Source organism: Neophocaena asiaeorientalis, unplaced genomic scaffold (genome assembly GCF_003031525.2).
Source record: "Neophocaena asiaeorientalis asiaeorientalis breed wild unplaced genomic scaffold, Neophocaena_asiaeorientalis_V1.1 scaffold148, whole genome shotgun sequence".
NCBI lineage: Eukaryota > Metazoa > Chordata > Mammalia > Artiodactyla > Phocoenidae > Neophocaena > Neophocaena asiaeorientalis.
The window spans coordinates 6,776,563-6,848,651 of record NW_020174050.1 but is presented as its reverse complement, the minus strand read 5'-3'; positions in this window follow the sequence as shown (position 1 = coordinate 6,848,651).

Genomic DNA, 72,089 nt, shown 5'->3' with positions numbered 1-72,089 from the left:
AAGAGACTGTCCTTTCTCCATTGTATATTCTTGCCTCCTTTATCAAGATAAGGTGACCATATGTGCATGGGTTTATCTCTGGACTTTCTATCCTGTTCCATTGATTTATATTTGTTTTTGTGCCAGTACCATACTCTCTTGATTATTGTAGCTTTGTAGTATAGTCTGAAGTCAGAAAGCCTGATTCCTCCAGCTCCGTTTTTCTTTCTCAAGATTCCATTGGCTATTCAGGGTCTTTTTGTTTCCATACAAATTGTGAAATTTTGACAAAACTGTTTTAGATAATACTAATCAACGTTCTAGTGAGACAGATACTATCACACTACTGATGGGAGAGTAAATTGGTAACCTTCCCAAAAAGAAATATACCATTATGTTTCTGGAGCCTTTAAAATATTTTGAGAACTTGTGGCCCAGAAATTGTATTTCTAGAAATCTGGCCCAAGGAAATGACCAGATATGTTTCTAAATAAGAATTTGGATAGAATTGTCACAGATAAGAACCAAAAAATGGGAAATAATCTAAACAAAAATAAAGGAAAATTTTACTTGGGTGAACCATATAATAAAGTAGTTTAATGTTTTTTAATGTGGTATATCACATTGATTAATTTGTGTATATTGAATAATCCTTGCATTCCTGGGATAAACCCCACTTGATCATGGTGTATGATCCTTTTAATGTGCTATTGGTTTCTGTTTGCTAGTATTTTGTTGAAGATTTTTGCATTTATGTTCATCAGTGATACTGGCCTGTAGTTTTCTTTTTTTGTGACATTTGTCTGGTTCTGGTATCAGGGTGATGGTGGCCTCATAGAACGAGTTTGGGAGTGTTCCTCCCTCTGTTATATTTTGGAAGAGTTTGAGAAGGATAGGTGTTAGCTCTTCTCTAAATGTTTCACAGAATTCGCCTGTGAAGACATCTGGTCCTGGGCTTTTGTTTGTTTGAAGATTTATAATTACAGTTTCAATTTCAGTGCTTGTGATTGGTCTGTTTATATTTTCTGTTTCTTCCTGGTTCAGTCTCAGACAGTTGTGCTTTTCTAAAAATTTGTGCATTTCTTCCAGGTTGCCATTTTATTGGCATATAGCTGCTTGTAGTAATCTTTCATGATCCTTTGTATTTTTGCAGTGTTAGCTGTTATTTGCCTTTTTCATTTCTAATTCTGTTGAATTGAGTCTTCTCCCTTTGTTTCTTGATGAGTCTGGCTAATGGTTTATCAATTTTGCTTATCTTCTCAAAGAACGAGCTTTTAGTTTTATTGATCTTTGCTATTGTTTCCTTCATTTCTTTTTCATTTATTTCTGATCTGATCTTTATGATTTCTTTCCTTCTGCTAAATTTGGGGGGTTTTTGTTCTTTCTCTAATTGCTTTAGGTGTAAGGTTAGGTTGTTTATTTGACATGTTTCTTGTTTCTTGAAGTAGGATGGTATTGCTATAAACTTCCCTCTTAGAACTGCTTTTGCTGCATCCCATAGGTTTTGGGTCGTCGTGTTTTCATTGTCATTTTTTCTAGGTATTTTTTGATTTTCTTTTTGATTTCTTCAGTGATCTCTTGGTTACTAAGTAGTGTATTGTTTAACCTCCATGTGTTTGTATTTTTCACAGACTTTTTTCCTGTAATTGATATCTAGTCTCATAGTGTTGTGGTCAGAAAAGATACTTGATATGATTTCAGTTTTCTTATATTTACCAAGGCTTGATTTCTGACCGAAGATATGATCTGTTCTGGAGAATGTTCCATGAGCACTTGAGAAGAAAGTGTATTCTGTTGTTTTTGGATGGAATGTCCTATAAATATCAATTAAATCCATCTTGTTTAATGTGTCATTTAAAGCTTGTGTTTCCTTATTCGTGTTCATTTTGGTTGATCTGTCCATTATTGAAAGTGGGATGTTAAAGTCTCCTACTATTGTGTTACTGTCGATTTCCCCTTTTATGGCTGTTTGCATTTGCCTTATGTATTGAGGTGCTCCTATGTTGGGTGTGTAAACATTTACAATTGTTATGTCTTCTTCTTGGATTAATCCCTTGATCATTATGTAGTGTCCTTCTTTGTCTCTTGTAATAGCCTTTTTTCAAAGTCTATTTTGTCTGACATGAGAACTGCTACTCCAGCTTTCTTTTGATTCCATTTGCATGGAATATCTTTCTTTCCTCTCACTTTCAGCCTGTATGTGTCCCTAGGTCTGAAGTGGGTCTCTTGTAGACAGCATATACATGGGTCTTGTTTTTGTATCCATTCAGCCAGTCTATGTCTTCTGGTTGGAGCACTTAATCCATTTACATTTAACGTAATTATCTATATGTATGTTCTTATTACCATTTTTTTTAATTTGGGGGGGTTTGTTTTTGTAGGTCTTTTCCTTCTCTTGTGTTTCCTGTCTAGAGAAGTTCCTTTAGCATTTGTTGTAAGGCTGGTTTGGTGGTGCTGAATTCTCATAGCTCTTGCTTGCCTGTAAAGCTTTTGATTTCTCCATCAAATCTCAATGAGATCCTTGCTGGGTAGAGTAATTTTGGTTGTTAGGTTTTTCCCTTTCATCACTTTAAATATGTCCTGCCACTCCCTTGTGGCTTTCAGAGTTTCTGCTGAAAGATCAGCTGTTAACCTTATTGGGATTCCCTTGTATATTATTTGTTGCTTTTCCCTTGCTGCTTTTAATATTTTTTCTTTGTATTTAATTTTTGATAGTTTGATTAATATGTGTCTTGGTGTATTTCTCCTTGGATTTATCCTGTGTGGGACTCTCTGTGCTTCCTGGACTTGATTATTTCCTTTCCCATGTTAGGGAAGTTTTCCACTATAATCTCTTCAAATATTTTCTCAGTACCTTTATTTTTCTCTTCTTCTTCTGGGACCCCTATAATTCGAATGTTGGTGTGTTTAATGTTGTCCCAGAGGTCTCTGAGACTGTACTCAATTCTTTTCATTCTTTTTCCTTTATTCAACTGTGTGGTAGTTATTTCCACCATTTTATCTTCCAGGTCACTTATCCATTCTTCTTCCTCAGTTACTCTGCTATTGATTCCTTCTAGAGAATTTTTAATTTCATCTACTGTGTTGTTCATCATTGTTTGTTTGCTCTTTAGTTCTTCTAGGTCCTTGTTAAACGTTTCTTGTATTTTCTCCATTCTATGTCTAAGATTCTGGACCCTCTTTACTATTATTACTCTGAATTCTTTTTGAGGTAGACTTCCTATTTCCTCTTAATTTGTTTGGTGATGGGTTTTTACCTTACTCCTTCATCTGCTGCATATTTCTCTGTCTTCTCATATTACTGAACTTACTGTGTTTTCGGGTCTCCTTTTTGCAGGCTGCAGGTTCGTACTTCCTGTTGTTTTTGGTGTCTGCCCCTAGTGGATGAGGTTGGTTCAGTGGGTTGTGTAGGCTTCCTGGTGGAAGGGACTGGTGCCTGTGTTCTGATGGGTGAGCCTTGATCTTGTCTTGCTGGTGCTGTTGAGCAGGGCCACGTCTGGTGGTGTGTTTTGGAGTGTCTGTGAACTTAGTATGATTTTAGGCAGCCTCTCTGCTGATGGGTGGGGCTGTGTTCCTGTCTTGCTAGTTGTTTGACACGGGGTGTCCAACACTGGAGCTTGCTCGCTTTTGCGTGGAGCGGGGTCTTAGCCTTGAGATAGAGATCTCTGGGAGAGCTCTCGCCGTTTCACACTACGTGGGTCCAGGAGGTCTCTGGTGGTCCAATATCCTGAACTCAGCTCTCCCACCTCAGAGGCTCAGGCCTGACACCAGGCACCAAGACCCTGTCAGCCATATGGAAACCACAAGGAAGAATCTGCAGCTGCACCATGGATGAAAATTTGCAGAGGGGTGAGAGTTTGAATCACCTGAGCAGGGACAAAGCACCAAACATTCCAAGAACTGTTTTTCAAGATGCAGACTGCAGGTCACCTACCCAGCAATCACCTGGTTGCATCTTCTTCTTGCTGATCCTCTCTCACTTCCTTGGGGTTTGACGTGTGTGTGGCTACAGGAAGGTGTGACATGCTTGTGCTCTTTGGCTTTTCTGGATTCTTCTTGGCAGCCACACTTGGATTCCACAGCTCCAGACTACTGGTTTATTATCAAGGGTACAACCCAGGAACAGTCAGTCAAATGGAAGAGATGCACAGGGCAAGGTGTGTGAAGTTTCCACGCTCTCTCCAGGATGCCACCCTCCCACTACCTCCACATAGTCAACCCAGCTGCTCACCCTGTTGGCTTATAATTGATTCCTTCCTCTGTTTCCATATATTCTGCAATATTTTTATATGTTAAATTTTTGTAATAAATATATTTTTAACAACAGTTAGAAAAGAAACTTTTTTCATAATCTCCATAAATTATTGACCTAATTTTTTTAATTGAAGTATAGTTGATTTACAACGTTGTGTTAATTTCTGCTATATAGCAAAGCAATTCAGTTACACGTATATACATTTTCCTTTATATTCTTTTCCATTATGGTTTATCACAGGATACTAAATATAGTTCCCTGTGCTATACAGTAAAACCTTGTTGTTTATCCTCCCATAAATTATTTAATTAAGCAAAATAGGTATTTAGATTAATGAGAAGTTAAAGTAAGGTTTAGCACAGTAATACTCAAATTAGATAATTAATGTGCATGTAATTAAAACTGGTTGTAGAGAGTGTGTGTTTGTGTGCAACATCCATGCTCAAAAAATTCCTCCAAATTTCTCTAAACTTTAAATAAATTCCAACTTAACCCACTGCATAAATTGTATACTTATGACTCAGTGATAATATTAATATTCCCTCCCCCAAAACGCTTATTTGTAGCCTGGATAATGGTTTCTTTCTGCATACTATATGATATTTGGTTCCATTAGAGTTAAAAAACATTCCATGAAAAATTAGGACTTAGATATTGCTATAGCATCCCCTTTTTAAAGTTTCTGTTAAGAAAGGAAGAATAGCTAGAATCCTGAGGCAACAAAACTTACTGAAATGAATTAGAGAATGGAAACCCCACACTTAACATTTCAATCCCCAATCTGTGCTTGTGGTAAGTCATTTAACTTCTCTGAGTCTCAGTTCCATATCCATAATTTGGAGGGGAAAATAACTTATCAGAACTGCTGTAAGGACTAGAGATATCGTAAAGCATCATCATTAAAGTAATAGTTTACTATTCTATGTATTTTCTGTATATTATCTCATGTAAATGTTAAAACAATCCTATTCTTTTCTCCATTTAAAAAGTTAGGAAACTGAGGTACAAAGAGATTAAACAACTTAGCCAAGGGCACATGCCAAGCAGATCTGAGATTGAAACCTGGGCAGTCTGACTCCAGAGGCTCAGTGCTAAATCACTACACCAACCTATTTCAAAGGGCACCCTATGCTGTTAAAAGTAATAATTGTTGCTTTTGTTACGACTTGCATCAACAATGCTGCTTATCAAAGAGGTCCTTATCCGTTCAATTTTCTCACAAGCAATGCTGTTTTATATTTATTTTCAACTCAGACAGAGTAAGAATATCATAAATATGTGTGAATTGGTTAAAAATAACTCCTTAAATGGTTAAAAGTCTTACAGATATAAATCCAGAAGTGATTGTACCTTACAGTTCAAGGTAAAAAAGAATGGCTGATGTAAATTGTGCCAGTACACCATCAACATAAACCATCAGGGCACTATATATTACTGAGCAGCCTCCACTCTGTACATATATCTTGATACAAGCAGTGCTTTTGACACCAATCACTTCCTGAGATAAAATACAGTTTGTAGGGGAATAATTTCAGCACCACATAAAATGGCACCCTCCCACAAAAGAAACATTCATTTTCATACCAAAAAACATGCTCACAGTGTTGAGTAATATAGTCAGCAAACACAAAATAAATGCAGTTCTGTATTTCCTCCTAAATTGCTATATTTAGTCTCATTTTCCAACCTAAATATTAATTTCTTACCCACAACAGAAAGTGAATATTAAGAATCAGCTGGTTCTCAAACCTTGAGATAACTGTATATTTTCTCTATGCTCTTTTTCTCCTTGAGATTCATTGGAATTTCCTGGCCAAAATAAACCATGACTCTAAACAATAGATATGATGCTGCTTACTGGCAACAAATAATTTCATTATATAGTATCTCTCTCTCTCCTGCTCCCCTAACAAGCCCTAGATGGATAATAGGTACCTAATATTTGTTGCCCAATCTAAAAAAGCTTTTCATAATCAGTGCATTTAACACACCCTGTGACTAACATCAAGACTGATGTATTTTCATCTTGTATAACACTCACCACGTGGCATATTTCAGACTTCTAAGAACTTCACAAACCATAAAGGCATACATTATTGCCATGCAAACACCACCAAGAGGAAACATGTAGTTAGGAAATGGTTTTCACAAATAGAAAATGATTTTTGCATATTTAAAAATCTTAATTTAGTTCCATTAAGGTTAAAAAATTCCAAGAGAAGTTAGGACTTTTATGGTTTCTCATGTTGCTCCCTCTTTCAAGTTTCTCTGAAAAAAAGAACAATAATAACTCTAATCCTGAGGCAACAAAAATTTAGTGAAATGAATCAGATCATGGGAGCCAATCAGATCAAATTCAATAGTCAATCAAATTTGTCAGTAATTTTTTTAATGTTATTCATTACCACAGGCCGTATTGGCGGAGCTGAGACCAAACTACAAATAACTGTTGGATTTTAGCAGTCTGTTCCTCTGATGTACTTTAAAAATGAAAGTGATGGGCCTATTATTTCCATACCCGTCTCATCCTAAGACATGCACATAGGTAAAGCCAAATCAGATCAACTCTGACCACTGACCATATTGCTACGATTTACAGTATCAATCACAACAGTTATGCATTTGAAGACAATGAATATTGAGAAGCATGGGGCCAGCAAGGAAAGACATATTTTTAATATTTATTAATATCAGAAGTTATTCTCAGCCTTAATCCTTTTAGACCTTGCCTCAAAATAAGAATCCATGTTGATTCACATAGTTTTCCCAGGGAAAAAAAAAAATTACCAACATTAGAACATTATTTCATACTCCAACAGACCAGGAAAGGATAAGAACAGATTAGAAGAGAAGGGAGTTACAAAACAACCAGAAAGTCTGACTTTATGACTAGTTTATGGTGCATATATAGTTGAAAAAAAACTACTAACTTTTTAAAGAGAGGGCTTTAGAGCACACCATTTACTGTATAACTAAGAATCTGACTGGCTTTTGTCCTTGTTCCAGAGAGGGAGACTCTAAATCCTTGGAATTTCCTGAGGAAAAGGAGTGTCTTTGTTATTTACACACTCTTTGACTCATACTTGAGTTTATGCTAATTAAGTGACTCACTTAGGATCCTAGATAGATTGAGGATGAAGGCTGATTATGTTATTAGATGACTGGGGCTTTGATCTGTGATATCTGCCTGACATCCCAGTCTCTAGGGTCTGGAGACTGAGTTCAATTATGTGGACAATCATTCAACCAGCCATGCCTACATAATGAAATCCCAATAAAAACTATCAGCACCAAAGCTTGAGGGACCCTCCTGATTGGTGAATGCATTAGTGTGGGAGGAGTTTCATGCACCCTGATCCCATGGGGAGAGAGCATGGAAATTCTACATTCAGAACCCTCCCAGAGCCAGCCCTATGTCTCTACATTTGGCTGGTCCTGATTTATATCCTTGATAATAAAACTTAATCATTAGTGTAGCTCTTTCTTGAGTTCTGGGAGTTATTCTAGCAAATTATTGAATCTGAAGGAGGGGTTGTGGGAATGCCCTAGATTTGTAGCCAGTTGTTCAGCTGTGCAGGTGGCCTGGGGACCCCCAAATTTTCAGCTGGCATCTAAAGGGAGGATAGTCTTACTGGGGACCATGCCCTTAAAACTGTGGTGTCTGATGCTAACTTTGTGTGGTTAGTATCAGAACTGTACTGCAGTACACCACTGAATGTCCCCAGTAGGTATCTAAATGTCTACAGTTTTTTTGCTTTAAACTTGTTAAGGAAAACCCAAGGACAGTATATCAACTATCATAGCTGTACAACTGGAGCATGACAGAAGGGAGAATAAAACCCAACACTCCAAGGCTATTCTTCTACCCATAAAGATAGAATGCCTTGCCACACATCATGGAATCATTCATGTTTCTATCAGCCCAATTTCAATATCCAAAAAATAGATTGGCAATGTTCTATCACAACCCTGAAAGACATCAAGTTTGATGATTATCTCTAAAGAAGATTGTAACACTGTTCCTAAAGAAATTTGAGAGTAAATAATATAGTTTCCAACTTCACATTTCAGTAAAATATGGATGGGTATGTCTGCTTACTAAAAAAAAATATCTATCTTTTTCATTACCTGGAATTCTTTGGACATATCCACTTCATGTCAGATTTGTAGACATTTTCTGCTTCTTGATTTCATTTTCTAACACCAGCAATATAAAACAGCCTGAAACTTAATATTCGTATCACAGATGAATTCTAAATATAAGTTGAATTTATAATCTAGCCCATTAGAATTTATGTAATGGCTTTGCAAAAAGAGGCATAATACAAGCAAGAATATATGCAAAATGAATTACATCATAATGAAATTTCTTCCATTTTCTTTGGATTTACCTCTTGCAACATTTTTTTCTTTTCTTTTGAAAGGCAAACTATATTAAAAGCTAAGGATGTGGTTTAATGATTCTGGGTGTTACCTTGGATCATAACATAAAGCTATCTACTCTATACCAAAATATAATCAATACTAAACTCTTCCTCCCATTAGAAATTACTCTTTTATTTTTGCCATGTGATTCCTTTATGTAAAAATTTTCTGAATTTTTCATTCTTTGTTATCCATAAAATAATTTCTTTCTAAAAGAAAACCCATGTATAAAAGGCTCTTTATCTGGTAAGAGAATAATAGAATTACTAAAAAATCTCAGAAAAGAACAAAAAAAAATTAAATCATTTACTCAAAGTCATGCTACTAGTGAGGTTAGTAAGTGCCAGAATCTGAGATTTTTTTTTTTTGCAAGATTTGGGGCTATTTCTACTACATTACTTCTGCTTCCATCATTGGTATTGTAGTCAGTAATTTCAAGAGCTGTTTAGAAGGAAGAAATTACAGAATTCACTCACTTAGAGTAAAAGTAAAGTAATGAAATATTGCCTTATTCAACTTTTCATTTTGACCATTTTCAAATAAGTATAACTTAATGGTAAGACTTGTCAAGTCTTTATATGATGTAGAAAAAAGGTGGAAAGATACCCACCAAGTTACTGATGATGAAAAGTCATATTGGTGAATGGAAAAGTCATACTGGGGAATGTTTTACTTTGAATAATTCTGTAACATCTGGATCTTACTTTTGTAATTATATCAACATTGAAACTCAAACACTAGACTTCTGAAAAAACTTTTTGCTCTTTTTAAACTTTTTATTTTCAATAATTTCCAAAACCGAACATAGATGCAAAAATCCTCAACAAAATAATAGCAAACAGAATCCAACAGCACATTAAAAGGATCGTACACCATGATCAAGTAGGGTTTATCCCAGGAATACAAGAATTCTTCAATATACACAAATCAATCAATGTGATAAACCACGTTACCAAAATGAAGGAGAAAAACCATATGATCATCTCAATAGATTCATAAAAGCTTCTGACAAAAGTCAACACCCATTTATCATAAAAACCCTGCAGAAAGTAGGCATGCTAATCTAAAAAAAAAAAAAAAAAAAAAGGTTTTGACAAACCTAGGGGCAGGACAGGAATAAAGACACAGATGTAGAGATTGGACTTGAGGACACAGGGAGGGGGAAGGGTTAGGTGGGACAAAGTAAGAGAGTAGCATTGACGTATATACACTATCAAATGTAAAATAGACAGCTAGTGGGAATCAGCTGCATAGCACAGGGAGATCAGCTCCGTGCTTTATGACCACCTACAGAGGTGGGATAGGGAGGGTGGGAGGGAGACGCAAGAGGCAGAGTATATAGGGATATATGTATACATATAGCTGATTCACTTTGTTATATGGCAGAAACTAACACAACACTGTAAAGCAATTTTACTCCAATAAAGATGTTAAACAAAAAAATTTCCAAAACCAGGTTGATTTACTTTCACACAATGAAAATGAATAATTAACAAAAAATATTCTCCTCTTCAGCCATAGTGTGCTAATTTCTGAGACAATGTTTGTGGCTATCGGTCAACAAACATCAAAGTAAACCCAATGGTATTTTTAAAATTTCAGGGATGGGCACCTAAAGAGCCAGGGGCACTAGCATATTCCATTCTGTAACTAAGAAGCACAGAGGACATATCACTTGTCTATAAAATCGCAAGACGTATAAGTAAGGTGACCACTGATTCAGTCCAATACCCTGAAAAACCAGGACTGAACCTCACCAAAGGCAAAAGGAAGAAACTTTTAAATTAAACCAGAGCTAGTAACACTATAACCTGTATTACTGAGGCTGTGTTTAGGCAGAACATATGAGAACTCAATCTAAACACAAAAAACATATCGACTTCCATATAAATCTGTAACAAGATATAAGAGAAGTTAAATACAAAATAAATGGATTCTGAAAGTTTAAAACAGTCTCTGCCATGTCTTACTGAGGATCTCAGAGGTTTTAAAGATAAAAGAAAAAAAAAGCCAAAACAGTTTAAATTGTAGTATGTATATATACAATGCACACATTCAACAAATTAACACATTTTGCAGAAAAGCATACAGTGTAGACTGGGCTAATCATAAGATAATTACAGGATTTAAAAATACATAGGGCAGGGCTTCCCTGGTGGCGCAATGGTTGAGAGTCTGCCTGCCGATCCAGGGGACATGGGTTCGAGCTCTGGTCCGGGAAGATCTAACATGCCGCAGAGCAACAAAGCCCGTGCGCCACAACTACTGAAGCCTAAGTACCTAGAGCCTGTGCTCCTCAACGAGAGAAGCCACTGCAGTAAGAAGCCTGCGCACCACAATGAAGACCCATTGCAGCCAAAAATAAATACATTAAATAAATAAATTTTTTAAAAGAATACAGATGGCAGTATAGGTGTTGAGGTGTGGTCATGAGACAAAAGGTCTCATGTTTACGATAAACAGCCTTCAATCTGGTTAACACATCTCTGAGACTGTATACAACTGATCTTGAAAAATCTGAATAAGGGCCTTTCATGCACGTGAGATCTGAGCCCAGAGGGCCTCCACCTCACCCCTGAGATAGAGTTGGCCTACATTTACATTTTGAAGGTTACAATGGGACTCTACAACAAACTTCACTGGTGTCCTTGACAGACAGAGAATACCACATTAGATTAACCATGGATCAGAAACATTTCAGTATCTACACTCTTAAGTAGACGCTGTTAACATGCTCTTCTAACAACAAAAATTCTTGGGGAACTCAGTGAAGTGTTACAAATTCTATCTCTATTTCATAAGCCTACTTTGTTTAGTTCTAGAAATGGACTCATTTTAATATTCAAATACTCAGGACAGGCATTCTAATACCATATCTGATACCATGGTATCAGGATCAAATAACTTCAGCCACCATGTACTCTAGCAAGCAAAGATGAAAGAGATGCAGTAGATGACTGTCTAGTGTACATGAATAACTGAATATCTGAATAAACAGAAGGAAGAAAGAACAGAAAGAGGTAGACATAGACAGAAACGAAAAGGAAAGAAGGCAGGAAGGAAAGAGGGAGCAAGCAGTGAACAGTGCATTCAGGTGGGACAGGGAGTCAAACTGGATAATTCACACCTGAACCCATCAGTCTTCCGGAGCACAAGGCTTGAAAATCCCGTAGTGGACATGATCAGTGTGATTTGGTAGAAAACGTGATGGATTCAATGTCAGAAGATTTGGCTCTAACTAGCAATGTGACCTAAGCAATGTGACTTAACCTTGGCCTGAGTTTCATTTTTAAAGTAAAGACATTAGATTAGATTATCTTTATATTTCCTTCAAGATCTAATATAGTGTAATTCCATTTCTCTTTTTGCTATGTAGCAATTGTAATCAAATCAATGGATAGAAAAGAACCTCAGCAGATTATCAAATTAATGAGGATAAAATGAAATCCAAGATTTAAAAGCTCCTCAAAAAGTATTACATGTTTTACAAGTGTTAGGTATTATTCTCTCCATTATTAATACAAATATCTGATGTAAAAATTCTAAAATAAAAAGCACTTTAAAGCTTCCAAATATCTAAAAGCGAGGCCATGTATTTCTATGTAAGAAAGTGTCAAATTTGATATGTTCTTATATTTTATTATATCTTTTTCAAATCTCTACTGAAGATTATTTAGAAGTTACATAATGAGTAATAAGTCATTTAGGTTTATGTTTACCTTTTCAATTTGATTGGAAGCATCTTCAGAGTAGGAATCATGTCATAAATCTATGTCCACATAAAACCAGTCATATGAGAAAATATGGACAAAAATTCCTTAGAAACTGTAAAGAATTACAAAGACTCCATATTCCTGGTAAACTATAAAGGGCTGTATATACTGCATTGTAAACTAAAGAACAGAAAGAGAAGGAATAAGTGCTCAATGAATGTTGGTTAAACTTAAATTATATGAACCAAAGGATTTGGGTTCAAAAAGTTACGCAGAACAAAGGTGTCACACAAATAACAATGAGTCTACTGACAAACCCCTCTCGGGTTTACTGCCGAGAGTTTGTTGAACAAGTTTTGAACCAAAAAACAAAAGGAAGGATTTAACCCCATCTCTAGAGTCAGAAGCCAGTAAATGTTAACTTGCCAAAGATGTCTGGAGTGGATAATAGTATGGTATCCCTGATCTTAATAAGAAGTGTAAACAGAACTCAAGAAAAAAATTGTTAATGAAAAATTTTAGAAGAGAAAAGATACACTGCACAATAGATGGCCAGAAAACAGCCATTCTCTAGTTTATCAACTGCTTCATCTGTGTCTCTGTAAAATGTCTAAAAATAAATCTAGAATACAGTTGATTTATGAGCTCTACATTCTGTAATCTCACATTTTGCCATTATATCAGTATTACAATGATGTAAATCTGAATCATTTGGCTTGCCATCAACATAAAATTCAAACAGAAAAAAAACTGCAACAGAACAGAGAGTTTCAAAAGGTAAAATAAAACTTTTTTCCTTACTCACACAAACTTAGGTTCCAATCCACTCTTTGCAACAATCTCTTCTTATACAATTTGGTTAAATTCATATGAGTTTTTTACGTTATCAATCTCCTCCCACAACATTGTAATCACTACAAACTTGAATTCCCTCCTACAATATTCTTGCAAATTCTTCTAAGTTCTTTAATTGACAACAGTCATTGTTTTTTTCTCTCCCTATGACTTTTAAGTCATAGTCTTGCTATTAATGGTCAAATTACAACATCCTCTAAAAAGAAAAGCAAAAGAAAAAGGTAGGTGACTCCAAGATATTACTATAGACTATTCAGCAGTAAAATTCAACACACTGAACACTTCCACCAGTAACTCTAATATTTCACTATTTGCTTTATTGGGCATACTTGGGTGTTCAAAGCAATTTGCTAACAAAATGTCTGCTACAGTTAGACACAGTAAGTTAGCCTGTAATTAGGAGGTAGAGGACCTCACCAGGCTTAATTGGGAATGCCTGCCTTTGATCTATTTCCTAGATGAGAGAAAGCAACCTGCATTTAGGGGAGAAGTTCAAAATGTCAACTGATAGAATGCACAGGATACGTGTGTAATAGCAATCAATTCATCATCAACCTGTTTACTGTGTTGACTTTGTCAACCGTTTGTTCATTAGTTTCTCATGCACAAACACCTAAGACAGATATCAAGTCATAATAAATGCCAGCTATTACAGAATAGAAGGGACAATGTAAATAAGACTTCCAAAGCAAAAGAGAAATGTAAAAATATGAAAATTAAAACTTTTTATCTTTTCCTTTCAATAAAGTCCTTTAGATTCTACAATCCCAAAACCTCATTTCAAAAACTTGTAACAAAATTGCTCTAGTAATTAATTATTACTAATACTATCCTGCTGATGAATCTTGTATTAATACTGTTAATCTTTATCTTCTTCTTTATCACCACCACTAGCATCGTCATCATCATCATCATCTTTACAGGATGCTCCACTGAAAGAAACTCTAAATAAATGGAAATGGTACTTCTAAAATAAATGGATTTAGAGATTATACCCTTTAAAAGTATGATATTTATATACTGGTTTGGGGGACTATTTTTCATAGAAGAATCACCCCAGTGGATTTAGTGTAGGCTTTAACTTGAAAAACTTTTAAAATGTAACTTTCTAGGAAACATATTTACTATTAAAACCTACAATACTAAAATTCCCAATTTAGTCCAATTATCTGTAGGCTTACTTAGCTCTGACCTAGGTCCTGTCCACCACATCATCACCACGTCATAGCAACCCTGTCTACCTGATTAAGGAAAGACAGACAAGCTCTGAAAATTTAATGAGCTCTGCCCTGTAAAGTGAGTCTGAAGGACAAAGGCCTGTTGTTATTGAGTGTGTGTGTGTGTGTGTGTGTGTGTGTGTGTACTTACAAATGTTGACTGACAAACATCCAGTGCTTATTTTCAAACTTACAAAGGACAGAATTCTCAGGTCACTATGCTAAGAGAGAAGAGAAAAAACATGGAATATTTTATTACACAATTTATCCCTAAGCTTCATTTTAACCATGGAATGTGACCTTTATCTCCTATTAATTCCTGCTAAGAACTAGCAAAGCCAAATGTTACTCCTTCTTCTGTGGTGACTAATCAGAAACAGAAGTGACACATCCTAAATGCTGGAGCAGGAGTGAAAAGGAGAAACCCAAGGAGCACAGATAATCCAAAAATCCTAATTAAACAAGTGGTGGCCACATTTTAGTAAGCTCTATGGAACACAGCTCTACTGCATTTTCATCCTTCAATTTTGGGGTTTAGAAACAGGGTGTGCATTTTCTCAAAAAGAAGAAAAATGGAAGTCCCTTATTACCTAAGACTAAAGGAAAAAGTCTTCACCTCCGCCATGATGGTATTGTTTCATATGGTTTGAAATCACAACAGTCACCATTTGCACCAACTTCTCTGCCAAACTCTCAAAACACAATACATCCTCCTGCTTTTTCTGCAAAACCAAAACCAAAAAACACCTATCTCTCCTTCCAATGATGAGGCCTAATATATGTATTTCCCAATGTCATTCTGACACACATATCCCAGCCATTCTCTGTATTGGTGGCCACATACACCAAACAACCTAAAACAAAATCTGCATCTCTATATGCTCAGTTCAACTGGACAAGCATTTGCTAAATGCAGTGGCTAAAAGCAGGGCTTTGGAATCAAAGAGACCTGGGTTCCAAGTTGACATGGCCTTTTATTATTGTGTGAGCTTAGACAGTTCACTTTACTTCTTTGAGCCTCACTTTTCTCATTTCTAATATGGGAATAATTATCACTGTGAAGATTAGATAGAATAATGTATGTAAAGTGTTTAGCATTTAGCTCCTTGACCTCTAGAACACAGTAATCCTATTCTCTATAGGAGCCTTTGCACCAGGTTGGTTTGTTGTTGGGTTTTTTAATTTACTGTATATTTATACTTATTATGTATGTAAATATACACTAAATTCTACTTTTTCTTCTTTCACTCATCCATTTTTCTTTTCTTCTCTTATTTTTTTCCACCCACTCCCAAATCTTTCTCTCCCAAGTCAAAGTGGGCAGAGGAATATGGTGACAATGAGGAAGGTTGGTGGAAATGTCCAGAATTTGAAGGAAGAGCGAATTAATATCCCATTCCTCTTCCCTCCATCCATCACACACATACACACACACATGCACACACACACTCATGCACACTCGACACTCGACTTTAATTCATTCAAATTACTCTGACCAGCGTAAGACAGTTTTAGCTACAACACTGGCCCATATACCAAAGTGACCAAATCTGAGCCACAAATTTTGCGTGTACATCTATCAGCAGCCTTAAACCTTTGGCTCTACTACTTTTCACCTTTAGCAACAAAGTCTTAAAATAAGAAAACCAAATAAGAAAAATCACTTTTCAGCTACTAAGTGAGGCTTAACCATGCTGTGATTATACAAAGTGTTAAAAGCCAAACATAAATATTCAAGAAATTAAATCCCTGGGCCTCTATAGATTTCACTTCAGTATATACTACATAGAAAGACAGTAAAATTTGACCATAGTTTCTTAGAATGAGAGAGAACAAGCAGAGAAAACAGACAACCTGCTAGTCACACAAACAGCAGCATCTGATTCTGAAACAATTTCCACTTCGATATATAAAACATATGAAACTATACACACACATCTTCTAAAATGTTAGAATAAGTTAAATATTCTTAGGATAAATATTATTAGTCAGAATTTTCATTATGGAAATAAATATGGTGTCCAATAACACGAAAATAATTTAATTCCTAAAATTAGCATTATTTTTTAAATTTAATTTATTGGACACTTGAATTCTACATTTTAAAAACACCAGCTCTAAAAATTATTTATATTTTTTTTTTTTTGCAAAACAACCAAAAGTGTAGAATCAGTGTTATCTAATTTGCCTCAAAAGTAAAAACGTAAGTAATCTGATCCATAGAATCTGCTTATACCAAAGATTCTGCAGAGAAAAAATTTTCTTTGATTTCAGATCACTGAAATAGGGAGCATGGGAGTAATTACTTTTTTACCTCTTTGCTTAGCCTGCCAGAAGCATAGCTAGTAGTTTAAAATAACCTGACTCAGAAAACTTCATCCACTGTGGTTCCAGAAAGTATTGGCCAATTATTAAGTTTTTCTTGATAGAGGCATACAAAAGTATCTATAATAAAATCCATAATAAAATAATTCTTTTATATTCATTTATTCATTTTACATTTCTGTCCACGAGGGTCCTTTAATGAGGACGATGATAATATTGTACTGTGCGGATAAATTAAAGACTTTAACACTTATGTTGCCCTCCTTATTCCCTTACTTGTTTAGTGATAAAGACTTGGGATCTATGTTTGGTTTTATCTGTGATATTGAGCAAGTCTCTTTAATTCCTCTGCTTCTCTCATCTGTACAATTGATAAAATACCTTCTCTACATATATCACAAAGTTGTGAATCTCACAACTCACTCTGAAAAAAGTCTACCAGCTAAAGGGGCAGAAGAGCTTAAAGAATCTGACATGTTCAACAAGAATATATCCTGGGGGCATTTACCTGGTAAGAACCAAACATAAAATCATTGTACTTGAATTTCCATAGATCAAGGAGTACATCTTCTTTCCTATAGGAATTCCTCAAGAGCTTTAGTTGTACAATGGTAGTACTCCCTTCTTTAATTCATTTCACATGTTGGTAAAAACAGAAGTAACATCAGATTATCTCACAGAAAATATTTGTGTGTAGCACTTGCGTCTTTCTTCTTTTTTGAACTTCTTATATATGGATATGTTTTTTCTTCAATTAAATAATAAACTCCATCTTACATATACCATATGTTTTAGTCCCTCACGCAGTTCCTGACATGTAAGAAGTGCTCAAAAAATTTTTATTCATCTGTCAAATATTTATTGAGCGCCTACTGCATGGCATTCCCTGAGCTGTGCACAGGAATATGGTGGTCGAAGACACAGACAGGCTTGCTCCTACGGAATTTACAGTCTATAAGGGGAGACTTTAAGCAAATATTTGTTTAACCTTCATCCATCAAATACTCATTGAGCACTGACCGTAGATCAAGAACAAATAAATACCCAAATACCTTTATATTTACAATTGTGATCATCGTTATGAATACACAGGTACCGTGAGCTCATAGATGAGATGCATTTAGTTATCACAGCAGGTCTTTATGAATTCAATCAAGAAGTATTTATTGAGCTCTTATGAGAGTGAGAGCTTTCACAGAAGTCTGGACTGATCCTATCTCCTGCGTGAGAGTACATCTGCATCGCATGTCTCTGTCCAAGATTCCCCTTTTACTACACATGCACCCATCCTTTACCATCCTCTGGGTCTCCATGACTGTTGCTGCTATGACCCATTTCTCTGTAATGAAACTGTTTCTAGAACTATAAGAACACAGTTCACATATACAAGTCAGGTAACAAAATCTTGCTTTTCAAAAATGCTATAGAATTTTTGGCTAATTATCAGATGGGCATGACTTAGAAAATAGTTTAGTGGCTGATATATATGCTATTGAAACACCTTCCAAGGTCTGTTATCAAAGCAGGCAGCAAAAGAATAATCTTGTCTCCAGTTTCTAATGTAAGAGACTGCTTGGGAAGCTGATCCACCCAGCTTTCAGATATATCAGGTTCAATGAGGGAGAGGGTGGACCAAGGGCAGATCCCTACAGATATAAAATATGATCCTAAAGTGAGCTAAACTGCTTCTAATAAGGACCTTCTATTAATAACCCTTCTGGATTTGATGGATCACATCGGAGGGACAAATAAAAAGATGTTCTTGTGAATCAAGGGTGGTAGCTCTTCCTTCCCAAGAATCAAAAAGGAGGGACCTAGTCCTACTTTATCTCCCTCTCCAGCTTATTTACTAGTGTTGGAAAGGAGCCTCCAGGGCCTCCAAAACAATTAAAGCTGAGTCTGCTCTCTCAGGAGGGGAGGTCTGCATGTGAGAGCCGGCAGGCATGGCAAAGCCCTTCCACTAGCCAAGTGCTGGCACAAGGGCAAAGCTGTGACATTACATGCTAGAGGACAAAATCACAAATGCAAAGTGGGGAAAGATTTGAATCCTGTCCTCCTTTTTCTCCCTGGTCTAGCCTCTAGTCGCTACTTCGAACACCCTCCAAAAAATTAAAGAAGAGAAGGCAAGCAATGAGCTAAACCCACGGCCGAGAGTGCACAGGAAGATGGGCCGGAAGGGTAAGTCGTTTCTTTGAGCTCATCTCACATGCAGCCAGCTGAATATAAATTTCCCTCTATCTCATCAAGCTCTCACTGTTTGGCCTCCTCTGACTGATATTGGCTCATCATACTTAATCTAGGGTGAAATTTCCTCGTCTGAGCTAAATTACTCGCAGCCATCAAGGGAAGCGATATTTATTTTTCTTGGGGCTAATGACCTGTCCCCCAGACCCACCCACTGATGGTTATTTACTGGGGCCCAGATGCTTGAGCTCAAAATGAGTGCTAATGTCAGCAGGTGCCATCCCTCATTCAGCTCAGTGATTGAACTGGAGCGATCCCATTGACATTGACTCTGTGACTTTTAAGGCCATTACCCTCAGCCAGAGATGAACCTCTTATCATGGCTATGACAGTGACAGCTGATTAGCGACAAATTACAAGCAGGAAGGTGCAGAGGCTTTAGTGGGCAGGGCAGGACCAATGGTAAGGGTGAGAGGTGTGGGGAGAGAGCGCAGTAGGAAGAGAGAGAGAGATGGAGGGGCGCGAAGAGAGGAAGCAGAGGGAAAACATCATACATTCCTCTTCAGTGTGTTGTTTAATCAATTTTAACTATGGCCCCAAGTATATTTATGTTTTGCATCTATTTGAGTATCATATTTAAGGACACAGAGATTCATATGTATATACACACACTCATGACTCAACACATAAACCTCGAACAAGCGAGAACTCTTATGTAGAGGATTTAGGCTGTAAAAGAGAGTATCATATTTTAAAAAACAATAATCCATAGACTATTCAGGCACAAAGAATCTTTCACTAAACAGAGCAAATAACTATTTTCTCTCTTTTCTTTTTGTGTACTTGAGATTGCACTGACAAAAAAAGTCTTTTGGAATTTGTTTGTTTAACAAATGTTTTTATAGTTTGTAGCCAGATTGTTTTAGTAGAGCCTTATGTGGATTGTTGCTTGAAGAACATGAATGTAAAGTTCTCAATATTATCTTAAACCAAAGCTCATTCTAAAAAGCCATTCAGTTCCTCAGACTGTTCATTTGGTAGACTTTAAATCAAAGCTTTTTTGGATTTTTAACTTAATTATAAGAATTAAAAATTATTTCCTGAACATCCTTTAAGCTGAAACAGTTTTTTCTTTGTTTTCTGTTAGGGGGGTGTGGATTGGCTTGGAGTGTTTTGTAGCTATTCTTCCAAACCTCAATATCCAGAAAGGAAAAGTTTGAGAATTCTAGACAACTCGAGATTCTGAAAGTCAAAGCCTGAAGATTCAAAGAACACCAACCGTTGCTTGTCAGCTACACCTCAATTAAAAATAATAATAAAACAACAACAACAACAGAAACACTGACACTGATTGTTGAGGTCTCGACACTTGCTGGTAAGTGGCAGTTTGGACAATGCCTCATCTTCTGGGCTGAGAATGGGGCTCTAATAGCAGCCGTAGTGTTCCTGCAGCCTCCACAGTCCCACGCAGTTAACCCACCAGTGAGTGGGGCGACAACGCCCAGCACCCACCCACTGGTGCAATGCATGGCTCTACGAACAAAACCAAGGGAAAAACTGTACCGTCCTCCTGCCTCTTGATCTTTCTATTGAATTCCTCCCCTTTCGACTTCCTCCCTTCCACAACTCCTGTCCTCCTTGATTTCACATACATTCTTTTGGGAAGTACCTTCCACCTGTCTGGGAACCACTCCCAACATATTTGGTAGCAAACACGATAACATATATTTTTTGTCAAAACTATAACAAAATATAACACCTCTTAACAAAATACTGTCTGCCAGGTTGAAGCTGTCTGCAGAAATGGGAATAGGGTGTAGGCATGTAGGAGCTGACCCCCACCAGTTGGTGAGTGCTGGTTTTACACACCTCTTCCTAGCTCTGTGGTCAGGGAGGTCAGGCTGGAAGCTTGAAACTGACCAACATAGGAATATTGATAGCACAGAAATCAGCAGTGTTACAAATCAAGACTATTTTTTTATTTTATTTTTATCTTTTCCCAGAAAGCCAGTTTTTTAACATTTACCAGCACACACCACTGCATGTAACGTTGTCTGTTGTTCAGAAACACGTTTGCATGCTAGGGTAAGACCAGCCTCTGGGATGTCCAAGAGGGTAGGTAGGGAGAAATATGGCCCTGCCGCATGCTTTCCTTTCTTCTTGCTGATAAATCTGCATTGTGAGGTTCCATGGCAGATGTGCCTGTTTACGATTGATAGCCAAAGGGCAAGAAACATACTTCCTGTTAAGTGCTCTTATGTCAGCACCCATGGTAGAACCAATACATACTTAATAATCATTGTCTTATCATAATAAAACATACAGTTTATTCACAGCAGGTTTTAGCTTCTCTCATATTTGAAAGGGGTCCTTCTTATTAGAATAGGGATGTTCAAAGTATTCAAATGAAAAACAAGACCTTAGTCATCCCTAGGCAATAAAGGAAATTGATCAATGTACTGATCTTTTTGAAACTGCATAAAGTAATGAGTTTAGAAATCTTCTGTTCAAAGTAAAGCACGGAAGAGTTTAAAGCTTTATTCAGACAGTGATTATCACTTTTCGTTACTGAAGGCCCTCAAAATTGTCTTATCCCTCCATATACACTAGCTCTCCATCCTATCCACTCCTGTGGCCTCAGCTGCATGCTCTGGACTACACAACCCCTCCTCCAGCCAGATCTGCCTTCATACCCCCACATCCAACTGCTTACTGGACAGGTCCATCTGCTTATCCCACAGGCACCTCACACTCAGCACGGCCCAGGCTAAACTGACAGTCATCAGAGGCCCCTAGCAGCCCGATTCTCCGCCTGTGTTCTCTGTCTCCATCAACGGCCATACCACCCACCCCAGTGTCCAAGCACCACCCTAGAAGTCATCCTTAATGCTTCCTTAGCCCTCACCCTCAACTCCTGCACCAGTGAACAACAAAATCCTGCAGATCTTACCTTCTAAATGTTCCTTAGCCCATCCACTTCTCTATTCATGCAGCTACAACACCAATTCAAAGCACTGTCACGTCTCACCGGGACTCTTCCACAATCTGCACACTGGTTTTCCCAGTGCCTGAACTTCTATTTCTCCACTCTGCTCTCTGAACAAGCCACAGCAATCTCTGTAAAATAAACTCCTGACCACATCACTCTCCTGCTCAAAATCCTTCAGTGGCTTCCAGAACCCTTAACAGGAGCTACAAGCCTCTTGCTGCCCTATCCAGAGTCAATTCCTGATATTCCCCACATCACACTCAGAGATTGTGCTAAGCTTAACATCCTTGGGTAATTTCAGTGTCCTGTGCTCTCTCTTGCCCTCGGTTTCTCAAGCATGTTACCTGGAATACTCTTACTCCTCTCCCCAAACTTTGCTGACGCCTACTTACCCTGCAAATCCAAGACTGGACAACACCGCCTACAGACAGGAAGCTTTCCTTGACCTCTCAAGGACAGCTGGTTGGATGTCCCTCCCTCCTTGACGTTCCAGCAGGGCCCTACAATTCCAGCCCTTCCCGCAATGACTGCTAATCTCCCTATTTCTCTCACCAGCATATCGTTTGTTCACTAGTATATCGTGTACTTCCTGAAAGTGCTGTGCACCTAACAAAGGCTCGATAGATATTCACCAATCGCCCAGATGAGCAAAATGGATTACAATTAACAGTGAGTCCTAGTACCTAGAAGGTGGTTGTCAAGACTGCATAGTGAGAGGGCTGTGCCTTCAAGACAAAGTGGACCTCAGATCTCAAGAGTCCTTGGGCCTTCCCAGCTCCCCAGACCTTCCCATTCATGTACTCCTGTTGGCTTTGACTTCACATTTTCCGGAGCTTGGTCCTCACATTTACCACGTGAAGCTGGTTTCTCTAGGGGATCGACCAACACAGTGTCTAATCTGCTTATACCCTGATCTGGGTGTTTGGTGTCCTCTACATTCTCCCAGAGCCTGACTCTTAAGCTCAGATATCTCAGCCTCACCTTGACTACTCTTCTGTGTGCACTCACAGCAACCCACGATCATCTGTGGGGCATTTTTCTCCAAAAGGCAAAAAGGCATCACTTAGCAGTAAAGCAAATACTGCAAGGTTATTTCAGAGGAATAATTCTTTTCTGACCACAGGATAACATAGCTGCTTTGAGCATTGAATATATAAGATTTTACTGTCTAAATCCCTTCCTTCAGCCCCTCTGAATCATATTCTTCTTGCAGGAAAAGAAAAAGAGACTAAGTTAACTAAAATTGTATCTGATATTTATAACCAAGGTAATTGGGACCACAAATCCAAGGATATGAGCAAAGTAAAATACTGCACGGGAAAGCCAAGGTATAAAAAGAGACAAGCAGAGTTCAGAGGATCAGCAAAACAGAATGGGATCAGAGGCATCTAGCCAAGTCTGGATATGGAACCAGAGAAAGATAAAAGCCAAAGAAAAAGTGTTAAGGAATCAGGAGGAAGGTGAAGGCAGTTTCAAGGCCATACCCTAGAGTGGCCATTTGCATAAGTCATCAGGGAACAGTGAGGGTGTGAGCTAGTCCAACACAAGGAGACAGATGCAGAGCTCAGGTCTATAAGAAACTGTGTGGCATGAATGACCACATATAGCAGAGTGACCCTGAGCAAGCTACTCAACCTCGCTAAACCTCAGCTTCCTCACCTGAAAAAAATGGGGTTACTCATCATGTGTACTTATTAGACTTACTGTAAAAACTGAGACAACATACGGAAAGTGCTTAGGCCATTACCTGGCACATATTAAGTGCTTAATGAATAGCAGTGATCATTTTACTATTATTATTATTATTTGGTTTGAAATTAATTCTGAAAGTGGCCCAGATCACACCCATGTATTTTTTCCATGTACCAACAGTATAATTTAAAATTTATCCCAAGAATTCCTAGGCCCACTGACCTACCTTTGGGAGGTCAGTAATTAAATCATCCTGTCCCCCCACTTCTAAGTTTGGAACTAATGGAAAAACAGATGCATAATTCAGATAGATGGAGATCAAAACATCACTCGTATTACTGGTAAAATTGGTCTAGAGAACATGGGTGAGATTTTCAGCCACAAAGCTGGCTGGTACACCCTGAATCAGACTCATACACCTGGGTACAGTCACCTGGACCAGCACAGTGCAGAGCTGTGCTTCCGAGTTCAAGTTCACTGCCAAGCAGGGTGAGCTGCCTGGATTGCACCCTCTGTGCAGGCCTGGGAGGGTCTGGGCCATGCTGTTTGCTTCTCCTCCCAACTCACCTTTCAAGCCCAGCCCTCCTCCTTCTCCAGGGGTAGAGAGGGACCAGTAGGGATCCACAGATCCTGATCAAGCTCCTCCCTGTAGACAGGAGTAGGGGGTAAGAATGCCCACCTAGCATGGCCATAGCCACTGTGCCCCCAAAATGCTTGGTTCATATCCCACTTCAGAATATGTATTTCCCCAGTCACAAAAACCCATGGAACTATGGTCTTCATTAGCCTAACTTTCCTTTCTTGAAAGAAAGCACTATTACACTATTTGATTGCATAACTTGTGAGAGATGCTGAAGGACTGCAAATTTTCCACAGTGGTCCTTGCAGCTCCTTGTCCCCTGTAGTCATTTCTCCCCACCCTCTTGTACTTGGGCTTAGCCCCTAACTGTTCCTCTCCGGCCCTCTTGATAAAATCCAAATTGCTCAATAATCATTGCTCACCCACAGAATAAATTCTATCTCCTCTGAGAACAGTCCTTAACCAAGCACTCCAGAAACTGGCTGAACTTCTGATAGATCCCTCCTGCTAAAGCCCTATAAAACATGCCACATCTTTCTCCAAGTTAAAATGCCCTGTGAGAGTCTCCTGAAGCCTGGCGTTCTCAGATAAAGACCCAGGCTAATGGTGCTCTGGTTTATTTTCTTCCACATTGGCATTCTCTATTGAATCATTCTACCAGATACATAGGATCAAACTGCCCCATGTTCAATATCATTATGATGCATCTTAAATGCAATATATGAATCTATCAAAACTTAGAGATGTATAAAATTCTAGGTCTGAGAGAAAGGGGCTGTTGGCTTCACAAGTAAACCAAGTTACCTTAAATGGCCCTCATGGTCTGGTGCTGATAACTGTGGCCTTCTCAGCAAATTCAAACAGTTTAGTCTATTAGCCTCGATGTGACTTTAAGCTTGACATGGCAAAATTATGTATGTTAGAGGCTTCACACAAGAAAAACTCAAAGATGATGAATAAAAAAAAAATTTTACTTCACCAGCCTAATCATATCAACATAATCCATTGCCCACAGTATTCATTGCTTCAAACAAGACAAAAGATCACTTGCTCACAACCTATTTTGTGCAGGAAAAATCAATAGTAGAAAATGCCAATAGCGATGCATTTTGCGGTACTTCAGACGGTCATGCAGTGAAACTGTCCCTGAGACTGAGTCCAGACTGCTGAAAGTTAAACCAGTAGTATTATCAGAGAATGAGGAAAGGGAATGAGCCTGTGACCCTATGAGGGGCCCATTCACCAGAGTGTGTTTGTGAGACCAAGTATCTGAACAAGATAATGTTCTCCTCACCATTCTGACTGGTCAATTTGGATGACATATTTTGGGCATCTCTGCTGATTCCATGACTGCAACTTGTACACCGTCCACAAATCCCCATCTGCAGCTACAGATGGTCCACAGTTTTTTTCCAGTGTTTATAACAGCTCTTGAAGGTGGAGGTGGGGGTGGGGAGAATGAAGGTTTCGCGGCCAAGCTGCCCTAGTCAGGTGAGTGCTCAGTCCTACTGAACTAGAGCGCATCCAAAAAACAAATTTACAGGGCTATACTTATTCAATGCTGGCAAACCATGTCCCAAGAATTATGCTGAAGATATACACAAACGCTACCTAGCAGGAAGTCATCTTGGTACGGTGCATACCACTGATCTTTAAAAATTGTTGATTGAGGGGATGCTTTCTTTTCAGAATAATTTACACTTCCAGTTATGTCCTGGACACCACTGGCCCTCCAATTCAGTAGCCATTAGCCATGTTTGGTTATTTAAAGTAAGTAACATTAAATAACACTAACAATTCAGTTCCTCCATCACACTACACACATATAAAGTACTCAATAGACACATGTGGCTCGTGGCTACCATACTGGACTACACAGAAACAGACTCCTTCTATTATCACAGCAATTTCTATTGGCTAGCTCTGCATCTGAGTAAAATGGCTTTATCGACAGTGGATACTTTGGCCATAGTTTTTATTGAGTCTTAACACCTCTTAATTTGCCCAATGTTTTTATTTTTTTCCTATCCCACAAACATCCCACAAGACATTTTTACAATAGGATCAATGGCTTCTTTTTGGAAGGCACCAGAAAGACTGTCCTAAAATATATTGAAAACCTGTGGTGACCCATTGTCTCCAGACAATTAAATTACTGAACACTAGATTTCAGATTCTTGTTTGCTCTGTGGAATTGAGATGACATGTAGACTTAGAACAATAGTATTGCTCCACTAACTTTCCCTACTTTGCACAGTTCACATTTACAAACAGCTAACTGGGAAGAACTTCCTGTTCTACCTTACTTAATGAACATAATAGCTAGTAGAATGCTAAGCATTTCCTATTCTAACCCTCACAACACAAGTGTATTGCTTTTATCTTACCCACATCCAATTTTATTCATGAGATAATTAACATTTAGAGAAATTAGCTTATTAACTTATTAAAACAGTTCAGCAGAGCCAAGACAGGAACCAGGTCTTTCTGACAACACTCTTTTCCTCTAACTACTATGGAAGACTGTCTCTTGGTGAGTTAAATGCCTTATGAAAGCTCATAGGAGCTTATCCAAACAATGCATCAGTGAGCGCACCTGTATTATGATTCCTGAACTCTTTCCATGGAGTTTATGATGCCAGAGAGAAACATGCTCTAGTTGCTATACCAATCATTGGCTCTCAAACCTACACTTTTAACTCTACCCAGAAACATGTGTATGTGAGGAAAATTTCCCATAAATCTAGGGAAATCCTTAACTGTTCACCTGGCACTGCAAATGACAAAATTTACATTCATAAACATAAAAAAGTTTGGCAAACGATATTTACAGCTTTTATCTTCTGTTGGTGGATGGTTCCCCTGCTCCCTTCTTTTCAAAAAAGAAATATCATTGATACTGAAAAATTATATGTAATAAAGACTAACGTGTTATGCTAAGAGATTACTAAAAGTTTGCCATTTCTCCATCAAAGATTTAATCATGCAGTTTTTCACAAGAAAACTGACTCACATTTTTGGTGTCATTAACAAAATTTCCTTTCTGCCAACTGTTGTACTTCTTGTCTTGTGCCAGTTGGCTGCTCTCTTCCATAGCTGAGGCAGCTGCATTTCAGTAGAGAAAGAGGCACAAAGAGATTAAAAAGCCTACTGGGATTTCTTAAAATGAAAGGAGTTGTGTGCATGTGTCTACACACAGAAAAGGGTGTAAATAAATCTCTTCTTGCAAAGATATAGGAATTATGTCATAAGAGAGAGTATAGACAAGCTAATGGAAACCAGTAAAGAGAAAACCTCAGAACATTGTACCTACTTCTAGTCTTTAGGCTTGTCATCTTCAGGTGAAAATGAGACTTTTATTATTGCTCATGTTATTACCCTACTTCAAATCTGTTTTAAACACTATTACGTAGGACAGCCTTGTACGACTGTGAGTCAGTTGAGCACTGCACAGCACGAAAGGGAACTAGTCACATGTAAGAGATCAGATATTTGTGTATTTATTTAAATAATGAAGAAATTTATCCTTTAAAGACTCAGGATATTATTTTTTCAACAAATGATAGTGAAGTTTCTGAGGAAAGGATGCCTTTTTTTTTAATACATTCAAAGATGCTATAGGGTGGTTGTTATTAAATAATTTTACATAAAGACCTTTTTCTTAAGATAGAAAAATACACTTGTTAACATTGTGACTGAGACTTTTATCCCAAGAAGTTACTTTTAAACTTTTAATTAGAATATAACATATTCAAGGACATGCCTACTTGAGCCAAGTTATAAAACCTGTAAACCATAAAAGTGTTCATTTATTCATTCACTTGTCCATCCAACAGGTATTTGTTAAATGTCTGTTACAAGTTTGGCAACATGCTAGGTGCTGGGCATTTAACAATAATTGAAATTCAAGTTGGCCTTAAGTTTATAAATGTAAAGCAATACTAAGAAAAATGCCAACAAGATTTTCTGTCGAACTAAACAAGTTTATACGAAAGTTCATATTTTAAAAATAAGCATGCAAGAATAATTACAAAAATAATAGGAGAAGCTTCAACATGGCGGAAGAGTGAGACGCAGAGATTACATTCCTCCCCACAAATACATCAGAAATTCATCTACATGTGGAACAACTATAGAACACCTACTGAACGCTGGCAGAGGACCTCAGACTTGCAAAAAGTCAACAAACTCCCCACGTACCTGGGTTGGGCAAAAGAAAAAACACAGACAAAAAGAATAGGGATAGAACTGCACTTCTGGGAGGGCGCTATGAGGACAGAAAAGTTTCCACACACTAGGAAGGCCCTTCGCGGATGGAGACTGCGGGTGGTGGAGAGGGGGAAGCTTCGATGCCGTGGGGGACAGCGCAGCCACAGGGGTGCAGAGGGCAAAGTGGAGAGATTCCCTCACAGAGGACCGTTGCCGACCAGCACTCACCAGCCCGAGAGGCTTGTCTGCTCACCCGCCGGGACGGGTAGGGGCTGGGAGCTGAGGCCCGGGCTTCGGTTGGAGCTCAGGGAGAGGACTGGTTGCATGAACACAGCCTGCAGGGGGTTAGTGCGCCACGGCTGGCCGGGAGGGAGTCCGGGGAAAAGTCTGGAGCTGCCGAAGAGGCAAGAGACTTTTTCTTGCCTCTTTGTATCCTTGTGCGCGAGGAGAGGGGATTAAGAGCGCTGCTTAAAGGAGCTCCAGAGACAGGCGCGAGCCGCGGCTATCAGCATGGACCCCAGAGACGGGCATGAGACGCTAAGGCTGCTGCTGCCGCCACCAAAAAGCCTGTCTGCGAGCACAGGTCATTATCCACACCTCCCTCTGTGGACCCGGTGCAGCCCGCCACTGCCAGGGTCCCGGGATCTAGGGACAACTTACCCGGGAAAACACACGGCGCGCCTCAGGCTGTTGCAACGTCATGGCGGCCTCTGCTGCCGCAGGCCCGCCCCACACTCCATGCCCCTCCCTCCCGCCGGCCTGAGAGAGCCAGAGCCCCCGAAGCAGCGGCTCCTAAAGGAGCCCCGTCCTGTCTGAGCAAAGAACAGACGCCCTCTGGCGACCTACACGCAGAGGCAGGGCCAAATCCAAAACTGAACCCCAGGAGCTGTGCGAACAAAGAAGAAAAAGGGAAATCTCTCCCAGCAGCCTCAGGAGCAGCAGATTAAATCTCCACAATCAACTTGATATGCCCTGCATCTGTGGAATACCTCAATAGACAACGAATCATCCCAAATTGCGGAGGTGGACTTTAGGAGCAAGATAGATTATTTTTTCCCCTTTCTTCTTGCGAGTGTGTATGTGTATGCTTTTGTGTGTGATTTTGTCTGTATAGCTTTGCTTTTACTATTTGTCCTAGGGTTCTGTCCATCCGTTTTTTTGGTTTCTTTTTTTTTACTTTATAAAATGTTTTTTAATAATTATTTTTTATTTTAATAACTTTATTTTATTTTATCTTACTTTATTTTACTTTATCCTCTTCCTTCCTTCCTCCCTCCCTCTCTCTCTCTCTCTCTCTCTATGGCTTTCTTTCTTTCTATTTTTTTCTCCCTTTTATTCTGAGCCATGTGGATGACACTCTCTCGGTGCTCCAGCCAGGCGTCAGGGCTGTGCCGCTGAGGTAGGAGAGCCAACTTCAGGACACTGGTCCACAAGAGACCTCCCAGCTCCACGTAATATCAAACGGCAAAATACTCCCAGAGATCTCCATCTCAACACCATCACCCAGGTTCACTCAATGACCAGCAAGCTACAGTGCTGGACACCCTATGCCAAACAACAAGCAAGACTGGAACACAGCCCTATCCATTAGCAGAGAGGCTGCCAAAAATCATAATACGGCCACAGATACCCCAAAACACACCACCAGACGTGGACCGGCCCACCAGAAAGACAAGATCCAGCCTCATCCACCAGAACACAGGCACTAGTCCCCTCCACCAGGAAACCTACACAACCCACTGAACCAACCTTAGCCACTGGGGACAGACACCAAAAACAACGGGAACTACGAACCTGCAGCCTGCAAAAAGGAGACCCCAAACACAATAAGTAGCACAGGGAGATCAGCTAGGTGGTTTGTGACCACCTAGAGGAGTGGGATAGGGAGGGTGGGAGGGAGGGAGACGCAAGAGGGAAGAGGTATGGGAACATATGTATATGTATAACTGATTCACTTTGTTATAAAGCAGAAACTAACACACCATTGTAAAGCAATTATACTCCAATAAGGATGTTAAAAAAGAAAACAAGAGTGGTAAGGATGTGGAGAAAAGGGAACCCTGGTAAACTACTGGTGGGAATGTAAATTTGTATAGCCGTTTTGGAAAATAGTATGGACGTTCCTCAAAAAATTAAAAACAGAAATACCATATGAGCCAGTAATCTCATGTCTGGTTATTTAGCAAAGGAAACAAAAACATTAACTCAGAAAGATATGTTCACCTGCATGTTCACTGCAGCATTATTTATAATAGCTAAGATATTGAAGCAGCCTAAGTGTCCATTGATGGATAAAGAAAATGTGATAGATAGATAGGTAGATAGACAGATAGATAGACTGATAGATAGATAATTATTTAGCCGTGAACAAGAAGGAAAAAAGAAGGCAATTTGATTATATACTCAGTCTAAAGACAAAAAGAACTACAAAGAAAATTTGAATTCTATTTAGCAAATTTGCTGTTATTGATGGTAAACACGTATTCTAAAACTACTTTGTTTAGAAAGTGTTTAAATAGAGTAAATAAATGTAATTTTTTGGAGCCAGTGTTCTCACTGTCAGAGAAAAGAGATACAAATAAGGAATGGGGGAAAGTAATGAATAATCTTGCTGTGTTGGACTGGAATTAGAAGTATCAATATGAGGGAGAGTGAAAGCAAGATCAGAATCAGAAAGAGAGAGAGAAATAGATTTCCTAGCTCATTCTGCACACACATACGCACACACACACACACACACACACACACACACAGGAGTCTAAAAAAAATGACACTGCCATAGCCATGAGCATACCAGTTGCTTAGATCTTGGTTTATATCATTCTCTACTAAAAAGAACCAGGGATCCTTGGAATATAACATTCCAAGAATGCCTTTTTTGTTCCAAAAAGTAAGGAAGTTCTCAAAAATTACAGAAACATGAAAAAAAAGAACTTAGGAGCCAGCTTAAAGGGGCTCCCATCAACCAAATCTGGGACAATTTGAGCATTAAAGTGAATAGTGATAGCAACTGATTATAACCAATTTAATTTTAAAAATCCATAAAATCATACTGTTAATTACATAAGATGATAGAAGGGAAATTCTTCTGTGCATTAAAGTGCCAATTAATGAGTATAAAAAGATTGATATAGTTATAAAACTATTTTATGAACATCACAGTAATAACAGATACACATAAGAACCACAAATAGATGCTAAAGCCACTAAGTGAAAGTTTAATGGGGAATAGAATATCTACAACATCTTACATTATCTCCCCACAGATAAATTGTTAACTAAAAAAGGGAAAACTATAACTACACAGTGGAGAAACTAATGAACACCACATTAACCAACCAATCAAATTAATATTGCCAATAATGGAACAAACTGACCCTACATGCCCCTAATGTGGCACACTGAGGGACACAACAGCAAATATCATAGTTCTGACAAAAATGCATAACTAAGTCATGAGAAAACAATCAGACAAATCTTACTTGAGGAATATCCTTCGAAACAACTGGACTCCCTTCTTTAAAAAAAAAGGTCAATGTTGTGATAAAGACTGAATCCTTAACCTACACTAGATTAAATGGAGCTGAAGGGAACTGATATCTGAATGCCATGAAGAGACCCTGAACTAGAACTGGAATTTGAAAAATTAAGGATATTATTTAAACAGCTGGTAAAATGTGTATATGCTAGATAACAGTATTGTTTCAACATTAAATTTACTGAATTTGATCACTGCACTGTGTTTTTGTAAGAGAATTTTCTTATTCCTTAGAAGAACAGGCTGATGTTTTAAGAAATAAAGGGGAATAATGTCTGCAATGTATTTTCAAACTGATTAGCAAAGACAATAAAAACAGTAATAACAATACACACGTGCACTTGTGTGTATGTGTGTATGTGTGTGTGGGGAGAGAGAAAAAGAGGGTAATAAAGCAAAAGGGGCAAAATGGTAACAATTGGTAAAGCTGGGGAAAAGTTATACAGTAGTTTGCTGTATGATACTTTCTTTTTTCAGATTTATTGAGGTATAATTGGCAAATAAAAATTGTATATATTTAAGGTACATAATATGATAATTTGATATGTGTATATATTGTGAAATGATTACCATAATCAAGCTAATTCACACATCCATCACCTCACATAGTTACTTTTTTTCTTTTTTGGTGTGTATAGTTTCAAATTTACTGTAGGTTTGAATTTTTTTCAAAATAAGCAACTACTTCCTAAAAGTGGGCATTGTTTTCTGCCCCAAAAGTTCTCAAAAATCATTCTAATGATGGAAAGATGTTACTTTCCATCCATTTGGATTATTATCCAAATAATCATACATGAGGGATGAGAAAGACTCTGGGAAGAAAAAAGATGGGGCAAGATTTTTTTTTTATTTCTCTTAATCCCCCATGAAAACAGACACAGAAAATAGAATGGCAAAACCAAAGGCCCACAGACAACATCTATGACAAAACTAAGGGATACAGTATGCTCAAAAACTCCAAAACATGAGAAGGTATAGATGAACCACCATCACTGTACTATCAGCTACAGAACCCCTGTAATATCAAAAACTGTCTAAGGAGAAGCAGAGGAAAGGGCAATAGGGATTCTGATAGCTTTAGATGAAGAGACTCTCAAATTTTCCAACAGTAAATGCAGTGGGGCAATATGAGAACAGCAACTGAAACTGGAAGGATTTTCTATAAAATCCAACTCAAGGGTGAATGCAAGAGGACAGCAAAAAGTTCTGGTGGTGCTAGAACAGTCTTGGCCCAATGAATGAACAAAATAAGCATACCAAATCTCATTATCAGGACAAAAATTCCACACCAAGTAAAACAGCTTGAAGTAGAATCTAACTGAGTAAGATACAAATAATAAGTGCAAAAAATAAAGAAGGACAAGATAAAAGTGTGGGAGGAGAACAGAAGAAGCAGAATTCAGGAAGTATGGGGACATCACGGTATGAAAAAACAGAAGAGAGAGCGCTCAAGCAGTGAAGCTAGAACAGATTAAAAAGTGCATAATAATTTCTTGAAATTATAAGAAAACTCTATAAAAATGAGCAACAGTCAAGAGTCATGTTCAAACTTCTTACAAAGTTATTTTATGGAAAAATAATAAATAATCAAAATAACATCCCTACAAAAATGAAAGCTTGCCAGAAATGTATATCGACAAAAGAGATAAAAATTATAACAGAATAGAGCAAAAGGAATTAAAAGAAATGACAGACATATGCTTGAGAAACATAAATAAGAATTAGGAAAACATACAAATGGAGTGATTGAAAGAATGGAACATTTGAAAAGAGAGGTAACAGAACTTGGGAAACAATTAGAAATAAAAGGGAAAAATAGAATTTTTAGGTTTTAGAACATTAGAAGACTAAATTTTAAAGAATGCAGGAGTCAATAAGCATTTGACAATCACTTAGCTGAAAATGGAAAAAGGGAAATGTTAAAAATTCAAAAAAAAGAGATTAAAATGATCATGTAAAAAGACTAGATATTTAGGAAAAGATCCAATATATATTATTTTAGTCTCTTCCAGCTGCTACAACAAAATACCAGCAGACTGGGTGGCTTAAACAATAGGAATTTATTTCTCACAGTTCTGGAGACTAAAAATATTCATCAATAGGGAATGGAAAATTGGTCTGTGATTCATTCTAACAATGGGATATACTACTCACCAGTGAAAATGAGTGAACTACAGCTATTCATATTTACATGATTAAATCTCACAAAAACAATAATGATAAATGAAACATTTTGCAGAACACATACAATAATGGTAGTATTTATATCAGGTTTTAAATCATGCGAATAATATGATATGGATAAATATATTTTTAGTAAAATACGACAAACTGCATGGAAATAAACTTAAATTCAGAACAGTAGCCACCTTTGGGATTAAGAGGAGAATACAATAGAGGAGGGATACTCAGGTATTTGTAATATTTTATTTCTTAAAGTGAATGATGAGTACAAATATATTCTCTAAATTATTACTTTGATATAAATTAAACATCTTACCATTCATTTTATTTAAGAGGGGGAGGCCAGACCATAAGTGATTTGAAATGCAGGTGTTGCATCTGATGAACAGGCCACAGGGAGCCACTTTCTGCCAAGATGTAGGAAGATTCTGCGACAGCAGTTAGCAGAGTGCCTCAGATAGAAGAAAAGCTATTATTTGAATAACTTAGCCCTCAGACGATGAGATTCTTCCTTAGGATTTGAGAAGTGAAAAAGAGGAGAAAAATCAAGACGCCACATGGCCTCTGTCCTTTTACTTGGTGCCTCTGAACTCTCCTTTACACTTAGAAGGACATTCTAAGGAAACCTCAGCCACAGGGACACTGGATAAACTTCATGTGCTGAAATCCAGCAGGACGATGTCTCATATCACTTAAGATATTGTTGCCTTGAGGGCACACTGACAAATATAAAACTTCTCTGCTCCCTCCAACCTGGCAAACCTCAAGTTTTAGACTGTGCCCTTTTTATTTTGGGTGACAAATATGTTGAGTTGTATTACTGCAGTGCATGACTTTTCCACTCTGCCAAGCACATAATATTTTTTTATTTTATATCTAACCAGTTGGCAGTGACTTCTGTTCTCAGCACGGCTTACTAAAATTAAGAGTTCATGCAGAGTGTGTCTCTCCCACCCAGACTAGCTTCTAGCATTCCTGCTGTTACTTGTGAATTCTGATCTATCGAGAAAATTGTCTGGGTCTTTGCTTTCTCCACGTCTAGAGAGTAGAGACATATACATAGTTATAATATACTTGACAACGGGTCTCTGTTGACAGTGAAAAAGTAGGTTGAAATTTTATGAGGTCTTTATAGGCTGCTTTTGAGATAAAAATATTCTCTTAGTTATTGTGAGAAGTGGAAAGTTTTTTACCTATGTTTGATTTTAAATTTTAAATAAATAATGGTAGCGCCTCTATAAATATTATAAATAATATAGAGCCTCTATTCTCTATTACACCAAACTATTGCTATTTCATAGCATAATTTGATGTCAGGAAAGCATCTGACCAAATATCTCATGATACATTTGTGGCCACAATAGAGATGTACACAGAGAGCTAGCGCAGCTAAGAAGATCATCCACTGGTTGAATAATAGTGACAGTTAATGAAGGAATGGTACCTTGAAAGGCAGGTCGACCCTTAGTGATTGGACTAAGCCATTACCCCACCCTGTGGCCCTGCATTGTAAAACAGTCAGCCTCTGGTACCTCAAATCAGGACACTGATGGTGTATTGATTATGTTGTTCTAATAAGCACATGAAAGTAGGATGATTTTTACCACAGATGAGAAAACCAGAATCCAAAGTGCTCTGTACTGCCTGAAATGATCAGTCTCCTCTAACAAAATGAAGTTCTATTAGGGTTAAATACAAACTCATTTATCCATCAAACATGCATTTCCCACATACTTTGCACCACGCCCCCTGTGCTCATTTCGAGGGAAATCCTGATCTTCACAGCTGACATTTTCTTCCCAGTGGAAGCACATCCATTCCTGTAATATCCCTGGTCTCCCTCTTGCCACTCTCTCTTTTTTGCAGGGAAGCTAAGTTACTTACCAGTCTAATGAGTTTGGAAGAAGAAATTAAACATAAGTGGCTTAGCGCCTTCCACTCTCCTTCTTCCTGAGGGCAAGACTGGCCCAAGGAAAGCAAACACCCTTGTCTTCATCTCAACACCCTGAGTCCACAGGGGCAGGCATCCACGTGGTAAGGCCCATGGCTGGTTCATGCTGTCTCTGACAGAGTGTGTGGTCTAGTTCTGGGATGCTGTATCAAGAAGTTCATTATTGCTGCATATGTAAGCTATTCCTCCCAGCCAGCTTTTACCAGCAATAAAGCTGATATTGGTACGCATATTTCACATTGGATGTTGATAGATAGAAACATAGACACATAGATAGAAACACAGATACATAGGTAAATATTTGTATCATTGTAATATATATATTACATCCATCATACAATTGGCTCTGAACTGGTCCTCAGGCAGGGCAAGGTGGTATTATTTATTGGACCCCTTCAGACCTCAGTGTGAGACTCTGAGATTGCAACAGGGAGAAGGGAACTCACTGTGTCATGCATGATGACTGTCTCTTTACCAAGGTCTTCTCAGTGGGTGACTGCAACTCTGATAGTAAGTGCTCCATGCATATTTCTTGCTATAGAAAGTGAAGCTTAGTCATTTAGTCATGTCCCCAAAGCCACCCAGCTAACAAGCGGTGAAGCAAGAATCAACCCCAGGTTGACCCACTGCAGAAACTCTTGTCTCCTCTGCATGAGGCTACCTCATACCTCACAAATATAACCAGTGAAGCGTCCTTGAGGAGCTCCAGCTTAGGTGGAAAGGCCAGTCCTGCTCTTGGGTCCCCCAAACACCTCCTGCTTTCTACCACAACCTTGACATTTTAATCTGCCTTCCAAAGGCCTGGCATTTCTGGAATATTCCTTGGAAGCATCTTGACTTCATATTTCTTCATAATCTAAATGTCTACTCCTAGCCTCATACAAGAGATATGTACTGGAACAATTTTTAAGGTCCTGAAAGAGAAGGCTTGCTACTTAAAAGAAAGATTTTGTAAAGCAAAGAATTCTTCAGTGCTTCAAATATTTATCCCTTATGTTTTTATAAATTTCAATGTTTCAGTGAAGGATTTGTGCATTAGAACATATCAATTTTGTAACTATTTATCATAGAGCTATTTTTAACATTGATATGAAAAACTTAATACTGTTATACTTCTCTCATCTTTAAAATTAGAAGGTTGGACTTGAACTAGATGTTTTAAAAGGTTGCATCCAGCATGAAAATCCTATTTATTAATTTCTGAACTCTGCAAAGCAGTTTACAGTGGTTGAAACATTTTAGAATGCATTCTCTCATTAAATCCTGACAATAAGCCTGATTAGGCAGACAGCAGTTATTATCTCCACATTCCTGATGAGAAAACATGCTTCAACCCACTTTGCAATGTGGCTTGGATTGCAGCAGAGCGGAGCCTGGAGCCCAGGATTTCTAGCTCCTAGCCCCACGTCTTTCCACCACATGGAAATGTATGTCTTGAATTCTCGGTCTATACAGAGACATAGTCCTCCTTCAGCAGTCGAGGAAATGTAGCTTTACCAGTATTTAGTGCTTGCAATCAACTTAGATACTAAGATTTGACAGTCAATAGTCAGGGCTGCCAAGAGAATTTCCTCTAGTGAAAAAGAAAAAGTGTGGCGTGCGGGGTTGGTGGGGAGAGGGGACGACTCCTTAACAGGAGGAAAAGGCTGAAAACAAAAACATGAAGCAGGATGTGGATTGATGCTCAACCTCATCAGGTCGAGGGCCCAATAATTTGCACCACCTGCCCTGATGCCCTACCCGTACCTTCCTCCTATACAGACACCTGCAGACAGGGTTCCATGTACATCTTCTCCAAAGTGCAGTCCCAAGCCATTCTGTGCAGAGGGAGGAAGGAGTGAAGAGCCTAAGAAGCCTGAGGGATGCTGGGAGAAAGTAAGAAGCACATGAGAACATCCAGGGCTCTGAGTAAGAAATACAGGGAGTAGCCTGCAAGTCAGTAGACATGCAATTAAAGTTTGTTTTCTATCTTTGTCCTTAAAAGCTGCTGAGTAGATACCAGGATGAATGATTGGGGGTTCAAGGCATCTTCCAGGTAAAAGGAAATATTTAAAGAGTCTCAGATTGTGATAATGGCATTGTTTCTGCATATGATAGCATTTGCTGGCCTTTTTTCTTAACTAATGCTCTAAGATAAAGTTTATCAGAAAATAAACTTATTGGACCTTCACAATGGTACTGAAACACATAGTAAAAATAAATAAATAAGAAGAGGTCAGGTTAGAGGTATATGGAAAGCAACACATGTGATCTATACCAAAAAAGCTGTACATTTTTGCAAAGACTTAAATCTAAAATTGGAATGTACATTACCATTTTCCAAATGTTTTCAATTACAGTCCCCCCAGTGATCTTGTGAAATAGCAGGTATTTGAGGAAACTTTTTAATTGAACTACATATACAACCGGAAAAGTACCTGGATCATTGGGCCATCTTGCTGCCTAAGGAATTTTCCCAAAGTAAACACAACTGTGTAAATTACACCCAGTTCAAGAAACAGACCACTGGCAGCATCCCAGAAACCCCACAGCAACTGAAGTCCCTGCCAACACTTCCCCACCAAAGTAACCACTGTTCTGACTCCTCACAGCACAGCTGTGTTTTGGCACAGGTTTTCAATTTTCATCTTAAAGTTGAGGAAACTAGGATTTAGAAAGCTGCAATGACCTTTCCACAGTCACACAATTCTTTAGCCAGCCAGGTCTGTTCTCCTGATTCCCAGCCTAGTGCTCTGTTTTCTGTCCCATAATGCCAGATTTTCCTTCAATTTCCAGAAAAATAGGGGTGATTTTTGTACCCTACTTGCTGTTCATGTCCATTTAATACTGGAAGGCAGCTGCAATGATTAATGTGAATATGGATGTCAAAATATGATTTGTTAGAATATTCCGGGCAGCAAACACTACTCCTGCTTGCTGCCTTTCTACCCTTTGTTATAAATGGACTCATACTAAAAATATAAAATTTCCTACCAATTTTTAGTCCTAATGTCACACAGCTAAATAATTACATTCATATCATCTTTGGAATGCAAAATGTTGCCAATATATTTTTCTTTTTCAAATCCTGGGGAAATAACTCAAATATTTTCTAAAGGAGAAAAACTTCCAAGCAAGTAGCTACAAGACAAACATAAAAACAGTGTAATCCTGATAACTACCAGATAGTAATAGTTAGTAGTCTCTATAAAGAAATAATTCGTTTCTTTTAAAAAGTTAATGCAATTAAAATTTTAACCTCCATTTTTCTCTGATGAGCTGACATTTAAATGAATTGATCTCACTCTCCAATTTTCCTTCAAACGTGAGGAAAAAGAATTTGTAATAACAGTGATGACTTTTCAAAGTTATCACCTTACAACTTCCAAATACTATAGATAGAGTATGCTTGGTGCAAAAACTACTTTGAAGAACAAAAATAGTTTGTTTAATGTAGAGCAATTCTGAAACTAACCTCAGAATTTAGTCAACCGATCAGAATTCATAAGCCATTTATATATGTATTTTTTATATAGCAGTGTCTTATTAGTTATCTATTTTATACATATTAGTGTATACATGTCAATCCCAATCTCCCAATTCATCCCACCAACACCACCACCCCTTCTTTTCCCACTCGGTGTCCATACATTTGCTCTCTAAAGCCATAGTTTTTTAAAAAGGGAAATGATGGCTGTCCTGCTAACGCATTTCACATAACCTCAGATAACGAACCTACAATAGCTGAAGACTATTAAGATTATGCAGAAAAAAAAATCTCATCCCTAAAAGAGTGAGTAAGCAAAAGGCTTCACTTCCTTTTTAATGTCAGCATCAGAAACCAACTGGAAAATAGAAAAAGTAAAAACAACTTCTGAATGAGGTAACATAGAAACACCATTCTTACTATTGCACTGGATTATTCAAAAATATAATGAAATTCCAGGAAACATCAGATGCTGGAGGTACACGAAGATAATTTTGTTTTTATAACCAATTTCAGGCAGATAAATACTAGAATCCTTTCCAATTTCTCCCCTATGAAACTGAAGTGTCACCAAGATTTACAGCCTCTCAAGTTCCCTTTTCAGAGGAACATTCATTAACATAAACAGATAATCCTAGATAAAAATTTCCATTAGACAAAGGTGAAATGGATCAATTTTCTCTGCCAAGACAAATCTTAAATCTTGAACAGATAAGGGTCATTATTACACCAGCCCCATTTCAGAAATAATGTATTTTTTAAAAATCAGCCGATAGCAGCCATTTCCAGCTTTCCAATTATCTTTAAGAAAAGCTTATTCTGTGGACAATAAAGCACATTACTGCACAATATGATACAGTCCATAAAGATCACAATGTTTTATGAAAGGTTAAAGAAAGCTCAGCACATTTAGGGGAATGTCATAACCCACAAAGTCTTTCAAGATTCAGCTGCAGCCGTGGGCATGCTGTTCAAATATTGTGCTAGGCAATGCAGTATTCCTTTTTCAGTATCAAAACTGAAAAAGAAAGCATACGTCAGGATGACTCTACTGTGAAACCTGGGATTCCTACAGATAAGAGAGAGGCATTCAAATCACAAGAAATAAGACTCCTCATTTTTGAAGCAATTGGATTTAGTCATAGGAGAGTTACTTCCTGACAAGAAGGCAACTCTATTTTCTTGGTACCCAGTGCTCACTTTCTTGTTTTTTTTCTTCAAGCAAGTTTCTCATGCTGTTTCATTAATATTAATAAACACTATAGAGATTAAGAAAAAGGTCTCTGATATTTTTCCCATTCTTTATAAAATGCCGCAACACTTTTAAATGACTAAGGAGTAAGGGAGGTGTGCAGCGATAATCACTGTTATAATTAAGTAGTCAAAAATTCTTGGATGCCTGATCAAAAATGGTTTCGGTATAAAAGTATGGAGATTTGGAGATCAATCTATATTTTCTTCTGTACTAACCAACACGCGAAACAGGCTAACGCTCCCTTACTAAACTAAGAGAGGAAGAACTCACTCTACAGCTTTTGACAAAACTCAACACCCATTTATGATAAAAACTCTCCAGAAAGACGGCATAGAGGAAACCTACCTCAACATAATAAGGGCAATATATGACAAAGCCACAGCCAACATCGTGAGGTGGATGGACCTAGAGTCTGTCATACAGAGTGAAGTAAGCCATAAAGAGAAAAACAAATACCATATGCTAACATATATATATGGAATCTAAAAAAAAGAAATGGTTCTGATGAACCTAGGAGCAGGACAGGAATAAAGACACAGATGTAGAGAATGGACTTGAGGACACAGGGAGGGGGAAGGGTAAGCTGGGATGAAGTGAGAGAGTAGCATGGACATATATACACTACCAAATGTAAAACAGATAGCTAGTGGGAAACAGCCGCATAGCACAGGGAGATCAGCTGGGTGCTTTGTGACTACCTAGAGGGGTGGGATAGGGAGGGTGGGAGGGAGATGCAAGAGGGAGGAGATATGGGGATATATGTCTATATATAGCTGATTCACTTTGTTATACAGCAGAAACTAACACAACATTGTAAAGCAATTATACTCCAATAAAGATGTTTTAAAAAAAAAGAACTCACTCTACGGAGAGAACTGATCACCTATTATAGGCAAGGTTACAAGAGGGAAAGGGCATAAAGGAGACTCAGTCTCAAACCCTCAAGAAATGTATGCATATCATGGGGGTGGGGGTTGGATCACTTAAAGGAATGTTATATTTAGCTCAAAATTAGAATGTAGAACAAGATGGAAAATGATCCAGTCAGATTCATTTCATTTACAAGGACCCTAAAAACGTGATCCTGCAAACACCCAATATTATAGTTTAAGGTAAAGAAAAGCTTTGAAGAAGCTTGAGATAGTCACTGATACTTATTCCACCTTATTCAGGAATGGGAAATATAGCAGCATCTTTTAAATAATATGAAAAAGAAAAGAAATTATCATGGGAGGATCCACTGAAGTCTAAGTTATTTTTAAAACTTGGTTGAATAAAATTCAGTTCCTTCACATCAAGTACAGTCTTCGACTTTATATAACTAAAACTAGATTAAGTTTAAGAAATAAATTATCCTTGACACCATCATAATCCAAGCAGATACTCATGCTATATTTGAATATTTTATTTAGAGGAAATAGCAGAAGCTGAGCCAAATATGCTCAGGTTATTCTTCTAATAACATAAATCACTTAGGAGATGTGTCTTAGTCCATTCGGGCTGCTCTAACAAAATACAGACTAGATAGCTTACAAACAACAGAAATTTATTTCTCACTATTCTGGAGACTGGAAGTCCAAGATCAGGGTACCAGCATGGTCAGGTGAGGTCCTCTTTCAGGTTGCAGACTTCTCGCTATGTCATCACATGGGAAAGGGGCAAGGAAGCTCTCTCAGGTCTCCTTTATAAGAACATTGAAGGCAAAGATGGGAACTGACCACACACCCACGAGCCAATGAAATTAGCAGATATCTTCAGGAAGCCTGAACTCTAAGGGGCAGTGGGATTGGAGGTGGAAGGCAAGTCTACATTGCTCTCAAGATTGGAGAGGTCCCAGGTGTCACTGTGGGGATAAGTTTCCTAAGCTACCTTGTTGGTTTGCAAGGGATCTTTACAAGATAAGTCAATATGGGAAAAATGAATGAGGAACTTGTGATATCACTTTTACAAGCACACTTTTCTGAGTGTAGGTGCACCTTAAATGTCATTTTAACTTTTTATGTGCATGTAAATAGCTACTATTTCAGTTGCTGGAATATTAGTCATAACATCTAATGATGTGGAGATTGTTGCCTTATAAAACTCACAGCTGGGTGGCTACATCAAGGCAAAAGCCTATTTTAAAATCCATTGCTTTAGGAGGAGAATGTTTATTAAAACATTATATCTATTAAAAATATATGATGCATCATTGGTCATTCTCTGTGTTGCAATGCCAACCACAGTTTTTCCAGCAAGGCTTTTTGAGTTGATACCTGGAAACCTGGCAAGGTCTACAGCCTCACAATTTACCACTCCATGAAAAAATAAATAAATCCCAATAACCAGAAAGTAAATCACCAAAGGGGCCTGCATAGCAGCCCATAAACCCATGTTTACACAGGCTCCATGGGGGTAGCTATTGCTGTCAGTCAAATATTTCTAAGCTTGTAGGGAAGTAAATGTTCAAAAAGGAATAAATGTTTGATCTCTTTGTAACAGAAGTTGAATGAATTAATAATAAAGATACAGGGTGGAGCTGATATTTGTAAAATATAGAAGTGAGATGAGAAAAAAAGGAAAATTAATAACTGAGGTGACAAGGGCTGAATAAACAATTAGAAAGACTGGAAACTTTATGTCATTAAGCTAGACTCTACCTTCAGTAGTTCTCACAATGTTACTTAAGTTATAGAGGAAAACAGATTTTTCATCAGCTTAACAGCAACAAACTAAGAATAATTTGTAAAAAATAATTTCCAGAGACTCCTGACTTTCTTAATGTGCCATCAGTCCAACACTGCTGCCTGCTTATGCTTTAAAAAAGTACTTATCTATGGATTTTCTATTACCTAAAATAAATATTTGATGATATATCTGGTCTGGACCCAATAGGAGTTCCATAAACATATGTCACACTGAATCCAAGTCCTTAAATTGCACTGATTTCCTTTCTGCTCCCCAACTTTGTATAATTATTTTGCTTAATGCTATTTCCTTCAGGGTAGACAAAAAAAGGCAGAGATGAAAATGTTCAGAGGGTAAACGTGACAAGGCACATGGAAATTTTCTTTTTCAACAAGGTTGAAATGTGAGATTTAAAGGCAGACTTATCTTTGACTTTCAACTACTTTAATTCTCTATTCTTCACTCTCACGGGGATGTAGAAGCAATGAAAAGGGTTACTCCTGGAAAGTGGAGCTAAGTAATTAAGCAAGCAACTTTCGCTAAGCCAATGGCATAGAGCCTATAAATCATCTTTCCGGAATCCAGCTGAGTGATCAATCTGGTGCTGATCTCACTCCTCTGCTTTCCTTCTCTCCACACTCACTCACTGGTGTAGTAGGGTAGCTCGGGTACACCACCCAGCTCCTTGCTTCAGGACGCAGGCACCCATTTCCCCGGCTACCTGGATGTGCCGGCTGCTTGTGGGTCACAGCTGAGTCCCTCCTGAGGTACTGCCCTTGGCAGAAGGGAGATGCCTCACCCCAAATCAAGCCAACTCCCCTGGGGCAGCCACATATCCAACGACTCGTCAATATGGGGGTACAAAGACCCACTCCCCTCACCTAAACTTAGGACATCTCTGAAGGGCTTTTCAAGCTTCAGAGCTTCCTGTGAGATCAGCTGAGGGCTCTGTTGCAACTGAATCACAGTTCAGTTCTCCTTCTGTCCAACTCTGCTTCCCAAACAAGTGTTCCTAAAAGACTCTTTAAGAAATTTCCTGCACACAAATCTCTGGCTCAGAGTCAACTCCCCAGAACCTGACCTACAGATGGGTCCCTCTTAACTTAATAGCAAAGCTGGACTGAAACCTAGAGAGGAAAAAACCTCATTGAGAACCACCCAATGTCCATCTATGGCTGCTTTTCTGTTCATGACCCCTCCCTATTGCTCCACCTGAGAGGCACCCTCTTGCTAACAGCCACCTACCTTTAGCAAGGGAAAGAAATCATATTGAACTTTATAGAAAAGTTAGATTGGGGAAGGGAGATATGGAATAATTCAGAAGAACAGTAAATGTCTCAACATCATCTTATTCAATACTCAGTGGCCTTTCTGGGGCAAACTTGTTCATATTCCTGGAACAGGAAGAGGAAATAGAGCTGAAATTGAAAGCTTGTGAAGATTCCCAACAGGAGACTGACCCATTCCAACCAATTTCCACCTCGGTAAATTAGTAGCTCCCTTGAATGAAGCTTTTTTCTGTAGCCCACCTGGACCCCCCAGTGAATGGAAATTTCAAACCTTTCTTACCTCAAAGTGTTAGAAGGTCCAGGCCACCTCCACTCACCAAGGCTTTTCTCCAACTACCAATTTGTAGTAGGTAAAATTTTTCTCCCATCCTTAGAATTGTTCATCCAGATTTATTTGGAGGAAGAATAAATGACCCAAAATGTAGAGTTTTTGTTTTGGTAGTCATGGTATATTAGTTTCCTATTACTGATTTACCAAATTACAAACATGGTTACTTGAAACAATAGAAAATTATTATCTTTAGAAAATTATTATCTTGCCATTCTGTAGTTCAGAAGTCTGAAATTGGTCTTACAGGCTAAAATCAAAGTGTTGGCAGGGCTGTATTCCTTCTGGAGGTTCTAGGAGATAGTCCATTTCCTTACCTTTCCAGCTTCTAAAAGCTGCCTACATTCCTTGGTTTGTGGACCCACCCTCCATCTTCAAAGGCACCAGCATAGCATCTTCAACCCCCCCATCCCCACTTCATTATATCACCATTTTCTTCCTCTGACCCTCCTGGCTCCTTACGAAGCCCCTTGTGATTACATTAGGGTCAACAGATAATCCAGGATAATCTCCCTATCTCAAAATCTGTAACTTAATCACACACGAAATCCCTTTTGTCCTGTAAATTGACATATTCACAGGTTCCAGGCATTAGAAAATGGACATCTTGTGGGAGGAAGGGCATTATGTGGCCTACCATACACGGCTATTCATATTTCCAAGGAAATGAAAAAGCATGATCTAAATCCTGCAGAAGAACTACTTTTAAAGTTCAAGTCACAGTCTCACGTCATAAATATTGGTTCAGTCTCTTCTCCCCAGTGCTGCAGCTGTGTAACCAAACATCATTATGCTAAGAGAAACTCATCCATTCAGCTGCCTGGATTCTGCTAAGCCAGCTGTGGGCCTATAAATTTAGTCAAGCTGTTTTTGTAGAAATTTTCCCCAGGTTTACAGCAGGGGGAAGCTAGGATCAAAACCTTCTTTTGGACAGGCAGAAACTGGAACAACTTTGGGACTGAAAGTACACTCAAATATTTTCATGCATAACTCAAGAATCAAAAAAAATGGATTGTAGAATTTGATAACTTGCTGGACTCCTAGGGGGCTTATTGAATTGATTCTTTCATTTTACCAATGGGAAAACTAAGGAGTAGAAAGATTAAGTCAAGCTCACCAGCCTCTGAGTAGCAAACCTAAGACATGGCCTCTGTACATTCTACTCCACTGCCAGGAGGGGATGAAGGGAGGAAGACAGGGGAAAAAAGGCAGACAGGCCGGAAGGAAGGAAGGAGGGAAAGAAGGGAATTTAAATGGTTCGGGCATCTAGCCTGTACCAGACCTTACACAAGACACTTTGCTGCATATTATCTATGCCATCCTTACAAATATCCTGAGTAATAGAGATATTGGCTTCATTTTTTTTTTTTTTTTTTGGCTGCGTTGGGTCTTTGTTGCTGCCCGCGGGCTTTCTCTAGGTGCGGCGAGCGGGGGCTACTCTTCGTTGTGGTGCGTGGGCTTCTCATTGCGGTGGCTTTTCTTGTTGCGGAGCACGGGCTCTAGGCGCACGGGCTTCAGTAGTTGCAACATGTGGGCTCAGTAGCTGTGGCTTGTGGGCTCTAGAGCGTAGGCTCAGTAGTTGTGGCCCACAGGCTTAGTTGCTCCGTGGCATGTGGGATCTTCCTGGACCAGGGCTCGAACCCGTGTCCCCTGCACTGGCAGGCAGATTCTTAACCACTGCGCCACCAGGGAGTGGCTTCATTTTTATTTATATAAACATATTTCCGTGTAATTATATCTAATATTTAGGAACACATTTACCACTCCACAGACGTCCAAAAATGTAAAAATAATTTTAGTGCAACTCATTAGGAACACTAAACACCACGTGTCACTTAATGAGAAATCACTAAAAGCTTGCTAAAAATCTAATTTCTATCTGCTTCCTAGTTAATCTCTTTTTTCTACATATTAGAAGAGAACCAAGTTGGGCAAAGAAGTAGTCTCAGTGCTTCAGTCTTCCTCTTCCTCTTCTTTCCCTTTCTCACATTCCTCTACTCTGTCTTTGTAGTACTTGAATCCACAGCCCTCCAAATTCCTTTTGCCTTTGCTTAAACTATAGCTTCCTCTTTAAGGACCCATTGGCTCAGGGATAGGGCTCAGAACTAACCTGATTGTCTAGCTTGCGGGTGGGGCGGCGGAGGGGGGCGGGTGTTTGATGGTTACCAGACAGCTACAAGCAATGAAAGCCTTCAGATATGCACTTTTAAGACATTTTCTATTAATAGAAAAAACAACAAAAAAACAAAAACAGAGAGCACAACCCCAAATAATTGAGAAACGACTGACTAAGGAGTTGAGACGTAAACTTAGCTTTCCAGGATTCCCAAGCCTTTTCTTCTTGCCATTCACTGCCTAAAAAGCAGGAAGCATAAGAGATACGTGCTGAACAGTTGGCTTAAAGGCATATACAAACCCAGCATCATTTTGCATTATGCTACAAAATAGGACCTGAAAGTTATACATGAAGTGAATTTGCATTTTAAAGAATCACAAGTTGCCCCTGACTTTGAAGGTATTTACAGAGATGTTTCTACAACAAGCCCTATGAATGAGCTTCTCCCTGGGCCTGGAACATTCCTCCAGCTTCTCCACCAGCCACTCCACCCCACACACACACACACACACACACACACACACACACACACTCCCCTTATCCTGGCTGAGTCTTTTCACCCCTCCTCATCACGTCATCAGGCAAGGCTTCCGAGACCCTCCAGACTAGGTTCAAATTCATGTATAATCCAAAATGCCGATTAAAACAAAACTCTTCAGAACCTATTACCAAATAGATTTATATAAACATATTTCCGTGTAATTATATCTAATATTTAGGAACACATTTACCACTCCACAGATGTCCAAAACTGTAAAAATAATTTACATTATCTTGTAAATTTTGAAAACACTAAAATACTCATCCTCTCATTGTCTCTGTAGCTCTTCTCACAGTTGTTAGTTGTCTCACCATTTGTTAGTAGACTAGGATGGTGTTTGGGACCAGGTTCTGGAGCCAGTCTTCCTGGGTTCAAATATCAGCTCTGTCGTTTATGAGCTGTGGGATCCTGAGCGAGTTTCTTAACCTTTGGTGCCTCAGTTTGCTCATCTGCAAACTGGAGATCAGAGTACGCACCTCCTAGGATTATTGGGTGGAATACGTGAAATAGTGCATGTAAGGCAATTGGAAAGGTGTCCAGTACATAGTAAGCTCTATTCAAGTGTTTGCTTTTATTATCCATGAGCTATTGATCTCCCTTCAATAGGCTAAAAGGTACATGAGGGAGAGAGCTATTTCCATATTTTTCCCCATTGTACTTCCAGAATCTGTGTTCAGTAAGTCAATTTTGAAGACACAAAGATGTGAAATCCCAGCATTTCCTCTGCCACCATTAAATCTGTCTATCTCATCCATGGACCCAGCCACATTCACTGTTGTCACTACAGCTGGAGCTGCTATCACCACTGCTGCTCTAGCACCTTGACTGATACTTTCAAATATCTTTAGTTCAAATAGTTATGGCACCAGATTCAGAAAAAAGGAGTTGCAGTTCTAAAATATAGTCATTCTAGTAGCAGTGCTGTAACAGATGTTTGTTGATTTAGCTTTCATTTCAAGGGTAACAAAAAGCCCTGGCTAAGCTTAGGGATAATAAAGACAGAAGCTAAAATAGCTGAACTCAGAAACAGAGAGTAGAGTGGTAGATGCCAGGGAAGTGGGGGGAAATGGGGAGACAATGTTTCAGTTATGCGGGATGAATAAGTTCTAGGATCTAATGTATAGCATGATGACTACAGTTAATAATACTATATTACATACCTAAAATTTGCTTTAAAAAAGTAGATCCTTCACTGTATAGCACAGGGAACTATATTCAGTAACTTCAAGTGGAAAATAATAACATGACTGAGTCACTTTGCTGTATACCTAAAACTAAAACAATATTCTATATCAACCATATTTCAATAAAAAGGAGGCAATGAAAAAACAACAAAAAAATTAGATCTTAAGTGTTTTCATTGCAAAAAAAGTAAATATGTGAAGTAATGAATATATTAATTAGCTTGATTGTGGTAATCATTTCACAATGTACACATAAATCAAAATATTATGTTGTACACCTTAAATATATAAATTTTTCATTTGTCAAAAAACTAAGATCTCTAAAAGAAAAGAAAAAAGAATGGTAAAAAAGAGAAGGCAGGAGTTTAAGCTTTGTAAGAAACAAAGACAGTAGAAATCCAACAAGAACAAATTCATAGCCAGTATCTACCAACAAGGTACAGAATAATAAGAACAATATTAGCAGAAACAACAATGAAAATACTAAGATGCTTTCCAGGGAGGCACCATAGCAGAGGTGTCACGAGCACAAGATCTAGATCCTGACTATCTGGGGTCCAAGCCCAGCTCTATCACTTACTAGCTGTGAAATGCTGACAAGTTTAACTTTGATGTGTTTCAACTTCCTTATCTGAATAATGAGGACAGAAGTAGTACCAGTCTCCCAGTGGTACTATAAGGATTAAACTTTTTGTGAAGAACTTGGAACAGAGAGTGGCACATAGACTATTCAATAAATGTTGGTTATTTTTGTTAAATCAAAGAATGTTAGGACTTTGTTAACTTAACTTTTGTTAAGTGGAACACAGGCTGCCATATGGTAGTCAACAAAAGACCACAATAGAAATTGAAAGGGAGAAGTTGATCAGTCACAGGTCCTAGAGGAAGTACACAACATGCCTCAAGGGACCACACCACAAAGTCAAGGCAGGGTGCAGACACAGAGAGAACAACAGGACCTGGGGCACAGGCCCTTATGAGGGTCGTGGGTGGAGTGCTTTGGGCTTCCTGGGCTAAGTCTGGATTAGTCAACTGAAACCAAAAAGAGTAGAGCTTTGGTCGGCTCCACAGGGGTCTTACCTAGGGGAGCACAAGTGAAGACCCTGGGAGGCAGGGTGGAGAGGCTGTTGGAGAAGTCACGTCAGGGACTTAATTTGCTTGTGACTCTGCAGGCTGTTGTCCAGGGCATGCCCTTGCATGAGGGGACTAAGTATCAGTTTAAGTCCCCCACAGGTTGCTTGGCCAAACAAAATGGATGCCAAGGCAGCAATACAATGGAGTAGCTTAGCTAAAGTCCAGACAGAGACTTTTCATGAACATTATTTTAAAGGACCAGTAAAGAAGGTTCTCCATACATATGTTGTGTTCACACCTACACACACACATATCATGATCATTTTTCCCCCACCTCACATTATCACTACACTTTTAGATAGTAAGTACACACTCTTTCAGTTCCTTTCCTGGGGCTCTGGTACAAATCCAAGGGTTCGACCTGTTGCTCTGTCCCTCGGACTCTTAACCCTGTTAAGGCAGGCATCTTGTATTAAGTGAGGCATCACTACCATGTTTTCAATGCAGAATATGGACCTGCAGCCTCAGCTTTCCCTCTCAACTGAGGCTTTCCTGTGAGAATAGGACCTTCCTATTCATATTTTTTAATAAACACACAAATACCAATCTTTTAACCACCTTCTAACCCAGTATTTATCAAACTTGAATACCTCTTCAGATCTACAGATCTCTGTGGATTACTGTTTAAGAGCCATATTTCAATCTTTAAACTTGTGAGAAAAAACTCAACTCGGTTAAAAAATTAGAGCTAATTAAAATGTATAAAATCAGATCCAATTTTCTCTTTCAAATCTCTTTCATTGGTTCAATAACTATCCATTTAGTGTCTAGTACATACTAGATACTTTGCTAGGCACTGAGGATGCAATGATAATCAAATATAGATCCAGTCTTTGCCCACGTGTAGCTAAAAGTTTACTTCGTGAAGTGGGCAAAGCAGGTCCAGAGAGTAGTTTATCCAAGGCTACACAGACAGTAAAAAGTAGAACTCTGCCTGAAAACCCATTCTTCTGACTTTAATAAGATGCTTGCTTTAAAATAAATTTTTTAATTAATCAAAAAGATCAGAATTCAGAAATCATGGACATGATTGCGCAAACCTAAGACTAAGGGAAAAGCCAGATAATACACAAAAATCATAGCTTTTTTTAACCTATCAAGAGAACTGAAAACATAAATAAAGCTAAATTAATTAAAATCTACATAGTTATGATCCTATTCTAAGAGAGAGGAGTCCAGTGAAGGCTTTCATCGCTGGTGAAGTAGCAGGAGGCAGGATGCATAATAGAGGGGGAAAGGGGAAACTATTTAAAAATTTTAAAAACTACTAAAAATAAAGTCAAAAGTTGGTTCTTTGAAGAGATTAATTCAATTGATATACGCTTAGCAAGTCTTATCAAGTGAAAAGGGGAAAACATAAATTATTACTACTAGGAATTAAAGAAGGACTCTCAGGACAGATTCTCCAGATTTTAAAAGAATGCTACTGGAATATTATGAAAACACTTATGTCAATAAATGTTATATCTTTGGTGAAATGAACACATTTCTTCAAAACACACAATTCAAAATTTACACTGGAAGAAACTGAACATCTAAACAGGTCTTTATCTATTAAAGAAATTAAATATGTACTCAAAAACTTTCCACAAAGAAAACTCTAAGCAAAATTTGCTTGACAGGTGAATTCTACTAAATATTCAAGAAAGAAAAAAATACAAACACACAAACTCAGAAAATAGAGGTAACACTTCCCAACTCATTTTATGAGGCCAGCATAATTCTGGAATGGTTATGAAGAACCTAGGGGCAGGACAGAAATAAAGACACAGACGTAGAGAATGGACTTAAGGACATGGCGAGGGGGAAGGGTAAACTGGGATGAAGTGAGACAGTGGCGTGGACTTATATATACTATGAAATGTAAAATAGATAGCTAGTGGGAAGCAGCCACATAGCACAGGGGGATCAGCTCAGTGCTTTGTGACCACCTAGAGGGGCGGGATAGGGAGGGTGGGAGGGATACACAAGAGGGAGGGGATATGGGGATATACGTATACGTATAGCTGATTCACTTTGTTATAAAGCAGAAACTAACACCATTGTAAAGCAATTATACTCCAATAAAGATGTTAAAAAAAAAAAAAACCTGACAAAGATATTACAGGAAAAGAAAACTGAAGGACTAGATCCTTCATAAACTAAATTTTTAAAAATACCTGAAACCAGCATTTAAAAAAAAAAAAACAAACATGGTCAAGTAGGGTATATCCAAGAAAATCAAGGTTGGTTTTAAATTTTAAAAATATATCAGTGTGCATCTGCCTCTGGCCATGATGGAGTAACAAGGACTAGATTCATCCCGCTGCCTGAAACGAATTACAGACAAAATATATGAAACAATGGTTTGAAAGACACTGGACATCAGACAATAAAGAATAGGGATTCTTAAAGATGGGGGTGGGGGAAACGAGGCAAGCCCTAGTTTGGGACTATGTCTTAAGACTCCGAGAGTCTTCAGAGAGACTAAGAGACACACTGAGTTAGGAAGATAGTGATGAGGGTCCAAGACTCCCAAGGCAGCAAGAATTTATTGCAGAATACCAGAGAGGAAAGAGCTGCACAAAGAGAAAACCTAAGAGATCTACAGTGAGCCCACCCTTATGTATTTATCAAAGTACTGATCAGCACAGACACATGGGAAAACTACCCAAGTCCAGGGTAAGAATCACCCTGAGGTAAGAGTGCCTGTAAGTAAAAATGCCTATTCTCACCAGCCAGACTGGAAAACTTCATGGGGCTTTGAGTATATAGAAGGTTTTACTGAAGCAGTGGAAAACAACCCTAGAATGGACACTGTTCAAGCTCACATCTAAAAAAATCTGAAAGCAAGACCCAAAGGACCAAACAGTTTCTGAGTAATTTAATAGCATCCCAGAACAACACTTGGGCATATTTAGAGGAATATAAAAATACCCAGGATGCAACAGGATAAAACTAATATGAAATTTAAAATTTCCAGGCATATGAAAAAGTAGGAAAATATATCCCATAATGAGGAAATAGCTAATTGAATCTTAATTAAAAATGACACAGATCATAGAATTAACAGACAAGGACATTACAAGAGTTATTTTAAATGCATTCCATATGTTGAAAAAGTTCAATAGAGACATGGAAAATATAGAAAAGGACCAAATCAAACTTTTAGAGATGAAAATGCAATGTGTGGGGTAAAAAATACACTGGATCGGATTCACTGCAGATTAAACATAACAGGGAAAAATAAGATTAGTGAACTTGAAGCTATAGATACTATACAAAATGGAAACAGAGAGAAAAGAGAATTTTAAAAGATACAAGTAGAGCAATAGCGAGCTGTGGAACACCTTCACGCAGCCCAGTATATGTGAAATTGGGGTTCACAAAGGAGAGGAGAGAGGCATGGGACAAAGAAATAGTTTAAAGAAATTATGGCAAAAATTTTCCAGATTTGATAAAAACTATAACCTTATAGATCCAAGCAGCTCAAGAAACATGAACAAACTCAGGCATAAGAAACATGAAAAACTACACCAAGGCATACCATAATCTCACTGGTCAAAACTGGTTTTATAGAGAAAATATTAAAAAACAAAGAGAGTAAAGGCATACACATGCAAACACACACACATTACATAGAGAGGTACAAAAATAAATGATGGCAGATTTTCCGTGGGAAACAGTGCAAGCACGAAAACAATGAAGCAACATCTTTAAAGTATGAAAGAAAACTGTCAATCTAAAATTCTGCATCCAGTGAAAATATCTTTCAAAAACAAGAGTGAAATAGACTTTTTCAGACACAGAAAAGCTGAAAGAATTCATCAACAGCAAACTCACACCACAAGAAATGTTAAAGAAAGTCCTTCAGGAAGAAGGAAAATGATACAATATGGAAGTATGGGTCTACATAAGGTAATGATTAGCACAAGAAGGGTAACTACTTGATTGAAGATATTAGATATTTTTCTTATTTAAATCTTCTTGAAAGATAATTGTTAAACAAAAATAATAGCAATGTAGTGCACAGGTTAGAGCATACATGAAAACAAGACGTATGATAGCAAAAGCATAAAGATTGGGGGAAAGAAATAGAAATATACCATTTTCAAGTTCTTATACTATATGTGAAATGGTTCTTATACTATACGTGAAATGGTTGAAGGTAGTCTTTTTTATAAGTTAAAGATGTGTACTATAAGCCCTAAAGCAAAACAAAACAAAGAGTTGTAGCCTTAAGCCAAAACATAAGGAGATAAAATAGAATTATGAAAAAATGTTCAATTAATTCAAAAGAAGGTAGAAAAAGAGAGCAGAACAAAGAACAGGTGGGACAAATAGAAAACAAATATCAATATGACTTAAACCTAACCACATCAACAATCTTACTGAAAATAAAGGGTCTCAACACTCTAGAGTTTGTCAAATTGAATTTTTTAAAAAAGCAAGTCCAAACTAAAACATTGCCTACAAAAAAACATTTGCTAAATATAAAGACTTGAATAAACTAAAAGTCAAAAAATGTAAAAAGATAAAACTTACTAATAAAAATAAAAGTTGAGTGAATACATTTATATCGGACAAAATAGGATCCAGAGAGAAGAAAATTATCAGAAATAGAGTTATTTTGCAATGATAAGGGGGTCCAATCATCAAAAGGACATAATAATCCTAATGTTTACAGACCTAATAACAGAGGCCAAAGTACATAAAGCAAACTGATAGAACTACAAGGAGAATTAGACAAATACACTTTTATAGATAAACACTCCACTCTTAATAATAGAGAGGAAAATTATACAGAAAATCAGGACAAATATAGAGGAAGTTTGATCATGAATGAATTTCAAAATAATTATACTGTTTCAACGAAGCCAGACCAAAAAAGAGTACAAACTATATGATTTTGTTAAAGCAGAACTTGGGGGAAATTTAAAGTAATAAATAGCATATACAACTGTCTCTATTCACAGAAAACATGATCATCTGTGTAAAAATTTGATGAAACCTAGAGTAAAAGCTATTAATAAGTGAACTTATCAAAGTTTTAGGATTTAAGGTCAACACATAAAAATCGATTCAATTACTGTATACCAGCAACAACTGGAAATGGAATATTTAAAATGCCACTTATAATAGCATCAAAAAATACAAAATACTTAGGGATAAATCACACAAAAATATAGAAAACCTGACCACTGAAACCCTCAGAAAATTGTTAACAGAATTAAAGAAAAACAAAATAAATAGAAAGAGATAAAATATGCATTAATCAAAAGACTCAATATTGTTAAGATGTTATTTATCCCCAAATTGATCTACAGATTCAAGCCGACTCCAATCAAAATGCCAGCAGGCTTTTTGCAGAAACTGAAAAACTGAAATTCAGAAAACACATATGCAAATGCAAAGAACCTAAAATAGTCAAAAACAACCCTAGAAAAGACAGAGAGTTGGAGAGTTAACCCCATCTGATTTTAAGACTTCTTATAATCAAAGTAATGAAGAGAATGTGACAATTGTATAAATATATACCAATAGATCAGTGAAGAAACAGACCCACACATATACGGACAACTGTTTTCCACATTGGTGCAAAGGAAATCCAATGGAGAAAGAATAGTCTTTTCAACAGTGATGCTAGAACTGGGTACCTATAATCAAAAAGTAAACTTCAATCCATACCTTGTACCACATGCAAAAATTAACTAGAAATGGATCATTGACCTAACTGTAAAAACCTAAAGTTATAAAATTTCTGGAAGAAAACATGGAAGAATAATTTTTATAACCCTGTGATAGGCAAAGGTTATTTAGATACAACAAAAGCACAGTCTATGAAAAAACAAAATGAAAAATTGGACTTTATCAAAATTTTCTGCTCTTCTAAAGATACTGTTAAGAGAATGAGACAATAAGCCACAGGCTGGGAAAATATATTTCCAAACAATATACATGATTAAAAAATTTGTATCTAGAATACATAAAGATTCTCAAAATTCAGAAAAAAATTAACTTAATTTTTAAAAGAACTAAAGATTTGAACAGACACTTAAGCAAAAACAATATATATATATGAATGCAAATAAGCATATGAAAAGATGCTTAACATGGTTAGTAATTAGAGAAATGCAAATTAAAACCACAACGAGATACTCCTATGCACCTATTTGAATGGCTAAAATCAAGATTTAAAAACAAATCAGTAGAGGTTGGTGATACCAAGTGTTGGTGAAGATATAGAGGAACTGGAACTCTCACACACTAATGGCAGAACTACAAAATAGTACAACAACTTTGAAAAATGGTTATCAGTTTTTTAAAAAGATTACCATGAAATCCAGCCATTTCACTCTTAGGTACTTACCCCAAGGTAAATGGAAAAAAAGTGTCCATTATAAAGATCTGTACACAAATGGTCATGTGAGTTTTATTTATAATGGCCCAAACTGGGAAAAATCCAAATGTCCATCAACAGGTGAATGGATAAACAAATTATGGCATATTTACACAATGGAATACTACTTGGCAACAAAAATGAATAAACTATTGACACATGATACATCATGACTGAATCTCAAAATATTTATGATAAATGACAAAATGAGTATAATCTATATAGTTCTATTTATATAAAATTCTAGAAAGTGCAAACTAAGGTACAGTGACCAAAAGCAAATTAATGATTGCATAGGGATGACAAAGGTATGAAAGGGTTAAAGGAAGGTGCAATGGAAAACCTTTGGGGACAATGTATTTCTATATATTAGCAACAAACAACTGAAAAGTGAAAGAAAGAAAGCAGTATCATTTACAATAACATCACAAAAATACCTAAGAACGTTATTGTAATGCAAGACCACTTCCCTGAAAACTATAAAATATTTCTGATAAAAATTAAAGATTTGAATAAATGGAAAGAGAAACCACATGCATAAATTTGAATTTTCAATATTGTTGTTATCTATTCTGCCCAAATAGATGTATACATTCAACACAAACCCAATAAAATCTCAGCGATCTTTTTCAAAGAAATTGACAAATCAATTATAAAATTCATATGGAAATGCAAATGACCTAGATTCTACAACATATTATTTTAAAAGGACAAAGTTGGAGGACTTAACACTAGCCGATAAAGCTATCAAGACAGTGTGGTATTGGCTTAAAGATAACATGAACAAATAGAACAGACAGTTCAGAAATATACCCACAGCATATATGGTCAATTGATTATCAACCAAGATGCCATGTAAATTTATTGGGGAAAGAAAATCTTTTTGCAAATGACCCTGGAATGATTAGATACCCTTATGAAGAAAAAAGGTAAACCTCAACTCCTACCTCACTCCATGAACAAAAATTGATGTGAGATGTGACATAGATCCTCAAACAAATGCTGGAAACATGAAGCATCTAGAAAAAAGCATAGGACAATATTTTCATAATCTTAGACTTGGTAAGGATTTCATAGAAAGAACAGATTAAACTGGTAGCCATAAAAAAGAATGTCTTGTCCGTTTAAAATATGAAATATTATTTTAAAAGTCCCTTTACTACCATCCACAATACTGTCTCCCCACTCCCTTCTTCAATACAATAAGCTCTTTATAATTAATTATTGTCGGTAGTGGCATCAATATTGTGTTATTGGTGGTGGTTGTAGCACTAGTGGTAGAAAAGAAAGGAGTACTAGTAGAGAACTAGTACAGGAGGAGAGAGAGGAGGAAGAGAAAGAGAACAGGAGGAGAATTTAGCTGTTCCTCTACTAAAAGACAAATATGAATATTTCCAGTTTCTTATTATTGCAAACAGGATACAATAAAAAGCCTTGTACATGTTTCCTTGCGCATTTGAGCTAGTATATCTTTACAAAAGTGGAATTTGGTGATCACAAAAAATGTTCTCAAACTGCTTATACCTAATTAAAATCGATGAGTACATAAGGCATTTAGGGGAAAAAAAAAAAGAAAAGATGTAGCTTCTGTAATACCACTGCAATTGATTCCCTTCTTAAAGTATAGTAAATGTTTAGTTGTGGTTTTGAAAATGTCCACAGTTTAGTGAGAGATAGACATATACACAAATAATCACATATGATAGAGAAAGAATTATAGTATAGATATGTAAAGTTACTCAGGAGTAAAAAGTAGGAAACTGTCTAGGAAAGCCAGGAAAGATATTCTCTCTCTCTCTCTCTCTCTCTCTCTCTCTCCCCCTCACACACACACACACACACACACACACACACACACACACACACACACACAATGGTATTTGAACTGAATTCTAAAGAACAAGTAATCTGAAATACTGAGAAAGAGAGAGAGGAAAAAAAAATTTGGAAGAGGGAAAGAGAACATATCATGAAAAGAGTGCCTTTAACTCTGTCTTCAGATGCCATCTGGATATAGTTTCCCCAATAACCTCAGGAAAATCACAAATGTTATCAGAGGTAGAAATAGCCTTCAACCAATTTTGCATTTTACATACGATGCATCTGAAGCTCTAGTCCAAACTGATTTTCCCAAAACTATAAGCTTGTTAGTGAAAACCTCAAGGGAAGAATTCAGGTCCACTTATTTTTAGTTCACTATTTTTATACTACAATGAGCTGCCTCCATAAAGCAACAAGGAGGGTTTAAAAAAAAAAAAGAGTACTCCTACTGTCATAAATATCATTTTATTCCAAATTCATCAGGTTCAAATAAATACTACTACTTTCAAAAAACACACAAAGATAATTGTTATGGTCTCTCTCTAGCCCTATAAAATTCTAAAAGATCTTCTGATTTAAAATATGTTTTACTATTAAACATGGCTCTTAGAGTCTAATTCTTTTTAATTGACAATCTACGAATGCTAGTAGAATGAGTCTATATTTATCAGAATATTATTAATAAGTAGAAGCTTAATAAATTATTTATAAAATCAATAAATTACATATTAAATGTACACTATATGCAGTACTGCATTGGGTGCTCTGGAGCACACAGACATTGCAATTTGGCACCCATTACCTACCCTGCAGTTTATTTGTGCTACTTTAACTCATGAGATATGACATCTGAAATATCTGGGTTTATATGCTGGCTCCACTTCCTTGCTATGAGATTTTCGCCAAATAATCAAACCTTTTTAAGCTTTGATTTCTTCCTCTACAAAATGAAGTAATAATATTACCCAGTTTATGAGTTGTAGTGAGTATTAAATGAAATGAATTCGAAGCAGTCATCATATTGCTTGACACACAGTAAGTGGTCATCAATACATATTGGGTGACATCATCATAATCACCATTTTTATCATCTTCTTGACATGATGGTCTAGGTCTATGTGTTAGTTTGGGTCTCTAGAAAACAGAGCCTGGATCAAGATTAAGTGGTGGTGCTTTCTTTGGGATGTGAAAACCAGGGCAATGAAAGTGAGGAAAAAAGGGAAATGAGGCAAGAAAGGATGGAAAGCCATGCAAAATGACTTGTTAACATGCTGGCCACAGCTTCATGATGAGTCGTAAAAAGACAGAGGAAATCCTTCAGCAGAAGCATCTGCTTGGCCATACAGGGCTTCTTCAGATGAGCCATGTGGCTGTGTGGTTGGAATTGTCCATGGAAAAGAGGAAGAAGGGGTCAGGGATACTTACTTTCTCCCTCCCATCTTCAGTTTCCCAGTGATCAAAGTTTGTTCCATGGGAATTAGCACACCACACTTCTGGACTGTGTCATCCAGCTCTTCAGGTGGCCACTTAAGATGCCAGATGCCACACCCAGGACTGGGATCCGTTCAAGTCTAAAGAGATGACAGGAGTCAGAAACTGTGAGTTGTAGTCAGTAAACCTGACTACACTGCAGAAACCACAGAGAGTAACAGTGGTTTCTATCTGAAATAGTACATAAAAACTGTGTCAGATATGCTCTGGTTCTCACATACCAACAGCCTGAAATTAGAGACCTCTCATAAAAGTGTATTAGTCGGGTTTTGCTATAATAATGCTGCATAAGAAACAACCACCAAATTTCAAGAGTTTAAAACCAACAAAATATTTATTTTTCCCTCACAGGTCTGCAGGCTGGCAGTGGATTGGCTGAGCTCAATTAGGCTCAGCTTGGCCAATGTTCAGGCTGGTTCCTTGCATCTCTGATTCTGGGACCCTGGCAAAAGGACCTGTGGCTACCTATGGCATGTTCTTCTCATGGCAGATTGTAGGTGCTTAAAGGAGGCAGATGGAAGCTTGCTGTGCCTCTTTAAGCCTTGGCTCAAAGCTGGCACACTATCACTTCTGTGAAAAACAGCAGCAATAACTCACAAAATCAAGCTTATAATCCACATTGTTCTAAAATCCCTAGCAGTGCCACTAATCAAACCAATCCCCAGTATTGATATTTTCTATTTCTTCAGGATAATCTATATTGATTAATAGCCAAAGTAGCATGGGTATTTATTTTAACAAATTTTGTTTCCATAATCACATTCTGAATCCTTTGAGGTGTCACTTCTTCTGAGGCATCTTCTTTGTACTAAAATTTGATTATTGAACACAACTTGGATTTTACATCATTAGCAACACCATTTGCTCCTATTAACACACCCAGAGACAAAGGACACCTAGAGAAATGTAGAACTCCAAGTACTATGCATTCATGAACTGCAATTCAAAGTCCCTAGGCAATAGGGTTCTTGATACCAAGAATAACCTAGCTGTTCCGTAGCCTTCTTCCAAGCGCCATGTGTTTGCTTAGTTAACACACTAAACTTTTTTTTTTTTCTTTTTACTATTGCCAGCATTGCAAAGTCAAAATAGCTGTGGAGGAACAAGCTGTTCTGCCTCATGTCTCATCAACATTCCTTGTTCAGTGTATCAAAACACAGAGAGCATAAAGAGCAAATGCAACAACTCCAAAAAGTTCCCTATTGGGGATTTGCTTCCTGTGAAACTATCCACAGCTGCCTACTCAGAACAGCAGAAGAAAGGTGGGTCTCCTTGTCAAGTCCAAAGGAAGTCACAGCAAGCAAGTATGGATTTAAACTCTCATCTTGTCACTTGAAAAACAAAAATCAATTATGTAGGCCCGCATGAACTAATATCAAGTTAAAGCTTGCAAAAAGTTTTCTTGCCAAAAAACCAATTTAAAATTATCAGCAGAAGTTATACTCCAAGTTCATTAAAGAAACAAAGTCATTGAACTAATTCTAACCCAATCACCTTACTAACCTAGGAAGGATTTTCGTTTCAAACAGCAGCCATATTGCAAGCTGTCCTACGCCAAGCACATAAGATGGGTCCGTATAAAGAAAGCTAAGAGGAGAGACTGATAAGCTGATCATTGCCACTTTCATTCGGGTCACAGTTCAGCTAATCAACTTTGCCTTTAAGACAGAACAAAATAAATAGGAGAAAGATTAATCTATTTGAACATATATAAAATTAAATATTCAATGTATAGTCTTTCTCCTATTCATGATCTTGTAATTCAGTTAATATCTATCCCAACAAAATAGTTTCTATTTGCATAATTAAAACATGAAATTCTCATTTAACATGATGACAGTTCAGAGTTAGGATAATATTTGAACTAATACTTAATAATTACTACTATTATAATTTACAGATGAGTCACAATAAAAATAGCCAAAGAGAACATTTGCCACACAGTAGTGATTTTTATAGAATACTGGAAAGAAGTTGTTGCCTTTCCAATAAAAGTCAAGATGACCTAAACCACCAGTCCCCTTTACCTCTGCTTCTACCTTCCTGCAGCATAAAGGGAAGAAATCTCTCCCAGGTGTTCTTTCCAAATGGCTACAGTAGACAATTGTGCATAGACACAGGGGTGATAGCCACATGCCCTATGTTCCCAGCCATGCATTAAGTCCAGAAAGAGAGAGAGCCAGAAGAGGAATAGTATGGTAGGAAAGACAATACACTAAGTCTAAACTTGAGCAACGGCAGATAGAGAAACTGATAATTCTCTGATCGCAGAGGTCATGCCTAAAACAAAACAGGTCAACTCAAAGTAGATTATGAGGATTATTATTTGGTACAGAATTTACAAGAGAAAATGGTACAGAGCCAGGTGACAAAAAAGAGATTATGAACAAGATAGACCTAATCTTTTCTATATCCTCTCCTTGCTTTAAAATGTTTCACTTATATTTTGGTGATGAAATATTGAGTCAACACTAGCACCTCATACTGGATATAACAGCATGCACCTTTTTAAAAATTTGCTGTTTTAGTCTTTATGTAGAGAATTCCTCTACTTATTATGGTAAAAAGCTATGCTGCTATAATTAAAACACCTAACAATATAGTGACTTAAATAAACCATTTTGTGTCTTACACCAAACAGCTCTGAGGACAGCAATGCAATTTGGTGGGACAGCTCTGCTCTGTTCCATCATTTGAGGTTCCAGGGCATCACTGTCACCTAGATGGTTGAAAATGGATGACCAGGGATTCCAGCTGGAGGAAAATGGAAGGCATGAAGGAGGCACACCCACTGCCTTCAGGACTAGGGTCAGAGTTTAGACACCTCACCTCCCCTCACCTATTGGAGAGAACTTAAGCACATCCAAACGCAAAGGAATATGGGAAATGTGGTCTGGTCTTGTTTTTTTAAAGTCACTATATTGGTGGGTCTCTTTATTATAGAAGCTTATCCTTTTACTCTAATTTATGGGCACATGAAAGAAGAGAATAAATTTTATTGAACAACTAGCAATCTCCATATTCCCAAAGAATGCCATGAAAAAGAGATGATTTTTATTAGTACCTTTAAGAATCTATATATAAAAATTATTTCTGTTCACAATCTGTTCCTAAATCACAGGGAAAAATTCAATGGAAGGAATTTCAGAGATAACCTAGTTTAAACCTCTAACACATGAGAAAACCAAGGCCCAGAGGTGTGAAGTTGCCTGCTTAAACAGCTGATAAGAAAAGCAGGAATGTTTATACATTCTCGGCCCAGCATTCTTCACAGCCTGGCATGAACCAGCTAAAATATGCACTTGCCTAAGTCATCCGAACACCTCCAATAAACCAAAAAAGGTTGGGCTCCAAAGGAGATTTTTTTTCTCCTCCTAAATTAGGTGGTTTAGCTATCTAGCCAATTCAGAAGCCCCAATAAATGCTATGCTTTATTTTATATTTTAATGTAAATAATTTATTTACATCAAAGAGGAATTGGGAAGTATTGGGGGCTGTGCATTTAGCAGCATCCTTGGCCTCTACCTACCAGATGCCAGTAGCAACCCTCCCATTCCCCAGCTGTGACAAGCAAAAATGTCTCCAGACATCTCTAAATGACCACTAGGGAGAAAATTACCTCCAGTTGAAAGTCACTAACTTACGCTGTTAGGGGAAAAAAAAGAATTAAGACATGGAAAAAAGATCTCAGAGACAGCTACATGAATGAGCAAGAATTTGCCACCTCCTTCCCACCGCAAGGGGGAAGAAAAATAAAGAGCTAGAAAAATAATCCTCAATAATGAGAACATGCATCAGTAATAAACTCTGAGCCATTCCTTAGGCCAAGTTCTGGAGAGGTGGCAACACCACCAAATAGGTTTGTGGGGTTCAAGAACAGAGGGAATTTGCAATCTATTGTCCTAGTTTAAAGTCCTGGGAGATGTTAATATCTCAGAGAAGAAATAGGTGCAGGCCAACTGGGAGACAGCTGAGGGATCAGGGACACGAGTGGGGCTTGGTGATGTCAAGGATCCGATGGTCCCCACTTCAACATCACATCTTGCTGCTACTTAAAGTAACTCCAGAGAAAGAGGAAGGATTCCCCAAATTTAATAAGGTTAATTTTCTGCTACTCCAACTTAAAAAGAGGCTGAATATTAGTTTCCCAGGGCTTCCATAACAAATTACCAAAAAGTGAGTAGCTTAAGACAACAGAAATTCATTTCCTCATAGTTCTGGAGGCTAAAAGTCTGAAATTAAGATGTCAGCAGGGCTGAAGTCTCTAGGGAAGAATCTCTCTTTGCCTCTTCCAGTTTCTGATGGTTGCCAGCAATCCTTATCCTTCTTTGACTTGTAGATGCATCTCTCCAATCTCTGACCCCACCTGCACATTTCTCCCTGACTGTGTTCACGTGTTCCACTCTTCTTATTAGGGCCCACCCTGATCCAGCATGACCTCATGTTAAGTTGATTATATGTGCCAAAACCCTATCTTAAAATAACACAAACCCTATCTTAAAATAACACAAATTTGTTTATTCTTTTGTTTTTTGTTTATTCTTTTTTTTTTTTGCTGAGCCACGCATGCGGCATTTGGGATCTTATAACAAATAACAAAGGTTATTTGTTTATTCTTTTGTTTATTGTTATAACAAAGGTTATTTGTTTATTCTTTTGTTTATTGTTTATTCTTTTTTTTTTTTTGCTGAGCCACGCATGCGGCATTTGGGATCTTAGTTCCCTGACTAGGGGTTGAACCCAGGCACCGCACAGCAGAAACATGGACTCTTAACCACTGGACGGCCAGGGAAGTCCCTGAACATGAATTTGGGGAGGGGCATTATTCAGCTCAGTTACGGATTACAATAGAAGTTAAGCAAGCTTTAGAAAAATAAAATTATACCTTTTGCCTGCCTGAGTTTGTGGCTTACACTTTGTACCTATCACAGACAATAAAGAAAAATGTGTAACTCTACCAATAATGGCTAAAAATTGTATGTTCTAGATCTTGAGTAATAAACAATTTCTCCACTATGGTTCTGAGGAAGATTCAGATTCTTCTTCCAGCATAAAAGACAGTTATATTGTAACATGTGTTAAATCACCCACTATAAAGGCAAATCACTGACACATATAATTGGCCCTTAAAACCTTTTTTGAAAGGTTAACTTGAATTAAAATAAAAAGAAGAGTATATGAATAACTTTCACCTCACTGGCTAGTAGAAACCATTCTGCCTCAGTGCGCTTTTCTTCTCTTGTAAAATTGGTCAGGAATATCATGGTACCAGCACTAAGAGAGGGCATTCATGTCTAATATGTGATTTTGAGCAAGGCAAAAATAGAACAGCGAGAGGCAGAAAATGGTCTTATCAACAACAACTACACACTCAGTATAATTCACAGCTGGACTCCAAACTATGCCCCCATTTATAGAAATTCACATTTCCTTCTATTTTGCCCACATTGTTAAAACAACCATGCAAAATTAAGAGAACATCAGCAGTGCACCAAGCTGAATCTGATGTGGGAAATTCTGATGGAAAGAGCACAGGGTTTATTATAGTGTCCAACCTGCCTTTTTGTCTATTTATCTGTTTGCACAGGGGAAGAGGATCACAAAGAAGATAAAGCTGAAGGAGATAACAGCCATTCCCTCACCAACAGGCAGACAGGTGGTGCCACGAGCAGAACGGCCTGACCAAAGCCACGCTGGGTGAGGAGTGTGCTGATGCTGTGCCACGCCCCCCAGCCCTGCCCTGGCCGGCACGTGATTACCACCTCCACAACCAAAGACATGTACGTTTGCAGGTACGTGAGCTCAGATTATACAGAGAAGACATGTTTCATACACAAACAGTTTTCAAGTTCCTACTGTGTACTAGGTCCTGTTTTACGTAGTTGTAGAAGGGAATATCAAGAATGGCAGTAACGTAGGAAAGAATCAGCCACAGGAGAGGTGACGTGAAGACTGAGTCAGAGGCACTGTTGCTTGGCAATGACCCTCAGTCCCCTCACTGTCACCTTAAAGAGTTGGGGGTGAGAAAACTAATGTTGGGGGGGGTCAACATTTCAGTTGAATATGAGCCATACAAACCTCTTTCAGGACTTTTCTTTTCTCCCTGTTTCTTCATCCCTGATCATGTCATTGTATTGCTCTGACCACATGACCTTTTTACCAAAGGGAGAAGAAATATAAAGAAATCTTAACACAGACGTTTGTGGAGATCATGTCATTTGCTAAACCCTAGATAGGATTCTGATAATATTTAAGACAAATGAATCCTGGGGAGCAGGGTTACATAAAATTTCTCAATCATATTCACCATTTATTTTGTGGTAATCCATCAATCTGGTGGACTGTTGGAAAATGTGGCAAGCTGAATCAGTTTTTAATTCATCCAAACATAGCATCTAGATCAATTATCAGAGTCTAGTTGTTTGATCACCCAGATGTGTCCTTAGTACCTGAAGTATTTACTAAATGGTAACTTAAGATAACCTCCTACTCAAAAGGAGAGACACAGTCACATGATTTATTAATTTATCCATCTATCCAGCAAGCCAGCCAGCCAGCCAACAATACTTATTAATCCCCTATTATAGGCCAGACATTGTGCTAAGCAATTAGGGATATCAAGAAGAAAAGAAATGATCCAAGTCCACAAGAAATTCATAATATTGTACAGTAGTCTCAAATATTTTTTATCGTATACCACCATCAGGAAAAAAAATTTGAGCACATACACCCAATACCAAAAATGTATATTTCTTTATATGTTAAGCAAGTAATACTGTACTAATAAAGTGTATGTATATATAATATATAATACTACTACTATATTCCTAAAGTGTATATATGTAGATAGAGAAATTATATCAGAAGAAATACATACTAAAATTGAAGTTAAAAGGAACGAAATGAGAAATAAATAGTTCTAAACAGAGTAAGAGAAAGAGTTCAAAGGAAAAAACCAGACCCTTAAATCAGTAACATCAGGGACAGTATTGAAGAAGACAGGTCACAGGTAGTCCTAATGTGAGCTCTTCTAAGCACATCAGTGGCCTCAATGTGGCTCCATTACGTTAGTCCCATCCACTGCTCACGCCAGACTGCCCTATTCCATCATTATGACTGCAGCATACAAGATTCCCAGGTGTGAGAGAGCAGTGTCAGCTAGTGCTACATAAATGACTTAGAATACAAATCTGGGGGACAGAGAAAAATAGTTTTGCTTTGGAAAATCCAAAACCACCTTAGTTTTCATTTTGTGTGGAAATTTAAAAGAGACTTCAGGATACTCACTGAAGCTTAAGAAGAAAAAAAAAATTACCACAAGTTCCTTTTTACAGTGATCAATAACATAACAAAAAATGAAAAGCCAAATTCTGCCACATTATGGGCAACCACCCTTATATCACTAAAAAGAATGATCTTATCATTGACAGATGCTAAGACTCAGTGGTTTGAATCACACCATGTGTTACAAATTAAAAGGGCTAAAATCACAATAACGCTAGTCTGGAAAACAACAGGAGAAAAACAATTGTTAGGAGCTGCAGGACCAACATTCAGAAGTAACCACATATATTAGCTCAGAAAAGCTGTGCATAAGCCTATTAGCCCATGTGTGCATTGAACAAGTCTTGGTGCACTTTGCATAAAGCTTCCAATGGAAAGAAGTATCCATAATATATTTCTACTTCTATTAAAAAGATATAAGTTTATATATAAGAAGAGGTATAAGAATATATACTGAACTGTTAACATTACTTATATATGGAAGGGAGTTGGGAAAATGGAAACTTTTACCTTCTTAAACATCCATGTCTCTAAGTTTGAATTTTATAAGGATAATTTACTATTCTTATAATCTGGAAAAATAGGTAGTTATCTTTAACAAACAAAAAAACCTACTGAAAGAAATCATATTACAGTGTAATAAAAAACATCGTGAACTAAAAATCTGTAGACTTGGGTTCAAAAGATCAACGCTGCCACTCACCAGCCATGAAATACATGATCACTAATATTTTTGCTGGTGCTGGTAGTGGATGCTGTTAAAGCAAGAAAATTCAACCAACTGACTCCAAAGGACCCTTAAGTTTGCCCAAGTCACCTCTTCTATAATTCTGCCTCTGTCATATATATTGTATTCCATCACTGCCCCCTACCTTCTATATGCTGCATTACAACGGGCTCAAAAAGATGGGTTTTTTCCCACCTGTGATGGAGAAATGCACATACTAAAACTATCATATAATGGACTTTAATCTTTACAAGGCCTCCTAGATTCTCCCCCTAGACTACAGTTAGAGGATGGACAAGCAAAACTGCTTGGTGGAAGATGACATGTATGTATTGAATGGTCGTCTCTGGAAAAGGAGGACTACCTACCACCCTCACTGGGGGTCTCCCCAGCCAGTGACCCAGGAAAGCACCCCATCTTTCTGTTCTGCTGAATGGCTCCTCCAGACCTAAGCAACCCTGGGTTTTAGTCTTGCATCCATCTCTACCCAGTGCAGCACCCAGGACAAGTTCTTTAACTCTCTGTCTGGGAGAACATACCAGGTGCAAATGTAAAAGTTAGGCTATTTTTTCTTGCTGTACTACATGAGTTCACGGAGAGTGATTTCTTGGTAGCTTCTTGAATTTTATTTCAGTAAACATTTAGCAAGTGCTAGTATGTGCTAGATACTATGTCAAGAGCTGGATATGAGGGAGATATGGCCCCTCCCCTTAGTGTTCCATATAACAGTATCTCAAATTGGTACATGGAAACAGAAGTGAGAGATACACATTTTCATGCATAGGTTCATTTCTTCATGTTAAAAATGAAGAAGCCCTGGGCCTTATCCTCAAGGAGCTTACTTATTAATATTAGCTTTACATTGATTTACAGAAATAGAAGCGGGAGGTAGGATTTTTGAAAATCCTTCTGTGAGTCAGCACACAGTAAACATTTACTATGTCCTAGTCACTAGGCTCGATACCAGGGATACAAAAAAGGTGAAAACTACTTCCAAGAAGCTGATAGGAAACAAATTAGAGAGCGAGGCAGTGAGTACCCTGCACTGTGACTAATCAACCACCTCTCCCTGGAGGACTTGAGGAGTTTGTCCCTGAGGAAGGACCCAGGATCAGATCTTAAGAGATCATTTCTTGCTAGGTAAAGAACAGAAGAGAAGGGAGGTGGCCAGGAATACCACTCGACAGATGGGGGGAGAAAAGGAGAAAGGTAGGCAGGGGGTCCTGACTATGCCAGGATTAATCCAGAATAAATGTGCTGGAATTTAGGGTCCCCTGACATTATCAGTGGGGACTTTATTAAAATGCACTGAACTCTGGGAGATTCTCAGATCATCTTTAGTGAATAAAGGTTCTGGGCATAAACGTCAACTGAGAATAAGGAATGGGGAAGAGCCCTGAAGATACCCCATGTGAACAGGGATAGCAACTGGCAGCTAGGACCAAATCAGATTTGCAATCTGTGCTCAGGGAACTGATGGCTCCTGGGAGCACTGCTTTTCAGTACTTCTCAAACTTAAGCGAGGGAAAGAATCAATGTTGTTTCTTCAATGTAACTCCTCCAGAGAATCTGGTTCTATGGTTCTGAAGACAGGTAGGTCTAAGATTTTGCCTTTTTTCCCTTAACAAACACCCCCTCGATTGAGATGCAGATGATCAACAGACCGCACTCTAAGAAGTACTGCCTTCAAGCTGGACCCAGGGGTCTGATGGAAGAGATAAAAATTCCACAGCTCTGAGACGCGAAACCCTAAATGTTTCAAGAGTATATACCCGAAAATCAGATGCTGTCACTGTATGACATACTGACTCACCAGAGCCACATACAGAGCTACAGGGGTGAAAATATTTTGTGCATTTGCCCAGAAGCATCAAGAAAGTGAAGCAAGCCTCGAAGAATGTTTTTGCAAAAACCATGGGATAGCAATTTAAAATTTGTTATTTCTGGGCACATTGCTAATTCTGCTTTACTCTTCCGTCTTGTCCTGGCATGTTCCTGCAGGGCTGTACTCTCAGCACCAGCTACAGCCACACGCCTGAAGGACAAGCTGAGGCCCAGGTGGAGGGAAGGGAGGCTGATGAACTCTGCCTCTGCCAGGAACCAGTCAGATCTGACCAGTCATTTCCCCAAGCTCAGTCACACTAACCCCTCTGAGAAAAGGGAAATGTCGTCAGAAATGAGGTAGACAGGGCGGTTCAAAACGAGGCATAAGTGAAGGCCAGAAGCTTTTCATCCATCTTCTGAGCTTGCCTTGCAAAAACGAGTCTTGTTTCAGTTTTCCTGAAGAAAATAGGACAAATTATCTTCTTTTAGGCTAAAGATAAGGTAAAACTGCAAAGCCATTCAAAAGTATGTGAACTTAATCACCAAGGTTTCTATTTTTAAAAAAGTTTTTTGAATTTAACTTTCTAACGGTCAGGCTGATATTTAGGAAGTTCATTTCAGATATAGGTAATAAATCGATCTTTTTGTTTAACCTTAGTGTTACCAACTTTAAAAATCACTGGTTTCTCAGCCCTATTTCACTGTAAGGCTGAAGTCGACTCAATGGGTAACATTCTGCAGGGAAAGACTGACACCTGCAGGAGGACTGTGTCACTACATGGTAAAATCCACAGGAATTCTCAAAAATCAAACAATTCGGCAATGCACGGGTTACACACTCAGCATATTGCCTGGCATAAAACAGCCTCTCAACAAATGATGACTGTTCTTACTTGATGGTGAATGGTGGCTGTACATGCTTTTGCAATGCATTTCTTGAAATTAAAAAAAAAAAAAAAGCCCAAGGATGAAAAGGGTCAAAGGCTATTCAAATTATTCAGATCATTCTTCTGTTTTGCATAGAAACCGTTGCAGACAGATAAAAGTCTGTCTTTTTTTAAAAAACCTTACAGAAAGAAATTCTATAGCCTCCCCCATCCACATTGTGGTTCTACAGCCTTCAGCAAGGCCAGGCTTAGGCAAACTCCGTTAGGTACATACATTTAATTTAAGGAGCTCTATCTCTCCTTTCAGAATAGACACCACCTCCCAATTTAGACCACCTGTTCAATAAACATTTTTGTTCAGGTACTATGTTCCAGGCACTGTGGTATTTAACCTGTGAGCAATGGTGCACAATGGCGAACTAGACATGTTTCCTGTTCTTGAAAAGTTTCCAGTCTGCTGATCCTGCAACACTCCAGGGTGCTCCTGCTTCCTTTTCTCTGCCCCCAACCTCGTTTTCAGCTCCTCATTTATTCCTCCTTATAAACACTTGATGCCAGGAACGTCCCATAATCTTCCACACTCCCAACAAAACTAAACTGCCTGTGCTTCATTTTCGCGGAGTTCCAGTCTAGGTAGCAACTAGCTGATCTGGTAAACTATTCCATGCCAAGGGCTAATGGATCATATCACCAAGGTAATTTGAACACATTTTAATGGGGTCTTCCTGAAGAAGACTAATCAAAATCATTCAGACCTTTGTGTTGGACTGATGGAGATGATATTCAGAGTTAGGCATGGCCTTGTGGTGCAGCCCTACCTTGCCCATGTGGTACCTAGCCTCCGGAGAACAGAACCAAACCTTGATTTTTTGGTTTAATGCCACTGTTTAAACCTATTTTCTTATGAGCCTCAAGAGAGTTGAAACATATACCCAATCACTTTTTACTGTAGAGTAGCTCCTTTATATTCCTGGTAAATGTCTCTTTTCCTTCTTCTTTCTGACATACAGAGGTTCCCCATAGTAATCCAAAAATAACATTGAAAAATGCAAAATTAGGTCAACTTGCATTTTTCATCAATTACACTTATCTTCCTAAATTGTGCAGAGCAAGTAGTCAGGTGGAAAGGCTACCACTTCTCAAATTTATAAATTCTAATCAGATACAAGATGATTAGTAAGCTACTATTCCTACTTGTTGTAAATGGTGATCTCTCTAAGTAGTTCTTGATCTGTGCTCTTGGCCGTTCTCCAAGTGGATGTTTGTTTAAAATTCTGGGTTCTGTCAGTGGTGGTCTTGTTTCTGATAGCATTTAATTATTAAAAATCAAAATATATTAGTCCACATTAAGAAACACAATTTCTTCACTTAGTTGAACTGAACTGTAGTGAATGTATATTCATTACCAAGAAAAAAGAAGTCAAGAAATATAAGGTGTCCCAAGATGTTAACTTTTTCAATGGGGCACAAATTGTTTTTCTTTATATTAATATCTATCTCTAATGTTAAGAAGGCTCATTGGCAGATTATAACAACTACCTTTGAATATTTCCTTGGATCTGATTGGGGTTTTTTTAAGTTATTTTTTAAATCTCCTGGA